General features: G+C 35.5%; 1 protein-coding gene across 1 annotated transcript; it reads right to left on the bottom strand.

Moving 5' to 3' along the window:
* Positions 1-18,028: 18,028 nt before the first annotated feature.
* LOC308655524 (rho GTPase-activating protein 29-like) lies at positions 18,029-64,577 on the bottom strand (the record flags this gene model as incomplete). The annotated part of the gene is given in 27 exon segments (XM_081305604.1): positions 18,029-18,387; positions 18,390-18,568; positions 19,033-19,363; positions 21,554-21,662; positions 21,792-22,061; positions 22,063-22,108; positions 24,729-24,961; positions 28,390-28,527; positions 28,789-28,866; positions 28,868-28,978; positions 29,497-29,636; positions 30,941-31,039; positions 33,312-33,364; positions 33,366-33,436; positions 34,651-34,786; positions 35,307-35,464; positions 47,509-47,646; positions 47,985-48,173; positions 48,359-48,439; positions 48,540-48,650; positions 49,061-49,125; positions 50,796-50,933; positions 51,215-51,263; positions 53,957-54,014; positions 54,327-54,423; positions 59,539-59,673; positions 64,421-64,577. Coding segments are annotated over 27 exon segments (3,729 nt in total).
* Positions 64,578-72,089: the final 7,512 nt, after the last annotated feature.

Raw genomic sequence — 72,089 nt, 5'->3', positions numbered from 1 at the left:
AATTACTACATACAAATAGTTCTAACAACAAAGTAGATTATCAAGAAGATGGAGGAATAAGAAGAAGTAGAGAGAAAAGACAAAGAAGCAGGAGAAAGAGGAGGAAGAAGAGGTAGAGGCAGAGGATAGCAGGAGGACTTCTGTGGTGGATCAGGGGACACCTGCACACTGAACCTGCCCATTTAGCTCCACCACTGAAGCCATTCCCCTGTCCCTTTAGAGACCCCTGAAGGGCCAGTGCAAAAGCACAGTTGAAAACTTTTCCTTCAAGATTCCAGAATTCAAAAAGAGCCCTTCTGTGTCCCCTCTGTTGGCCTGGATCCCAACCAACATGTCCAGTCGGTGAGTGACAAGAGAGTGAGGAGTGCCTCTTCCTGCCCTTCCCTTACAGAATCCACAGTAGCTCCAACAAGAGGGCATGGGGGTCTGGGGATGTGGCTCAAGCGGTGACGTGCTCACCTGGAATGCGTGCGGCCCGGGTTCGATCCTCAGCACCACATACAAAGATGTTGTGTCCGCCGAAAACTAAAAAATAAATATTAAAATTCTCTCTCTCTCTCTCTCTCTCTCTCTCTCTCTCTCTCTCTCTCTCTCTCTTAAAAAAATTCTTAAAAAAAAAAAAAGAGGGCATGGGCACTAGGAGCCAGATTGGTTGCCACATGCTGCAAGACATCTGCTTAAAACCTAAGGACTTAAAGAATTCCATTTTACTACACTAACAGGGAAGTGAGCACTAATAGCTCTAATTAAACCATGGCTCCTCTCTCTGTTCATCCCCGGGGTAATTAACCTTTTGGTTAAAAACTTTTTTTCCTGTTATCCATAAAGTGTTTGTGTTGATGTGCATAAAAAGAGTTAAAAACAGGGCTGGGGTTATGGCTCAGTGGTAGAGCGCTTGCCTAGCACGTACAAGGCACTGAGTTTGATTCTCAGCACCACATAAAAATAAATAAATGAGATAAAGGTATTGTGTCCATCTACAACAACAACAACAAATTCTTTAAAAAGAAAAAAGAGTTGAAAACAACCATCATGATGGACATGTGTTGCCAGTATCCCCAGCTGGGCACAGCTGTTGGAATAATGATCTCACTTGAGCCAAGTGTGTGGTGTCACAAAAAGGACGCAAACACTCAGGGAATCACACCTTTATTTATGTATTTATTTTTACCTTTTTAATTTTTTTATTTGTTTTAATTAGTTATACATGACAGTAGAATGCACTTATGCCCTTTGATATACCATACCTAGATGGGATATAATTTCTCATTTTTCTGAGTGTACATGTTGTAGAATCACATTGGTCATGCAGTCACATATATACATACAGTAATAATGCCAGTTTCATTCTACTATCTTTCCTATTCCCACATCTCCTCCCCTGAGCTCCCTTCCTTCCCTCTACCTAATCTAAGGGAATGCTATTCTTCTCTAGTCCCCCAACCCCGCTGCCTTATTGTGAATTAGCATCTGCATATTAGAGAAAATATTCAGCCTTTGGTTTTTTGGGATTAACTCATTTTGCTTAGCATGATATTCTCCTCCATCCATTTACTGATAAATACCATAATTTCATTCATCTTTAAAGCTGAATAATGTTCCATTAAATATATATACCACATTTCTTTTGTCCATTCATCTATTGAAGCACACCTAGGTTGTTTCCATAGTTTAGCTACTGTGAATTGAGCTGCTATAAATATGGAAATGGAAGGAGAATGCTGATTTTTAAGTCCTTTGGGTATAAACTGAAGAGTAGAATAGCTAAGTGGTTCCATTCCAAGTTTTCTGAGGATTATCCATACTGCTTTTCATAGTGATTGCACCAAGTTGCAGTCCCACTAGCAATGTGTGAGTGTGCCTTTTCCCCCCACATTCTTGCCAACATTCATTGTTACCTCTAGTCTTTATGATTGCAATCCTGACAGGAATGAGATGAAATCTTAGTGTAGTTTTGATTTGCATTTCTCTAATTGCTAGAGATGTTGAGCACTTTTTCATATATTAGTTGATCAATTGTACTTCTTCTTCTGTGAAGTGTCTGTCCAGTTCCTTAGCCCATTTATTGTTTGTGTTATTTGTTTTTTTTTTTTATTTTTGGTGCTAAGTTTTTTGAGTTCTTTATATACCCTACAGATTAATGCTTATCAGAGGTACATGTTGTAAAGATTTTCTCCCAATCTGTAGGCTCTCTCGTCACATTATTGATTGTTTCCTTTGCTGAGAGGGAGCTTTTTAATTTGAATCCATCCCATTTATTGATTCTTGATTTTACTTCTTGCACTTTAGAAGTCTTTTTAAGGAAGTCAGATCCTAGGCTGACATGGTGAAATTTTGGGCCTCCTTTTTCTTCTATTAGGCACAGAATCTCTGTTCTAGTCCAAAAATTGATTCACTTTGAGTTGATTTTTGTGCAAAGTAAGAGATAGAAATTTTATTACATTTTGCTACATATGGATTTGCAGTTTTGCCAGCACTATTTGTTGTATAGGCTATCTTTTCTCCAGTAAATGTTTTTGGCACCTTTGTCTAGTATGACATAACCGTATTTATCTGGGTTTGTCTCTGTGTCTTCTATTCTGTACCATTGGTCTACAAGTCTATTTTGATGCCAAAACCATGCCATCTCTGTTACTATATCTGTGTAGTATAGTTTGAGTTCTGGTATTGTGATGCTTCCTGATTCACTTTTCTTGCTAAGGATTGCTTTAGCTATTCTGGATAATTTATTTTTCCAAATAAATTTTATGATTCCTTTTTCTATTTCTATGAAGAATGTCATTTGGGATTTTAATAGAAATTGCATTAAATCTGTATAACACTTCTGGTAGTCTGGACATTTTGACAATATTAATTCTGCCTATCCAGAAGCATGGAAGATCTTTCCATCTTCTGAGATTTTCTTCAATTTTTTTTCTTTAGTGTTCTGTAGTGTTCATTGTAGAGGTCTTTCATCTCTTTCGTTAGATTGATTCCCAGGTTTTTTTGTTTGTTTTTGGTTTGGTTTGGTTTTTTTTTTTTTTTGAGGCTATTGTAATTGGAGTAGTTTTCCTAATTTCTCCTTCAGTGGACTCATCCCTGATGTATAGGAATGTGTTTGATTTATGGGTGTTGATTTTATATCCTGCTACTTTGCTGAATTCATTTATTAGTTCTAGAAGCTTTATGGTGGAATTTTTTGGATCTTCTAGATATAGGATACCTTTATTTTTATCACTGCTTCCAGTATTGTCTTAAAACCTTGTTTGTGGGTTGGTCAAGATGTCACCAGCCTCTTATGTTCAGGAACTTGGTTATGTCCACCGTCTTAAGATAAACTCCTATTTGGCTTTTGGTTCTTACTCTGAAGTTGTACACCTGATGTGCTCTGACCCCCTGAGAATGTCATTTTCTCTGAGCATTGTTATGGATTCTCCCTCCTCTGCAAACTCTGGTCAACAGGTGAGGACTATGTGCACTTTTTTTTTGTCTTTTTAAATTTCTCTCCCTTGTTTTTTTCTTCCCTTTCCCCTCACATCCTCTTATATGTAATTTTGTATAACGATGAGGGTCTCCTTCCATTTCCATAAAATTTCCCTTCTCTCTCCCTTTCCCTCCCAGCTCTCGTCCCTGCTGTATACCCATCCAGTCCAGGGCTTTTCTTGGTTGGTAGTCTTTTGATGGCTTCTTCTATTTCCTCCTTTGTTATTGGTCTGTTTAAATTGTGTGTATCTTACTGACTCAATCTGGGCAAAATCATATGACTTAAGAAATTTATCAATATCTTCACTATCTTCTATTTTATTGGAATATTGGGTTTCAAAATAATTTCTAATTATCTTCTGTATTTCTGTAGTGTCTGTTATGATATTGCCTTTTTCATCCCGTATGTTACTAATTTGAGTTCTCTCTCTTCTTCTCTTTGTTAGCATGGTTAAAGGTCTGTTGATCTTATTTATTTTTCGAAGAAACAACTTTTAGTTTTGTCAACTTTTTCAATAGTTTCTTTTGTTTCAATTTCATTGATTTCTGCTCTGATTTTAATTATTTCTTGTCTTCTGCTACATTTGCTGTTGCTTTGCTCTTCCTTTTCTAGGGTTTTGAGATGAAGTGTGAGCTCGTTTATTTGTTGTTTTTTTCTTTTTTTGAGGAATGACCTCCAGGCAATGAATTTCCCTCTTAAAACTGCTTTCATTGTGTCCCATAGATTCCAATATGTTGTGTCTGTATTTTCATTTATCTCTAAGAATTTTTTGATTTCCTCCTTTATGTCTTCTGTAACCCATTGATCATTCAGTAACATATTGTTCATTTTCCAGGTGATGCAGGATTTTTCCTTCCTTCTTTTATCATTGATTTCCAGTTTCATTCCATTATGATCAGATAAGATGCATGGTATTATCTCCACACCTTTATATTTACTAAGGGTTGCCCTATGGCATAATATATGGTCTATTTTTGAGAAGGATCCATGTGATGCTGAGAAGTATTCTTTCATTGTTTGGACTTGCTGTCTAATGACTTCTTTAAGATTCCATTCCATCTGAGTCATGTATGCCTTGAGTTATTTCTCTGTCCATTTTTCTGAAGCCTCTAGGTTCTCCTGTAAATTTAAGTTGTCCTGCATTGTTTGTAATCCTTTTTTCCCTTGTTTTTCACTCTGTTTAACTGCTGTGTTTCTGTTTTCTCCTATAAATTTTTTTTGGTTTTGTATATCTCTGTGGTCTCTCCTTTGTTGTGGGAGACTATGTCTAGAGATGTTGGGCTTTATTGTAATTTGAAGCTGATTCATTCGATTTATAAAAGGCTTACAGATTCTGTAGGCATATAGTGATGTGTTGTTTGGTCTTAGGACTTAATGCTTAGGTTGGGTGCTATGATGGTATGAAAGTTAGTATGTCTTCTCTACTGAAGGGGGATATTAACAGGCAAATGGATCAGGGTATTTGGTAATAGCTAGGTACTTAGAAGCCCTATAGACAGCCTCGGAACATTCACTTATTTGCCTTTAGAAAATTACACGTAATGCTTGGGATGAAAGTTAGGGGGAAGGGGAAGGAAGGAGTCCTTAAAAAGAAAGAGGTAGAGTAAAATAGGTAGAATAAAGGAGAATGGAAAGAACAATAAAAATTGAAAAGGGAAAAGAGAAAAAAAATGATAAATGAAGTCTTAGAGTTCTATTTTCTGTTCTTCCAGTAGGAGGAGCTGTGCCCTCCGAGCCAAGCTTCTGCCCTCAATGTGCAATCCCTGTAAAGTGGCTCCTCTTCCCCTACTGGGATTCTCTCCAATCCTGTTAGTCCAGAGCTGTTTCTCTTCTCTGGACCCTCCTCGCTTCCTCCTGCCAGCCAGCCAGCCAGGCCCCTGCTCACCAGAGGCAATCTCCACAGATCTAGTTACACTTGCAGCCCCCCTGAGTGCCCTATTTCCTGACCAACTGAGCACTCTCTCTGTTTGTCATTCACCCAGACCCCAAGGTTGTGGAGCAGATGATCTGGGAACCATCAGTTTAATTTGCCTGGATCCTTTCGGTGGCCACGCCCCCTGGGAACTGGCGGGTAAGGCCTTGGGTGTTGCCGCTGGTGGTAGGGGGAGTTGGGGGTCGGGAGTCCCCTCTGCTTCCCTCGCCCCTACAGTCACTCCCACGGAGCTCTGGGGCGGGATTTTTGAGGTTTCCCAGCTGTATGCATCTGGTGGGGATGGGAGTCACACACCTGTTGGCGCAATTTCACTGGGAAGGAATTCCCCACCACCAAACTCTGGTGATGTCAACTCTCTGCTATGGCGGGCCCCAGACTCCTTGCCAGAGTGTCTGATGGGAGGGGTGGGTCTGGCCTGTCTCTGGTCTGTCCCAGACTTGGTTTCTGTTCATGAAGGCTTCATTAACAATCTCTTGTATCCAGCAGTGCTGGCGCCTCCTTCTGAGCCAGTTGCCAGACAAGTGGTGGCCTGCACCTCTGCGCAGGGTGGCCGGGGCAAGCTGTCACCTCCAATAATCCCAAACTCCCCGCCTAGGTCTCACTTCAGTGGACTTTTGCTGGGAGTTTCTCAGCAGGCAGAATCCGAACGTTCTGATGGGTCTCTCTGTCCTAGTGGCTGAGGAGGTACTGAAAGCGCTGCCTCCCCACCGCCACCAGGTTGAGTCCTTTTTTTTTTTTTTTTTTTTTTTGTCTTTTTTAAAATCAACGTTTATATTTGCTTTTTGAAGATAAATGTTGATGCCTGAATGTCTGATCTAAATCGTCCTGGTTTTAATGTTCTGTGAGAAGAGGTCACAGAATACCTTGACCTGGCTCTGCTTTGAACTACTGATTTTCCACCTTGTCAGGAGAGAAAGTGATCGGAATGGGGAACTCTACAGTCAATCTGCCAAGAGTTTACACATATTACAGGAATTTATAACAGGCATACATTCTAATCACCTCTGCCCCTAAGTCAAATCTCATTAGTGAACCTTCAGGAAATTATTCAAGCTTTAATTTGTGTTTTAAATGTATTTTATTGTAATATTAATGTGAAGGGAAGACGTGTGGAGAATATAGTGTGCTCCTTTCTCCCCTGACTGTGGAACCACCTCTGCTGGTGGAGGAAGTGGGCTGCACATGTCTTCAGTGCACATTCAGAACTGTTTGGGTGTCAGCAGGCTCAGGCTGAGAGATGGACTGACTGCCACTGTGAGGGGTGGAGGGGTCCCCTGGGGACTGGGGGACCTGCCTCTATTTCAGAGGAGTCCTTCCTCTGCTCTCCGATTGGGCTGGGTTGGGCCTAGGACCCTACTTGTTTCAGTCTCTCCCTGTCCCCTTGGGCTGTCCCTGTGGCATCTTCTTCTTCATTCTGAAGAGGACTTTCAGAGACTTCCTATTAAGGAACTGTGACAAAATGCTGACAGGCAGTGGTGCTTATGGTGCTGTTCATGACTCAGCAATGATGGATTTCAGCCCCCGGTGCTGACAGTCTAACAGCATCTTCCCCCACATGCACACAGCCCTGTGTCATCTCTGCAGCTGCAGCTCCAGCTATGTCTGTGGTCTCAGGCTCACCCTTGCTGCCAACATGTCTACCTGTTTGTAGGAAGCATAGAAAATCAGGCAGATAGAAATGTTTCCTGTGGTCCCGAATGAGCAGATAGAGACCAGATGTGGGCTGCAGGATTCAGGACTCTGACTAGCTGTGCACGCTGAGGCTCTGCCATGACTCAGGTCTGGGTGGGTACAAAGACATAAACACCCTGGCTTTCAGTCCTGCTGCTGCTGCTGCAGGTGGAGGCCAGCTGGGACAACTGGGCCTTCTGTTGAATATGAGGGCCTTACTGCAAATCTTCACTTCTCTTCCTTTGTGTGCACACACTTCTGAGATGGGTGAAAAGGATGAAAATCTGAGTGATACATTTTGAGTTAGGATTACACTTAGATGAAATCTATTTGATTTCCAGAGAGATGAGTGTTAAGGTGAGCAGATGTGCTTTTGCATCTCCTGAAGTTGCCCAGTCAGGGAGCACTAGAGAGAAAGTCAGGAGGGTCAGACTCCCTGAAATGTATAGGCAGGAGGAACTATGGCTCTGTCATTCTCTCTTGGGACTGAGTCCCTGAGCCACAGGTCCCCTGAGGCCAAGAACCCTGGCTTTTCAGAGGTCGGGTATCCAGGGCCAAGGACACAGATCCCTCTGTGCTGACAGATGGGGCTAGAGAGAGAAAAAAGGAAAGAGTGTTTCCAGTACTGTTTTCTATATCACTTGATTGAACTTTATCTTCTCACCTCCCACTCTGTTTATCCAGGGAAGACACAGCTGTGCCAGGGGTCACCTGTCATCAACCTGATCCTCACCCACTAAAGAAACTTTCCATTCTGTCTTCCACACTGAGTCCTTGGGGGAGAATGTGGTGTGAGGAGCATGACTCAGGCCACAGAGTCACTCTCCCGTCAGCTCCAGTTCCAATCCCATGCCACTTAAACTCCAGTTTACCTGAAGCCTCTGCATCCGCTACTCTTCAGTCACAAGGGAGTTAAACCTGTCAGGCAGCATAGATGGGATTCCCTGGGGAAGGCAAGGAAGGCGGGTCTCAGGAAAATGATGGGTCCAGTCACAGTCCCACAGAGCAGGCCAGTCCAGCATTTCGGAAGGAAAAAGGGACAGGGGAAAGCTTTATGTTGCCTCGTTTATTTGAAACAATGGTCTTCACTGATATAGTCTATTCAGTGTGGGTGTTGGGCTGTCAATAAAGCAAGACAAATGCAATGTCCTCACTGATTTTTCCTTAGCTACTAAGTCAATGAGTTCATTATCACTGCAATTACATTACTAATGTCAACAGATGCTCTGTGCAGACAAGGAGTTAACAATTAAATGGGCTCCTGACACTCAGACCTAGTTTCCTAGAAAACCCTCTGCAAAGTCCCCTTCATGTATGTGTGCATGAATTTCAGGCCAGAGAATAAGGCAGGTTGTGTCCTGGTAGCGCAGGCCCATGGCCCACCCAGCAAGGTTATGGCCCGTGATGGAGGTTTCTATACACTGGGTCAGAGTTGACTGACATTTTGAATACTAATCTTGTTTAAAAAATAAGATGGCAAATGTGGCCACATGTGTGTTGATTATTTCTCTCTCAAGAAAAAGGAATATTTTAACAGCAATTTGCATTTCTAAATATAGATGGTTTTTTTCTTTGCTTTTTAAGAAGCCTGCATACAAGGAAGACAGGTTTCCCAATATTTTGGAATGAAACAGAATACTTCCACCTAATGACTTCACTAATTCCCCTGCCTCCATACCAAGCCCCATGGAGGAGTTTGTGACCGCCTCTTGGGCCCACTTCAAGGGACATGGGCAGGGGGTGCTTCTGCCCCCTAGTGGTCAGAGAGCTCCAGGAAGGCAGGCTGGCTCCCTTCCCTGGGAGTTCCTCCCGGTGGGTGCCTTTGGGATGGAAGGACAGTGAGCACAGGGTCCACCTCCCTGGTGGTCAGCTTTCCCAAATGCCAAGGCCATGTGGAGGAGAGGGAGGGTGAACCTAGGGGGATGTACTCTATGTTTATGGACACAGACATTTGCTATAGAATTTGTTTTGAAAAAAAGAATTCATTTCAAATGTTTTTAAAAAGAATTAAGACTGTTCCTTTCCAGAAAGAAGCACAAGGGAAGGAGCTTTTCCAAGTGTGATGTAAAAGCAAGAGGAACCATGCAACCCACCCAAACTGTCCTGGACTCTGCTCTCAAGGACTCAATGCTAATTCGACAGTCCAGCCCTCACATTGAAGACAATGTGGTCTTGATGGATATCCACTGGAGTCTTTGCAACCAACTCAAATATATTCAAATTGTGATTCCAAAGTAGCCTGATAACAGATTTTGATGTATTCAGAAGGAGGAGTCGAAGGAGCCAAGTAGATGTGCACAGCCTGGCCAACGCACCCTGGCCAACACACTCAGCATCTCTCCACAGGTGTAGGCCAGTCATGCAAGGCCTGGCTTTGAAGTACACAGGTGTGTGGACCCATCTGGGCTTGAAGAATGGCTTTTCTTTTGGAAATCAACAGGTCAATCTCACCAATGAGAATTTCAGTATTATTTTCATTCGTCTGCAAATACGTCTGCATCGGTGAAAATATATGTATAACTAATATGTTATGATGTCTATTTTGATTGATTTTGGTGATAACTGAGAAGGAAAGAAGTAGAAAAGGAAAAGCCACAGTGTCTTTTTATCTCTAAGGGCACATATAGAGATTCATATGGGTAACTTAAATCACCATCAGAGTTAGTATATTAGACACCAAGTGTATACCAGCTCCAAAGTAAAGCAATCTGGCTAGAATAAATATTTCTAGACTTTCCACCATGACCTACTCATAAAAGCAAACAAACACACAAACAAGACAGAGAATCACTTACATTTCTCCTTTTAATTAAATTTACTTCACAGAATCTAATGAAAGTAAATCTGCCTCAGGTTTTCAGTTGAAGCATCCTAAATATTCTCACCATAGTCCCACATTATCTCTGAATTCTAATGCCATTCATGCATAATTTTAAATTAGAATTATTTAAATGCTCATGAAGAATTCCGGGAACACCAGCTTACTCATATTTTTTGAATCTTATTTTAGAATTTCTGGAGTCTAAAACCCATGTTAGCCATTGAGTTGCATGAGCAGTAGGTTGGAAAAATCTGAGATGTAAATATTTATCCTCAAAAGAAAACAGTGGTAAGAATGTGGATAATAGGCAGTCCAAGTGGTAGACTTGGAGACGAAGCTACAGATTAAAAGAGATACCAACAATGATGTAAATAATTATAAACGTGTAAATAAATACCAGCTCAGGGAGGCTCAGCCCTGGAGTTAGTTCTTTCATTGGCTCCACAATTACATATTCATGCAAGACATACCAACTAATGGTGTGATTTTCTTCCTGTTGGCTTCCTTGCCAGGGAATACACTGGCCACCTGTGACAGGAGTATAGCTGGGGTCATCCGGGAGCAGCAGCCCTGGTCCCCCTGGCCATGGTGGGGCAGGAGGCCCCACCTGTGACCCTGCCAGCACCCCGCATCTGAGGCTATGGCTTGAGAAGAAAGCACATCATCTCCATTGCTGTGCCCTAAGCATTCTCAAGGCAGGCCCAAGGCTATACCAGGAATCCCTGTCCTGATGCTCCTGGACCATCAGGCTGGCAGGAGTGAAGGAAGCAGTCCCAGCTGTGCCCCCCTGTCTCCATGGTAGTCCCACCTGTGGACTGAAGAAACGTTATGAGTCCCCACTCAGAGGGGAGCACAGCTCAGTGTTTAAATTCCTTCCCCAGAGACACACGGCTAGTCGATCACAGGCAGGAATAAGAACTGAAGCTCCCTGGCTCCTCCTGTCAGTGTGTCACCTCCCTCTTAGCACACTCACGACTGACAGGGACAAGATGTGAGAGGCACACCCACGTATATGTGTGTGTGTTTAGGCTACTCTCATCACCAGGCGCCCATTTCAGGAACTTTGTCTCTTCCACAGCCCAGTAGAGCCAGGGCAGTGAGGTAGGTTGCCGACAGACCAAAGAAAGTGCCCAGAGACAGCATGGGAGACTGTGGTTTATTGAGGAAAGCTTACAAAAGATTAGAGACTGCTCCAAGAACAGTTCAGTGGGGACAGGCAGACAGTAGCACCTCCACCCCTCATCGGGCTCTGCCAAGCTGTGCTTCCTCACGGTGTTCTGTCCGGTGGTGGCTGGCTGGATGTGTGACATGTATTCTTAAAACGTTGCCCTCAGTTCCATGCCTGTCCCCACTCTGAAAGGTGTTTTATATCTCGAGTTGCAGAAGAGTGGCATCGCCAGCGTTAGCTTGCTAAGTGAGCTTGTCTGAACAGCATCCCAAGGAGAACTGTCCGGGTATACATGCAAGAAAGTAGCTTTCTACAGATAACACTAACTTGCCCTAGTTTCCAGTGTGCCTAGAGAAAGCCAGTGTCCTGCAAGAGAGTATGTATCTGGACTTCCCAGCCCAGGCTTGCTTGTTGCTTTACCTTGGCTGGGTTCCTGAGAACAGAAAGGGGGCCTTCAGGGACATGTATTTTACTGTCTTCCTTGGTTTTAGGGATGAATACAAATTTAAATCATGGTCAACTTATCACAGAGTCTGGACTTCTGAGACAGCATGGCTTCCATTCTCTTTAAGATGTTAAAATATTTTTTAAAATATATAAAGTATTAAAAACAAAAAATTTAGAGTCACACACACCTGGTGTTGAAACTCTGTTCTGCTGCTTATTAGGTGCAGATCCTGGGAAAGATTTTTAAAATTCCATTTTGATCCAACTCATCATCTGCAAATGCGGATAACACTAACTGTTGCACAGAGTTGTGGATAATGGCTACTGAGAACTCTTACATCATTGGGGCTGTGATTAAATGAGATGATATGAAAAGAATAGCTTATCACTGTGGTGAGTTTAAAGGAAGTGTCAAAGGATAGCTTCTATATTATCAGGACTTTGATAAGAAATATCTACTGTTGATGTCTTTCTTCTTATACCTTAAAAATTAATGATGACACAATTGCACTTTTAAAATGAAGGTCCATCTTCATACATATAAAAATATACTTGTGAGTCCAGTTATATCCAAACATTTTACTATTTACATCCAGATTCCAGGTTTGAGAAAGTACATTCTCTCTCTTGCCTCATTTCTACACCAAATAATCTCCAAATATTTTCACAGCAACAAAAATAATTTTTTTTTTTTGCACTAGGGATTGAAAACCAAGGGTGCTTAACCACTGAGCAATATCCCTACCACCACCACCACCACCCTTTTTTTCTTTTTCTTTCTTTCTTTTTTTTTTTTTTTTTTTGAGACAAGGTCTCACTAAAGTTACTTAGGGCCTGAGTTACTAAGGCTGGCCTCAAACTTTCGATCCTCCTGACTCAGCTTCCTGAGTCACTGAGATTACAGGTGTGTGTTGCTGCATCTGGCTTCATGTTTCTATAGTGCACTAATTCAGATACACTAGCTTACCTATCTGTCACACTTGCCCTGTGTTGCAGTTACTAGTCTCATTTCACAGATGAGGAAACACTCCCAAAAAGGGTGGATGACCTGCCAAGGTGGCACAGTGTATTAGTAGAGAAGTTGGAATGGAAACAGCCCTTCTCATGATTCCCCACCACACAAGTCTCTGACAAAGAAGAAAATGAATGGTTGAATCTCCCTTTGACTTTTATTTTCCCCTTCCTGGTATGCAATGTCATAAGCTTCTGCAGAGAGCTCTCCAAGGCCTCGGTGAGTAGAGAATCATCCCAGTTGCCATTGCCACCAGTGCAGGAAGCATGGTGAACTCTCCCTCCTGCTCAGTCATGGTTATATCCCTTTATTTAAGCTGGGATGTCAGGCAGCTGGAATGAAGCTTTTTCTATAGGGGGAAAACTGAGTCCATGCTTTTCACAGATTTTCATTCAAATCTCCCTCTATGCTGACGAATGGCAAATAACTCCCAGGTGACTCACCTGTATATTGGCAGCTGGTCTGTAGTTCCAGTTCAGTTCCAGATATTCATATGTGACAGCGGAATGCATTACAATTCTTTTACACATATAGAGCACAATATTTCATATCTCTGGTTGTATACAAAGTATATTTACAGCAATTCATGTCTTCATACCTATATTTTAGATAAAAATGTCCATCACATTCTACCATCATTTCTAACCCCATGTTCCCTCCTTTCCCCTCCTACCCCTCTGCCCTATCTAGAGTTCTTCTATTCCTCCGACGCGCCCCCTCCCTATTCCACTATGAATTAGCCTCCTTATATCAGAGAAAACATTTAGATTTTTGGGATTGGCTAATTTCACTTAGCATTATCTTCCATTATCTTCTCTAACTCCATCCATTTACCTGCAAATGCCATGATTTTATTCTTTTTTGCTGAGTAATATTCCATTGTGTATATATGCCACATTTTTTTATCCTTTCATCTATTGAAGGCCATCTAGGTTGGTTCCACAATTTAGCTACTGTGAATTGTGCTTCTATAAACATTGATGTGGCTTTATCCTTGCAGTATGCTGTTTTTAAGTCCTTAGGGTATAGACGGAGGAGAGAGATAGCTGGGTGAAATGGTAGTTCCATTCCCAATTTTCCAAGGAATCTCCATGCTGCTTTCCATATTGGCTGCATCAATTTGCAGTCCCACCAGCAGTTTATGAGTGTACCTTTTCCCCCATATCCTCACCAACACTTATTGTTGTTTATATTCATAATAGCTGCCATTGTAATGGGAGTGAGATGAAATCTTAGAGTGGTTTTGATTTGCATTTCTCTAATTGCTAGATGATGATGAACATTTTTTCATATATTTGTTGATTGATTGTATATTATCTTCTGAGAAGTATTTGTTCAGGTCTTCGGCCCATTTATTGATTGGGTTATTTGGTTTTGGGGTGCTTAACTTTTTGAGTTCTTTATATGCCCTAGAGATTAGTGCTCTATCTGATGTGTGAGGGGTAAAAATTTGCTTCCAAGATGTGGACTCTCTATTTACCTCACAGATTGTTTCTTTTACTGAGAAGAAACTTTTTAGTTTGAGTCCATCCCATTTATTGATTCTTGATTTTAATTCTGTACCAAAGGAATCTTATTAAGGAAGTTGGAGCCTAATCCCACATGATGGAGATTAAGGCCTACTTTTTCTTCTATTAGTCACAAGGTCTCTGGTTTTATTCCTAGGTCCTTTATCCATTTTGAGTTGAGTTTTGTGCATGGTGAGAGTTACAGGTTTACTTTCATTTTGTTGCATATGGATTTCCAGTTTTCCAAACACCATTTTTTGAAGAGGTTATCTGATATAAGATAATTGAAATTTTAGACCTTAATTCTTGTTAGGTGCCCATATCCAGGAATACAACAGGTGTCTACAAACTAATTGTGAATGTAACTTTACTAAACTACAGATATTAACTGAATTGTCTATACACATAATCATACCAACACAGTACATTAAAAGTAGTTTAAAATACTCATAAACTCTAATTAATTCTCAGCATGTAAAACAGGCCCATGGAGGGAAAGTGTAATCAACTCTCCACAAACACTTCTCATCAACTTGAACAATATGCTTTGCACAAAGCTTTCTGGTGGCCTGGCAGCTCTAAGGGGAATCTCCATGATGCCCTTTCCCCTTGCTCACATCTGTTTCCAAGTGTCCTAAGACAACTTTCCAATGAACAATTTCTACCACATTATTGGGTAGCAGGGCACTGTGTAGGCTCTGGGTACTCTAGAAACAGCAACCTCTTCTCAGGAGACACTTGCTTCAGTGCCTCCAGGAAGCTGGAACATTCAGACTGAAAGCTCCAAGCTGAACAAGATCCCAGGAGGCCCTAAAGGCAGAAAGGACATGACAGTGCCACCCTCACTTGTGAGGTCTGTATGCTCTGACTGGGTGGTATCCACATATTAAAACTGAAGGAGTTTAAAGTCTGTAAGTTTTATTACAGGATGATGGAAAGGTTCTGGAAATGGACACTTATAGTCACAGAACAATGTGAATATATCAGTGCCACTGATATGTACACTTAAAAATGGTTCAAATGGCAAATTTATGTATATTTTACAATAAAAAATATCTAAAGATGCATTTTCTATTTTTCAGTGTTTTCTGCTATTATTTAGTAATCACAGTCATTAAGAGCACTAACCAGCTAGTGCAGTGGCACATGCCTGTAATCCCACTGGGAGGCTGAGGAAGAAGGATCATAAGTTCAAAGCCAGCCTCAGCAAAAGCGAGGCACTAAGCAACTCATTGAGACCCTGTTTCTAAGTAAAATACAAAATAGTGCTGGGGATTTGGCTTAGTGGCCAAGTGCTTCTGAGTTCAATCCCTAGTACAAAAAAAAAAAAAAAAGAAGTACTAACCATCAAAATTTGACAGCCCTGTATTTGAGATTTGGTTGTGCTTGCTGCATCTGTGGAACTTAAAAGCATGTCACTTAATTAAGCCTCAGTTTCCTCACCTGTAACACAGGAATCATAAAATGCTTACTTACCCATTATAGGTTGCTGTGAAATTTCAACTTGATAGAGTTTTAGTACACAGAAGGGGCTCAATAAATGTTAGTTTGGATTTTCTTTTAGATTTTCATATCAATATGATTGTACTTTGTATAAGGAAGACTTAAAAAAATGCTTTAGCATAAAAAGCCTGCTTATTTATTTCTCCTTAGTTCTTAATATTACAGAGAACTATAAGACAACATGCCATAAAACACATTTCATATTATAGTCAAGTGATATAGAGCCCAAGTGTTGACCACTGAGTCAATGGTTAATAATATTAAAAGTATCACTTGTTGGTATTTAAAATTGTTGGTATTCAGAGAAGCCACAATAACTGGAAATACTTGAAATAATTTAAATATATATGTGTGTGTATAAACCTATAGATATCATTTTTTAATCAATTATAACATGTCATACAAAAACATTGAGCAGAAAAATACTTCACACATACAAAAACAGGCTATTTTATTTTTGTTCCTTTTACATCCTATTCATAAAATGATGAAACCCAGAAAATAGTTATAAAACTGGGTATTTTATACATGAAACAGATCCAGTCATGTAAACCTCTCAAATTCTAAACAACGAGAGTTACTATACTCTCAAAATAAACTTAAGTAAATTTTGCTCAATTCTAATGAAATATACATTTTCACTGGTTGACAATCCAGGTAGAAAAAGTATGTAAAATGATTTATAAGTCAAAACATTTCATACAAAAGGAATGGTTTTAACAAAACCCACACAATATCAAGAGAAAATGCATTGAATTTAAAAATTTCTAAAGTAGGCTTTTTTTTTTTTTTGCATTTTGTCCTGTCTTTATTGGTATTAGGTATTTAAACTCTGTGTTTTCATTTTCCAGAAGAAATGAGTGGAGGTCGGTGGGCAGATTTTCCATCTTGTGGCAAGAGTCTCCGGGACTGAATCCTCCTTGTCCACGCTTTCCCTGCAGATCCTTTAGAGATTCTCCACTTTGAGTGTGTGCTGCTGCAGGTTTGACAGCCATCCAGGAGGAAAACAAAAAATCAAAAAGTTCCAAATCTCCAATGCCATCACCTTTGTCATAGTTCCACCATCATTGGGAGAAGGAAATAGATCCCAAAGTCCTGTCTCACAATGGTCTAAACCCAGCTCACATTTCCTATTAGTGGGTGAACAATCCAATGCTTGGTGAATTCTGCTTCACAATGATAGGAAGGGCCGACATCGAAGGATCAAAAAGCGACATCACTATGAACACTTGGCCGCCACAAGCCAGTTATCCCCGTGGTAACTTTTCTGACAACTTCTGCTGCATTGTTCCAACATGCCAGAGGCTGTTCACCTTGGAGACCTGCTGCGGATATAAAGTAGGCATTTGTTTAGACCATTATAGAAAATACCAAAAAGTTTGAAAATGTCATAAAGTAAAAATTTATACAGATGAAACTAAGAGGTAAAAAACTATCAAATGTATTAAAACTATCTAAAACCTAATAAGATATAACTATATAATTTAAATTATATTATATGACATTATAATTTATACTATCATGATAATATAAATTATATTAATCTACATTACTTGTGATAATATAATTATTATATTATTATTTATATTACTATAATTTATATTAACATAGTATATAATGTATTATATGAGTTATATAATTACATATAATTTAAATTGAATTATATAATAGTATATTAATATAATATGATATTTATATTTAAATAGGCAATAATTTAAATTATATACTTTAGTTATATCTTACTTGGCTTTAGATGGTTTTGATATATTTGATGATGTTTTACCCCTTAACTTCATCTGTATAAACTTTTAGTTTATGACAGTTCCAAACTTTTTGGTATTTAAGTGCATTTTCTTTCTATAATTTAATTGACTACCACATCTAAAAACTGACAATTAGAATGCAATTAGATACAGATTAGCAAGCTTTTGGGCCATTATGTAATTAATATTTATATAAAGTTAACTGCCAATTGAAAAATAAAAGCTTACATACATACCATATGTATGTGTGTAAGCTGTAACAAAAGTGGTCAAAGATTCACTATAATATTGTATGGGAAAAAATATATTCAAACCCTATAAAGATTTTTCAGGCACTTGCATTCAGAAACATTTTATAAATAAGCACTTAGTTTCACTCCATAATAAAGCTGGTTATCCCCTACCACACCTATTTTTTGAGAACAATATCATATATAAGGGATGCATTTAAGTGGATCATTTTATAGGGAAAATCATTTGAAATTTTAAAATCACAATACTTATTTTATGCAAAACTTCAAAAACACAGAATTTAAAGATAATACCAGTGAGGCACTATCATTCTATATGACTAAAACACTACCATTCTATATGACTAGCAAACATGATACAAGGCCAAAAGGCAAAATACATACTTTGGCAATCCTATACAAAAGGGGTTCTGTCAAAACGTTCTTTCAAAAAATAAACACAATACGTAAAAACGAGACAAGAAAAAGAAAAACTGAATTTTGACAACCTACACAAACTGTGGCATTTCAACTTCAAGGTCTTGTAACTCTTCCATTTGTTTTAGCCTGAGTCCCTGGCACATTGGATTCATGTCAGGCCGGCTGTGCTCTTCAGAGTGCTCTTTAGGCTCAGGAGCTGGCTGCAAAGCATAAGCTGATGTGCTGTCTGCCTCTGGAACATCTTTCTCCACATGACTCAGGGGAGTAAGAGCTGTGCTAGGAGGCACTGCTGCTGAAGGTGAAGCTGGTCTCTCCTCAGTCCTCCTGACTTTGCTGGTCGGGGTACATGGTTTGTAAAATGTTGTCCAGTGATGGGGCTGCAGTGTTCTTGCTGCTCTTGCAGAAGCAAGATGGTAAGAATGAGAGGACGTCTTTCTGATGCTTCTCTTGCTGATCTGGCTGGCATGTTGGGCTGTGTGGCACCAATGGAATGGTCACCACTAACTCTGATGCTCACTGTCCTTTTTTCCTGGAGTGCACTAGGCACAATCACTGCACTCGTGCCAGGTAAGTTCTTTTGTTCACATTGTTGTTGTTGGGGTTTGAGTCTGCAGAGTTTAGCTCCCTCAGGCCTGACTTTTTGCAAGAGCTGTGGCTGTGATTTAGGTCAGCTGAGGCAAACCTCAGCTAGGAGGAGGAAAAGTTCTCTTCCCCTTATCGCAAGTCACAAGTTCTGCAAGGTTTGGCCAAGAGGAAGAAGCTTCCTGCATACTGGACCTGGGAACAGTACATTCGGGGATTAGATAATGTCTACAAAGAACTTTGGGAGGGTACTTATCAAATGAACAGGAACAATCTGAATTTAGCTCTGTGTACCCGCTGAGGCATGATTTTTGGGCAATGCGGGTAAAGTGTTACTGAAGAATTGCTTGCTTTGTTAGAAGAAAAATATAAAAGGAACTTACAAATAAACCTCAACATGCAGTTGCAATTGCTGCCTTGGCTCTGCATCCCCTGTGTCCCGGTTATTTCGCGACCCTTACCCAGGGACCTGAACGCTCTAGACGTTCACAGTTGTCCCTGAGATTTTTGTGGAAACTGCTGATCAAAGCCATAAAATTTGGAACAAACAGTAGGAGGGGTATCTTTGCTATTAAGTCCTTCAAAAGCAAGATTCTTGCAAAACTTGTCTGAATTTACATTTCCCACATTTCTACTGTTTCTCTCATTAGGAGAGCTTGCAAGATGGAACCTATCTACAGACAAAATTGCATGTCCAATCTTGGTGGTTGGTGTATGCCTCTGTATGTCATTCGTTGCCACATCAGATTTCAAACTAAGTGGTTCAGTGGTTTTACACATATCATCCATCTTTCGGGATAATGATTCAAGTTCTTTGTTATCTGAAAAAGAAATATACATTTTTTAACTTCATGGAGCTTGGTTAGTAACAAAGTGTGGTTAGTTATAAATGGTCACTCTCTCAAAACAACACAGTCTTATATATTTTTCCCAACATGATATTCTCAGTCATCGATGCAGAGGAATTACAAATTCACACAGCATTAAAGGTATATTTTGAATTAAAGTATTACTTTTTTAAAAATTATCTAAATCAATACAATAAATAACCACAAAGCACATCATGTGTTGGTTAAATAAAACAATAACAAAAAAATTAACTCTTCCTGAAGTAACTTGTTTTAATATATTACCTATGAATGAATATTTTCTGGGTTAAGACTGTGCTGATTTCAACAGGGAGACACTGGTAACTGCAGAACAGTAACACTATTCTATAGACCAATCAAAGCCATGTCCTGAATCCCAAGAACTTTGCCTCCTCATTTCATCTGCTTTCCAGCTACATTCTGTCCATACTGAGGGCAACACACCAGAGAGGACTTGGATGCTCTCCCAGCTGATCCATTAATACATGGCAACATCCTCTGGTCAAAGGAAGGTTGAAGAGCTGTCAAAATTGCCATTCTGCTACTGGTTCTGGTGACTCCAGATTTACTTCCTTCTCTTTCTCCTCTCATCTGGTCCCAAGGTCCCTGTTTTCTCACCTAGAACCCTAGCTCTTCACACTCTGTCTTTGCTGCATGTACCCCAGAAGCTCCTGCTGCTAGAAAGGTGCAGCCCTCTGGCCATGATCCTCCTCTCCCTGCTGAGAAACATCAGACAAACTGTGTGCCTTGCTAGTGGTCTGACGGCTTTCCAATGGCCCTGTTCATAGCCCATGGTCCTCATCCCTGCCACCTGGTCCTTCTCCCACATCCTTGGGCAGTGGTTTGTAGACAGGTGCACACCAGCATCACTTGCAGGTCATCATCTCATCTGACCTCCTTCTTCACCTGAGGCTGCTGGCCTCTCTTCCCTGGTTCCCAGGCACTGCTCCTGTGATTTGCTCTCCTGGGCCCTTCTCCAATTGATAGAAGGGAGCTGAGCCATTGTGGTTGGATGGTAACCACCAGAACATATTTACAGTCCTGCAGAACTTCTAGCACCATGAAGAGTGCAGACTCTGCAGCCAGCTGCCTGGGTGCTGGCTCAGCTCCTGCTCCAGTTCTGCCCTGGGCAAGTCCATTGCACTAGCCCTTCCTGCCTTCCTCTGTCAAGACTGACTCCTATGTGGAGATATGTTGGCATGTGGTCTTAATGATCTACTAAGGAACAGGCTTAGAATTGCCTGGTATGTAAGGAAAACTTGACAATATTTAAACACTATTTATTGTTATTACTATACCTACTTGGGATTCCAATTTCCTTGGACAGTGAAATAAGGTTCCATCTAGGAATGAGACAGGATGAGGTTCAAATCCTGAATCAACAATAATTTAGGGACATGACCCTTGGCATTATTTACCTTCCTCAGACTGTTCACTATGGCTTAAATGAGGCCAAGGTTCATAGCACAGAAGTGCTAATAAGATCAAATCAGGTAAATGGAATCAGTGAGTCCAGTGCTTTTCTTAGCAGACAGATAATTGACTCCCTTTGTTTTCAGACTTTGTCAGGCTACATTCATTGATATTTAATTAATTTTAGACATCAAATTTAACATGTATGTCTATATTTTGAAAAAAATTGGAATTTAGCTCCAGTAAAGCAGTAACAAATGGAAGCTTTTTGATCACCTTAACAGAAACCATTCACTGAAATAAAATTAACAAAAAAACAATGAACAAAAGGACTTCGGCCAAGAAAATGGAAGACATGTGTGCTTAATGTGCTAAAGTTCGGCCACAGGTAAAGGGACATCAAAAAATTTTAGGAGTCTATTTTTTTGAGTTTCAGGAGTCCACTTTATTTCTTCCTTGACTTTAATTGATGACAAGAAGTAAAAATAAAAACAAATCTCAGAAGGAGAACAAAAAAATTTATGAATTCCAAGATATCTCCTTACAAGAAAGAAACAAAAAATGATATTAATTTAAATGACATTCATTAAACTTTCTCAATGGTTAGCAAAGTTAACTAATAAAACCTTGAAGTTTGAACTTCCCTCAACTTCATTCACCTTGTTTTTAATCGAGACTTATTTGCAAAGTTTGAAAATATGTAAACATATATAGTACATGACCACTCACCAATGAGATATGCATCACATATTTCCAATGCATTTTGCTTCCATTCTGGTTCCTCAAATGATGTAGCTGATTCAAAATTTTCACTTTCACTATCTGCAGTGTGGATATCCTATTAATGCAAAAAAAATTTAAATTGAAAAAGCAAAACACACCTCAAAATAAACAGTTCAAAGACTGCTAAGTTATTAACATAAACATCACAAAGTTCTGATGTAATTCTATAATAATCAAAACTCACTTCCTCTGAAGAAAAATATTGTGACTTTGTGGAATGTTCTGGTGATATCACGGGTTTGGAAAGACAGCTTTTATCCACCAGAGGTGCAATAACACCTATACTACATGTAACATTTTGTGACTCTAGGAACTCATCGAAGATCATCTGTGAGTTGGTAATGAGGAACTCTACCAACAGGGCCTGATTGGCATATGCAGCAAGGGAGGAGGAGATAGTAACAGGAGCGGTTGCAGGTCTTGGCCTCATGAGACATGGTCCAAATACCACCCCCCAAGTTTTTTGAATTCATCAAGTTTTCTTCTGAATGGTCTACTACCCTGAAAAGAAGAACACATAAAGTATATGAGATTTGCCCATTAGAGGTCCTTAATGGTAGTTTACTATGAATTGAGAAGGGTCAAGTAAACATGGGCTATAGAAGTCTACAAAACATTTGTCAAGGGTCAAGTTTGGTGGGTCTAGGGAAAGAATCATTTGTTTGATCATAATACACACACCAAACTGAGTTTCAGAGTACTATTAGGATAAAATTCATGTAAATAGAAGGAACTACTGAACTCTTACCAGCAGAAGGAAAAAAAATACCCCTTAAAAAATTGTTCCATCTTTGTATATACTCCCAGTTTCTGGAAACTGAAACATCACTGTCAATTTCTCTCACAGCCCACAGTTAGTTTTCTTTTTTAAAAAAAATATTTTTAGTTAGTTATCTTTATTTTATTTATTTTTTTATGCAGTGCTGAGTATTAAACCTAGTGTCTCACGTGTGCTAGGCAAGTGTTCTACCACTAGTCACACTCCCAGCCCCTTTCAGCTAGTTTTCTAGCCTAGAGGATTCTCTCTCCTGAACATCTCTCTGTTCTACTGCCACTATCAATGTTCTAGTTTTACTTCAAGCACTGGCTGCTTTTTAGTTCTATGACTATTCAAGGAGATCTGATGCTATCATGAATGGGGTGGTTTTACTAATTTCTCTTTCAGAGGATTCATCACTGATGTATAGGAATGCATTGGATTTATGGGTATTGATTTTATATCCTGCTACTTTGCCAAATTGATTTATTAATTCTAGTTTTCTAGTGGAGTTTTTTGGATCCCCTAAGGATAGAATACCATGTCGTCAGCAAATGATGATAGCTTGAGTTCTTCTTTCCCTATTCATATGCCTTTAATTTCTTTCATCTGTCTAATTTCTCTGGCTAGAGTCTCAAGGACTATGTTGAATAGAAGTGGTAAAAGAGGGCATCCATGTCTTGTTCCAATTTCTAGAGGAAATGCTTCCAATTTTTCTCCATTTAGAATAATGTTAGCCTTGGTTTTAGCATAGATAGATTTTACAATGTTGAGGTATATTCCTACTATCCCTAGTTTTTCTAGTGTTTTGAACATAAAAGGGTGCTATATTTTGTCAAATGCTTTCTCTTCATCAATTGATATAATCGTATGATTCTTTTCTTTAAGTCTATTAGTGTGATTAATTAATTTATTGATTTCTGTATGTTGAATCAATCTTGCATCCCTGGAATGAACCCCACTTGATCATGGTGCGCTATTTTTTAAATGTTTTTGTATGGGATTGCCAGAATTTTATTGAAAATTTTTTGCATCTATGTTCATCAGAGATATTGGACTGAAATTTTGTTTTCTTGATGTATCTTTGCCTGGTTTTTGTATCAGAATGATACTAGCTTCATAAAATGAATTTGGAAGGGTTCCCTCCTTTTCTATTTCATGGAATAATTCAATGCCCTTCAATATATGAATGGATAAATAAAATGTGGTGTATATATACACAATGGAATGTTACTCAGCATTAAAAGAGAATTAAATTATGGCATTTGCAGGTAAGTGGATGAAGTTGGAGAATATCATGCTAAGTAAAGTAAGCCAATCCCAAAACACCAAAGGTCAAATGTTCTCTCTGATAAGTGGATGCTGATCCATAATGGAGATGATGTTGTAGGAAGAAAGGAAAATTTTTGACTGGGTCAAGGGGAAGGAGGTAAGGGAAGAGGGCATGAGGGTAGGAAAGATGGTGGAATGAGACGAACATCACTACCCTAGATGCATGTATGACTGCATATTTGGTGCAATTCTATATCATGTACAACCAGAGAAATGAAAAGTTGTGCTCCATTTGTGTATAATGGATCAAAAAGCTTTCTACTGTCATGTATAACTGATTAGAATTAATAAAAAAATTTAAAATAAATTTTTTAAAAAGAAGATCTGAATTACAGAAGGCCTCCCCTCCAACGCATTTTTCATATTGCTATCAGAAAGATCTATCAGGCAAATCTGAGCATGTGAAATTCCTGATTCCAAGTCTTTAGTGGGTACAGAAATAATATGGTCAACTCATCTGCCAGGTACATAGATTTTCTTATCAGGCCTGTAGGTAGCTCAGTTCCTGCTACTTTTTGCTATATTATAGCCTAATGAAATTATATTTTCCAAATGTAAAATGTTTTCTTGTGTCTCCATGTCTGTTACCCTCTGCCTAGTATGCTCTTCCGCATATTCTCTACCAAATCCCACTCAGTTCTTAAAATGTGACTCAAGGGCTTGCCTCCTCTGTTTTACCCCTAATCCCAAACTTCCTCTGCATGCCTTCATGCTGTGCACAGCTACTAGAAAAAGGATGATGCTGTACTGTGGTTATATACAGATATGTCCCCCAAGATGATGAGCCCACAAACAGAAACCCTGTGTTTCCATGCTGGTTTGCCCAGCCAGAGCCTGGCATACAGGGGGCATCTGAGGGAACAGTGTTGGCTGCATCAACATATATTCAATGTCTCCCTTTCCCAACACAGAATAAAAACATCATAAAAAATGAAACAATCATTTTGAAAACAATACCACAACAGTATAAATGTACTTAATACTATTGCATTGTACAATTTAAAATGGTTAAGACAGTATAAAAATTCATACCGTTTAAGATGTATGATAAGGTAATGAAGACTGTTAAAATTTGATGTTGGCAATTGTCTTAGAAGGACCTTGCTTTTTAGAAGAATTTGGTTTATTTCTACACACATATTTGGGTATGTTTTGTCCTTAGGGTTATCATTTTTGGTATCTTGCTCTTCATTAATATGTTGGATCTCTTGTGCAAGGTCCATAAATTCCTTGTACCATCGGAATAAAATCAATGGTTCTGGGAGCTAAAGAAATAAAATTACATTAAAAATTACATTACATTACATTAAAAATTTCTCTTTTTTTGTTAAAAATCAACAATTAGTGAGAGTTACTCAAATGATTTTTTTATCATTTCAGTGTACCTATGGCTACTTGATGTCCTATATTATCTGTAGAAGGTTAGGGTGTTGCCCTGTGATCAGTTTGTATCCTCACCACTCTGGGGTTTGAAGCAAGTCACTTAACCTCTTGGAGCTTTAGGTAATAATGAAGGCTACTCTCTAACACTATTGCAAGAATTGAGCAGTTTCCCACATAAAAGTCTTGGACATACAAAATTCCTAAAACAGAATGCAAGTTTATCATATTGGACCCAATTCATCTCCTCTCCCTTACAGGCTAATAAAAGAAATAAAGGATGACACATTATGAGACTTATAGTCATTCAAAGGTATCAACCTCCATTTCTCAGTTGAGGTATCTGTAAAATGTAATTAAAGAGTTGTCAATACTTTCCTGAAATAACATTGTAGATCCAGCAATTAATACTTAAATTCTTTCTCTCCTGCAACCCCACTAAAATACAGTAGGCCAATGAGGACTAGGAAAATAGAGAAAACAAAAGCAACAATTCACAAATAGAAGAGCAGATTAAAAAGTCCTGATGCAACAGTTCCAAGAAAGCTGACCCCTTATCATTCAACATGATTTTCAGAATCCTAAAGGGACTTGGACAATAAGTACCAGGTCCTCTGACCTTGGGGTAGGGTGCAGGTGGGCCAGCTGAGACAGCTTAGCTCTCTATAGAATCCTGTCTCTACTCCATGTTCTCGAGCAATCTCCTTCCTAAAAATCTGGAAATGTTTTCTCTGGGCAACATGATACAGAGGCTCTCTGAATGGGGGCAATGCCAAACCTAAGTATCAGAGAGGTGACTGTCTGAAAATGGGGATTTGTTGGCTGTATGCCCACTGAATGCACAGATCCTGCAATCATCGTTCCCACCCTGGCTCCCACAGTATTGGTACCATATCTCTAGGCAAGGAAAACCCTTTTCCAGGAGAGATCAAACCAGTCCAAGAGCAGGGAACTAGAGACATGTGATCAGGCATATATCAAACGGTCCATCTAGATCACTTTATAATAAAGTTCCAAGTTTTTAAAAAGCCTTGATGTGTTCAAGAGCTTCCAAAGAGATTTCAAGTCCAAAATCTAACATAACTAGACAACATTAAAGACAAAAATCAAAATGGGTATAAAAAAAAAACAAATTGAAGTTCTAAAACTATGCTGTCAATATGCTGACCACTAGTCATATATGGTGAAAAAGTACTGGAAGTACAACTGATCAAAATTAAGATGTGCTCTAAATGAAAAAATAGATACTAGATTTCAAATACTAAGAGCTCAAATATAAATCAATAAATAAGTATCTCATAATTTTAAAATAATATTCAAAATGTTAAATAATATATTAAAATTAACTTTACCTATTTTTAAAATTTTACATGGCTATAGAAAATTTAATGTTATATATGAGGGTCACATTGTATTTATACAGAGGGTTTAGAGGCTAAATAGAGAAAAGAACCCTTACAAAAAAAAATCTATGACTATCCACAGGAAAATAGCATGATATAGTCATTTTAAAAAATGTTATCAAAGGAATAGAAAATCATAATTCTTGAAAATTAAAATATGATCTCAGGAATGAAGTAATTTATATTAGTCAAGAAGATAAAACTGAGGAAATGTCTTAGAAAGTTATTGAAGAAAGAAAGAAGAAGAATAGAGGAAAGGTAAGGGAACTAGAGAACCAGCATGGGTTATTGAGTATGCAAATAAGAGCTTCAACTAGAGAGCACAAAGAAAGAGGGGAAAATAAGCAATAAAAATCAAGAAACGTTCAAAGAACTAAAGCACTGACAACTATCAGAGCTCATGGAGTGTCCAGAATAGTGGATGGAAATATATCCACATCATTATTCATCACTGTAAAATCTTAGAATAATGTGGCATGGGAGAGATTCTATTAGCTATACAGGGACAAAACAATAGGCACAGAGTTAGGAATGAAATAAGACGGATTCACGGTGTGAACAGAACAACAACAACAACAAAGAACCTTGCCTTCAAAATTCAGAGGAAAAAGAATTTCCAGCCTACAATACTAAAAAGTCCCACACTATCTACGCTAGTCCATTTCTGTCAAGACAGTAGGAAAACATTTACGGATGAACAGGTTTCAAATATTTAATCCTACTTAAAGGACAAACATAACCAAAACAGAATACCACCCAAACAAGGAAAACAGGAGAGGTGTTCCATCACAAAAGAGAGGAGAGGAGAATGATCTCAGGATGACAGCTAATAACCAAATTAAAAAGGATCTGCAAGGGAGCAAAAGAACCACAGAGAAGGACAGATCAAGGACTTATCAGCATGACTCTATCATTATCTCTTCATTTTCACCCAGGGATAGATTCCAGCTGGATCTGACCCAAATCATTTTGTACTTGGCTCATGACAAAATGCCAATTAAGTTCCTGTAACCCCTCTGTAAGCCGCTGCCTAAAGCCAGCAACGTCACTTCACTCCACAGGTGTGTGTGTGTGTGTGTGTGTGTGTGTGTGTGAGAGTATGTTTACCTATTCCTGCAAACTGCAGGTATAACAGTGAACATAGAAAATGACAATATAGGACAGCCCACTCCCTGACCATATTCCTCCTAGACTTCTAGTATCCACCTTATAGGAAGAGTTATGCCTGATGCCCCAAATATTATGAACTTCATGGCCTTGCCTACTAACCTCTCAAAATAGCTATTTTGAAACATCACTGAAGGCAAAGCTAGACTATGATTTAGATACTGTCCTACTTATTGAATATTCCTAATAGTGTGAACACTGGCCTTTACTTATACAGACACATTTATGCTTTTAGTCAGTGTTATAAAACTTAAAGATAACAAAAACTTAATGAGTGTTATTTATTCCTGTATGTTTATCCCTTTAACATGGTTAGGAGGGACCTCCAAGATGGAGTTGGGAGGCTGCAACATGGAAGAGGTACATGGAAGTCTTGTACAAGGAATAGTAATATTTTATTTTCTTAAGTGGAATTTGGTTTTATTATTATTGTTCTTTAAATTGTATGTATATTTTATATACATTTTATGATCTGTACATTAATAATGAGAAAAACATCAACATGGGAGGATCAGTGGAGTGGAGTGGGGAGATAAAGGGAGGAAAAAAGAGGACCAAAGTAGAGTGAGTCAGATCTATGCATGTATGAAATTGTCAGGATAAACCTAGCTACTATATATAAAAATAATGCTCTAATCAAAAAAATAGAAAGACATCGACATAATCTGTGCCAATGAAAATATATAAATATAAAATATATTTTTGCTCTTTTTATTTGATGTAGTTTACAATAAAAACTTTACCCATCGAAGGTATAATTTTAAGGCTTCACAGATGTCATGTGAATTTAATTCTGACATGTCTACCAAATGCATTCCATTCTCCAAAGCTTGACACAGTTTTGCAGTTTTTGCTTTGTTTCCACTGACACGATAAATTCCCTTGAATAGAAACAAAAAAAAAAAATGATGCCAAATTCTATTTAAGTACAAAGGGCTAAATTTAGACATCTAAACATATTTGATGTATCTCCTTCAATTTGTATTAGTATTTTAGGAAAAAAACAAGTTAAAGTCAAATAAATTAACATTTCCCAAATAAATGTGAATAAATTCAGTTATTAAAAACTGAGAGTATTGATTTTCTTAAAGTCTCTTTTTCATTAAAACAAATCGCACAGGCATTATGTTTTAACAACATACATGTAAACACAAGGCTCTCTTTTCAATCTCTGAAGCACATATTTTGAGTATAAAAGGAATGCCATCTGGCTCCTTTTTTTGTAACTTGTGTGAATTCTGCTCCAAATAAGTGTGTTTTCCCCAGAAATTTCCGGTGACTACAAAAGATAACTAAGTTTTCCATATATTTATGATGACAAACAAGGAGACACTACAAGAAAATGATATTTTAAAACTGATTAACTCACCCTAAAACTATTCAAAACTAAGCAAACTACAGCCAGACTAATAACAAAAATGAGTTTAAAAGTATTACTTGTGGTTTATGAAATACATTTAACAGCAAAACAAAGTAAAAAACTATAGAAGATAAATTGTGGGACTTTATTAAAAATGTACTGGCAGAGCCAGGTGTGATGGCATATGCCTATGATTCCAGCTAGTTGAGGGGTTGAAACAGGAAGATCACAAGTTGAAGGCCAGCTCAACATAGAAAGACCCCCATTTCAAAACACAATTTAAAAAGGGGTGGGGATATTGCTCAGGGGTAGAGTGCTTGCCTGGCATGCACAAGACCCTGAGTTTAATTCCCAGGAGTATAAACAACAAATTTATATATATTTAATACATGTGTGTGAATACATACACATCTCCTAATAAATAAAACCATAACAAAAAAGTATATAGCAAAAAAATAAGGGGGCCAATGTGATTCCAAAAAGATCTTACCTCCTTACATTTAACACCTTGGAACACTACAATGCCTTCACAATATCTGCATTTTGAGGGGGATTTCAATTTTTGGAACTTGTGAGTAACAGCTGCCTTTGACATCAATGGTTTCTTAAATGCTCCAAGGGAACTGGGTTCTTATAACAGAAATATAAGAAGGGTAAAATGACAAAAAAAATATGTACTACATGATATTGTACTTGGAATAATTTTTAGACTTTGAGATTATTCATATATTATAAAAAGCTATTATTTTGAGTTTTTAACATGAAAAAAATCTCCTTTATAGATCTCTTTTATAAAACACAAAATTTTACTCAACATTTTATTCATAAGTAAAAATCACCATCAAACCAATAAAATTTTTAAGATACTATGGCATAATGTTTTTAGAATCAGCACATTTAAGCCAGGCACAATGGTGTATGCCTGTGATCCTAGCAACTCAGGGGGCTAAGGCAGGAGAATCACAATTTTGACGCCCACCTCAGCAACTCAGTGAGACACTGTCTTGAAATGAAAAATGAAAAAGGCTGAGGATGGCAGCTCATTTGATAGAGTATTCTGGGTTCAGTCACCAGTACCAGGAAAAAAAGAATCAGCATATTTATACTTAATAATATTAACATGCCCTTTACACAGTTGCTAAGTATGTTCATAGGTGGCATATAAATGCTATAAATGTTTCAAAGAAATACAATTACATGAGGCGAGTATGTTAGAATTATTTACATTAAGGATAAAGCTCCTCTTTATTCATTATAAAATTACAGGCAATCTAGCTTATTATATTTTAATATTATATTGGTATTACAGGTATCAAATGTACAAAATTAATTTATGAGAGTCTAATTTGAGTTACTAAGGTAACTGACTTTACTTTTATATCCTTCGACACCCAAAACATTCCTTATTCTCAAGAAGTACACTGAATCTGCTCTTCCTGCTTGGTTTCTTATACTCTTTCTTTCAAAGGAGATTTCTCAGACTTTCTCAGGCATGCTTCCTTTTAACAGTAAGTCATTGTCCTGGGTTTATAAAGAAGACCAGACCTAGCCTGCTATTTTAATACCATGCCAGTACATCTCAGATCTACTAATTTTGTTGCTGTGTGTGTGTGTGTGTGTGTGTGTGTGTGTGTGTGTGTGGTGCTGGGAATTGAACCTATGACCTTGTGCATGCTAAGCAAGTACTCTACCACTAAGCTGTTATTCCTAACCCTGTCACTTATTCTATTTGTATTTCAGATAACTGATTAGTACATTATCAACTAATATTTGAACATATTTACTGGGATATATTTAAGTTACTGTGTGATGCTTTTGTTTATTACACAGCAAAGTAATGATTCTTTAAAATTATACTATCTTTCAGATCTTATGAGATGCTACTACTTCAACCAGTTTAATGGGTTTTCATTCAGGTGAATACAATATAATACCAGCTTCTAAAGGGGAAGGTGGCTCTCTTTCATCTAAATCATCTGCAGAAGGCATGGTTCCACTGAATGGAGTTTGTGGAAGTTTTTGATGAAAGTCTCCTAAAAGAAAATTGTTGATACCATTGCCTGGCTATTTATTTTAGAACAGAAATGGGAAATGACAATATTTTTGGAATTATGCAAGTCACACTATTTTATTAGCTTCAATCCAAAAATTTGCTTCCATTCTTATACTCTAGATAACAGGGAATTATGATGCTGGGAACAAAAGGACTTTAACTAAATTTATCTGACTTTTCCAAATAAATTTAAAACTTAGGATCATATATTCCTATGAGAACTTACTGCCAACTTCTGATAGAAAGTTTTAGAGGTTGTAAGCTTCACAAAGATAGGTAGTATCTAGGGGCTGGAATTGTGGCTCAGTGGTAGAGCACTTGCCTAGCATGTCCAAGGCTCTGGGTTTGATCCTCAGCACCACATAAAAATAAATAAATAAAATAAAAGTATAAAAAAGGTAGTATCTTATATTCATGTTCTATATCTAATATCTGACAGAGTGGCTAGCAAAATAGTAAAGTTGTCATTAAATGTTTATTAAATTATTAATAAATGTACACAATACAATCTAAGGCCTTCTAAAAATATACAAAAATTATCTGAACCCAATAGTAAAATTAAATTATGTTATTAGTAAATCAGGAGATAGGAAACAGGGAGAACCCAGGGATCTCTAGCCAAGAGCTGAAATCACAAGTTCAAACTATGTCACAGGACACTACTATGTATATATCAAAGCATGTTTGGAAGTAGACTGACTAGCAGAGATTTACTCTGCTGAAATTATAAACAGGTCTACAACTGAGTAAAGAATTCACTTTAACTCAAGGTCTTTAAACAATCTTAGCTTCAGTTAGTAACACTTTTAATAAATGATTTTAAGCAACACCCTCTTCTCAAAAGGATTTTTCTGTTCAATATGCTCACAGGTGGGTGTCTAGTTTTTACTTTGAATGTGTTCCCAATGACTAAAAAATCACAAATTCACATGTTCCATTTTAGAACTATTCTAATTATAAAACAGTTCCCTTATATTATTGAACAAAAATCTGCCTCTGTATGAATCCCAGTCTTTGGACATATTTTTTTTTCTCACAGGGGCAAACAAGAACGCTAATTCATTTCATTCCATTTCATTCCATGTCCTTAAGTGTATTTTCTCAAGTAAGGCATCTTTCAGTCTCACCCATTTATCATGAGATAGAAATTCCAAATTTTTGCCTTCATCACATGACATCTACAAGATTCCAAATGGGTTAAGGGTTGCTCTAGATTAGGTCTTAATTTCTGGCACTACCTATAATAACAGTTAAATATTTAGGCTCCAGAATGTCCCTTGAATAGAGGTAGTGGGAAATGAGAAAGTAGCACCTGTTAATCAATCTACAAACCTCAGTGCTTCATGGCAAAAATTCTAACTTTAAATACAAGACATTAATCCAAATGTATAAAACTGTGCAATATGTAAAATACTTTAAAAATGGATTTGGAATTTGATGAGGTCAAACACTAAAACATCCCCATCATGAGTCTAGGAGGAAGGCAGATAGCCAGAAAGGACTATAGCAGTCTTTGGTGGAAGAATGTGGAAGCAAGAATCTCCTGGCTTTAAATGCTACTTCTCCTGCTAGCTATAAAGCCCATGGCGAATTATCCTCTTTGATATTACTAAGAGGGAGTTCAAAACATTTACTCTATGAGGATTTTGAGACTATTTATATCATAGTACCTTAAAGCACATTTGTAAAAAAAATAGCAATAATCAATCACAGGCTCAAGGATTGGCATAATGGAATTGTTTATTATAGAAATTACTGCAAAACAATTCAAAAGATCAATCATGATATTCAAGTTCATGGACTAGAATACAGTAGTAAAAATAAGGCCAACTATTCACATTAACATAACATGCATGAATTAAGTCACAAAATAGTATGATTGAATTTGAACAACATCCAGAAGAGGTCAAAACTCTACTACATATAGGTATTAAAAACATTTGAAATATCTACAGAATGATTTTAAAATAGTCAGGATAATGGTTTATGCTGGTGGGAGCTAAGGCAGTGTAATCAAGAAGGAGTACCCAGGGTGCTTCTAATATCCTAATATTTTTATTGAGGGTCTGTTTCATTCTCTTTCTTTAATCTGTATATATATATATATATATATATATATATATATATATATATATATTCTCATCTATATTTGAGACACTTCATTATAAAAATAAGTTAGTTATAATTATTCCCCAAATGATTATTTTAATAATTTCATTGAATTTTACTGCTAGACTTAAATATTTATGTACCTAGACTTATAGATTCTGAATCCAAGGATCCAGATTCACTGCTCCCTCCAGTACTCTAAGTCACTAAACATCCCGAATGTCCATGATCTTATGAAAGAAGATCTTATGCATGTGAGGCAACCACTCTACCAACTGACCTATATCCCCAGCACCACAGATGCCCTTCAACAGATGAATGGATAAAGAAACTGTGGTATACGTACACAATGGAATATTACTCAGCATTAAAAGAGAATAAAATTATGGCATTTGCAGGTATAAATGGATGGAGATGGAGAATATCATGCTAAGCAAAGTAAGCCAATCCCAAGAATCCAAAGGCAAAATATTCTCTCTGATAAGTGGATGCTGATCCATGGAGATGGACAGGGGTGGGGGACAGATGGGAAAAATGGAGGAACTTTCATTGGGCCAAGGGGAGGGTGATGGGGAAGGGGCATGGGGACAGGAAAAAATGATGGAATGAGATGGACATCATTACCCTAGGTACATGTATGACTGCACATATGGTGCAACACTACATAGTATACAACCAGAGAAATGAAAAGTTGTGCTGCAATTGTGTACAATGAATCAAAATGCATTCTGCTGTCATATATACTAAAAAGAACCATCTTTGGGCTGGGGTTGGGGCTCAGTGGTAGTGCACTTGCCTGGCATGTGTGAGGCACTGTGTTCAATTCTCAGCACCACGTATAAATAAATAAAATAAAGATCTATCAACAACTAAAAAAAAATTTAAAAAATGAACCACCTTTAAGAAAAAATATTTAAAGTCAAAACTTAGCTAAGAGGTAGATTTCATAAGGTAAAATATTGACATTACATAAAATGAGACAATTCAGATTTGTTTAACAATGACCAATTATGGACTTTAAGGCACGCATGGTGGTTACAATCATGACTAGGTCTCACAGAGTTACATTATAAAGCCTGATTTTCTGGTTCTAGAGCTCCAGTTCATTTAATGACCAATGAACAATTTGCTCTTTCATAAACCTGTATTCTCTTCAGAGTGAAAAACACCTGTTAGGGGATAGGGTTGTAGCTCAGTGTTAGAGCACTCTCCTAGCACGCATGAGAAACTGGGTTCGATCCTCAGCACCACATAAAAATAAATAAAATAAAGCTATTGTGTCCAACTACAAATGAACAATAAATATTTTTTAAAAAAGAAAGAGAGAGAGAGAGAAAGAAAGAAAGAAAGAAAGAAAGAAAGAAAGAAAGAAAGAAAGAAAGACAAACACCTGTTAGATCTCCATTGTTAGAGTGATTATAATCAGTGATTTGAAAAAAATTAACCTTCAAGTGAATCACCTAGGAGATCTTGTTCAAATACAAAGTCTGGATTGAAACTCAATCTTTCCTCTTCAATTTTATTACAACTGTCAGGAAGGCACACAACATTCTTTAAAGAGTGAGAAGGGCCACATCTGGACATCTGGGAATTATTTGTTAATGGTTTATTTACATTCCTAAGAAAAAGCAAATAAAGCTCAGCACTAACAATAAATCTACTTTGTACTATAGTCAGAAAAATTTGTTGATTTAATATATGTAGAATAATTAACTAAATATAATGAACAAACTGTTACATGGTTCAGCTTTTTTAAGGAGATATGGATAAAACTTTTATTTTCACAGTTGAAACATTGATAGAAATAGCAACAGTCAGTAATGCATGTTATGATTAAACTTTTGTAGTATCATCTCAGTTGAAAATATAGGTTAAATTTTGTAGACATTCAAAATGTGTATGATTGTCATTTGCCGTTCCCAAAGGATTTTTAAGTCTCACAGAGTGAGGTCAGTATCAAAATGGAAAGCTTTACTCTCAAGTGAGACTTAATAAGAAACCACAAAATAATACAAATAAAATTTTTCAGAAATTTTTAAAGTTAATTCTATCAATATTAGAAAATATACCTCTTTATACCACATAGGAACTTAGTAAATGTTTTATTTCTAGAAATTCATCTATATATTAATTCTTACCCATCAACTTTTTCTTCTTCAGTTGACTTTGTAGCCTTCACAAATTCACTGTACTCTTGGCCTGGATCATAAAGTTTGGCATTATCACAGTGAAAGTCTAATCTGTTTGCAAGGGAGGCAGCCTGCAAGCACTGCATCTGGAACAGATTAACTGTTACCTATCATCACAGACACAAAAGGCAGAAAAGACTTGTGATATACAGAATGCATTGTAAATAAATGTACATTGACTTCAATGAATGAACCAATAAAAACGGGCACACAAGTGAAACAGCTCTGAATACCACTGTACACATGGTACATTGACCAATATTATGAAAGATAAAGATTGTAAACTAAAAGAGAAGTTTGAATCTAATATCTAGGTGTGCTCATTTGCTACAAAACTGTTTTTAAACTGTAAAGTTTAAAAAATACAAGCCATGTCCCTGATGGTTCACAATTTGAGGATCCATAGCTCTGTACCCTGATGGTCTGACCGCACTGCCTAAATTTACTTGCATGACCATGATGATCAAGTTATTTATAACCAGTGATTTGAAAAAAATTAACCTTCAAGTAAATCACCTGGGAGATCTTGTTCAAATGTGAAGTGTGGATCGAAACCCAAGATTCTACATTCCTTATAGGCACCCAAAGTAATGGCAATGTGACTAGTTCAAAGACCTTAATTTTAGAGGAAAGGCTTTCTAGAATTTTATTTCTGCATCAGTTCAAAGGAGATCAAAGAATTATATTGTTCCAATATGATTATGTGCATATAAATAACTTAATGTAGACAAGCAGTTTAATACACTGGTATATAAATACTTAATCTTAAATATCATTAACTATTTATTATTTGAGGTGAAAGGATTTTTGTGAAAGGTAAACAGCCTAAATGACTTACAAGGTAATTTCAAATCCTGGGATGTTATAACCCTATTCAATTATTTTATACTTCTGTAAGCTATAACATTAATTAATCAAAATTTGGTAAATGAGAACTGGGGCTATAGCTCAGTGGCAGAGCACTTGCCTAGCATGTATGAGGCACTGGGTTCAATCCTTAGCACCACATAAAAAATAAAATAAAATAAAGGCACACTGTCCATCTATAACTATAAGGAATTTTTTTAATTTGGTAAATGAATGAAACACAATTTTAAATACCCAGAACATTTTAATGGTTTCTGATTCAGATGCAGTAATCTCACTATCCCTTGGTCTATATTGAATTTGCTCAAAAACCCTGGTCAGAATGCATAAATCAGCTGTGTAAGAACTCTGAAAAGAAAATGGTAGCAGGTAGAAAGTAGCAAATAAACCACAATCCAATCCTACCCCAACCCCAATCACATATCCAGCCTAGACTTGGCCCCTACTCAAAAACAGCTTGAGTCCCAAAAGTGTAAACAGGGTATGGACAGAAAGATCTCCAAGAGAGATCTTCTCTTGTCCAAGGAACAAAAAAAGGGCATGGAGTAGGAGATATGACTAAAAGAGTAGGTCATAACCCTGGTTTCTTTGGTGGGTTTATTTTCTCTCCTGCCCCAGTGCCCAAACAAGCATAAACCCCTAAGATGCAATCCTGTCCTGTGGCAGCAGGTGATGTGAGTAGAAGTGGAACAGAAACTTCCGAGGGAATCCTTTATGACAAGATGAATTGTGCTCCAATGAGTGAGTGGATTTGAATTTCTTCTTGTTTTTCTTTATTCTCCCCTCATTTAATGACTGAGAATTGATGCCCCTGGCTCTCTGGAGGATAGCAAAGTAGGCAGGTACATTTTCGTTTCCCAGTTAGAAGACTAAGAGGGAGGCACACAGGAGGTGGAGAGTGAATCTAACTAGATCAAATTCTGTTCAACTTAAAAAAAAAAATGAATTTTCAATTCAGGCTATAAACAGGATAAAAAGGTCACAGAAAGTATTACTGAAAATGTGTTGGATATCATTTAATGCTACTCGTCACACAAAGAATCAGGAAAATCTCAACTACTCACAAGGGAAAAGACAGTGAACAGACATCAACACTGCAGTGACTCAGATGGTGCAATTATCAGATGAAGACTCTAAAGCTGCTATGATAACATGGTCAAGAAGTGAGGACAATCAATCTTGAAACCTGAACAGAAGTCTCAGCAGTGAAACAGAAGATCCAAAAAAGAAACGAAAGGGAATTTTTCTACTAAAATTTTTATTAAAGGATTGTATAGGAAAATGAAGTCAGTGAACCTGAGACAGATACATAGGACAATAAAGATGCCCCTCAACTTATAATTACTTCCTGAAAAATCCAACTTAAGTTGAAAATATACTTAAAACCCACTGTAAAGTTGTAAAATCTTAGGCTGAACCATCGTAAGTTGGGTACTGTTTGTAAAAACAGTTAAAGGGGAAAAGATTGGAGAAAAAATAGGATCAGCCAGAACTGTGAGAGCACCTGAGTCACCTGAGCTTTAGAGAAGAGAAAGAAAGTGCTACAAACAAAAATATTTGAAAAAAAAACATAGCTGAAACCTTGTCAAAATTTGCAATTATCAAATGTGTATATTCAAGAAATTCAGTGAATCCAAAACAGGAAAAACTCAGCAAAATCTGAGTATACAGATATCTTAGCCAAACTGCTTAAAGGCAAACACAGAGAGAATCAAACCTTGGAAGCAGTGGTGGGGACGTGGCTCAAGCGGTAACGCACTTGCCTGGCATGCGCAGGGCGCTGGGTTCGATCCTTAGTATCACATAAAAATGAAATACCCATGTTGTGTCTACTGAAAACTAAAAAATAAATATTAAAAAAATTCTCTCTCTAAAAAAAAACCTTGGAAGCAGCCAAAGAAAGGCAACACAAACCATACAAAATGACACAACTGACTATGGATTTCTTCTGAGAAACCATGGAGGCCAGAAGGCAGTGGAACAACATTTTTAAATTGGTGGGGGAAAAAAACAACTGAATTGTATATTTATAACTCAATATACAGTGAAAATGTTCTTTAGAATTAAGGACAACATGAAGGTATTCTTAAATGAAGGATAATTTTAAAAATTGTGACCAGCAGACTTGCTATGAAAGAAATGGTAAGGGAAGTTCTGTTTACAGAAGAAAAACATTACCAGACAGAAGATGGAACTACAGGAATGAAAGGGAAATAAACAGAATGGAAAGTATCTGGACAAATATCATATACTACTTTCCTTCTCTTCTTTATAATACATATGACTTTTAAGCAAAAAAAAAAAAAAAAATAAGATGGCCTGGTGAGATCTTTAATGTAAAAACACATATCAACCACAATCCTCAATGGTTAAGGGGACTTACATAGTGGAAAGGTTTCTACATTCTACCTGAAGTGTTAAAATATTAGTTCTCAGTGAACTGTGAAAAATTACAGACAGTTATCTCTCAGTATCCATCTGGGAGGGTTTAAGGATATCCTTCAGATACCCAAATCTCAGATGCTCAAACCCCTTATATAAAATGGTATAGATTTGTGTATAATCTATGCATACTCTCCAAATACTTTAAAGAAGATTTGTAGATAACTTATAGTATATAATACAATGCAAATTCTATATAAATTGTTCTTATACTATATTGTTTAGAGAATGATATAAAGAAAGTTTTTTATGTTCTACAGTATAGATGTCATTTTTTTCTGAATCCATGGATGTGGAATCCATACATACAGAGGATCATATTCACATAAAAATACTGCAATTCTTAAATCAAAACTACTCTAAGATACCATCTCACTCTAGTTATAATGGTAGCTATTATGAAGACAAACAACAATAAGTGGGGGATGTGGGGGAAAAGGCACACTAATACATTGTTGGTGGGACTGCAAATTGGTGCAGCCAACATGGAAAGCATTCCTTGGAAAACTTGGAATGGAACCACCATTTGACTCAGCTATCCCTCTCCTCAGTCTATACCCAAAGGACTTTAAAAAGCATACTACAGGGACACAGCCACATCAGTGTTTATAGCAGCACAATTCACAATAGCTAAACTGTGGAACCAACCTAAATGCCCTTCAGTAGATGAATGGATTAAAAAATGTGGCATATATACACAATGGAATATTACTCAGCAATAAAAGAGAATAAAATCAAGACATTTTCAGGTAAATTGATGCAGCTGGAGAAGATAATGCTAAATGAGGTTAGCCAATCCCCCCCAAAACAAATGGCAAATGTTTTCTCTGACATAAAGTGACTGACTCATAGTGGGGTAGGGAGAGGGAGCATGGGAGGAATAGATGAACTCTAGATAGGGCAGAGTAGTGGGAGGGGAATGGAGGAAGCATGGGGTTAGCAATGATGGTGGAATGTGATGGACATCATTATCCAAAGTACATATATGAAGACATGAATTGGTGTGAACATACTTTATATACAAACAGAAATATGAAAAATTGTGTTCTATATGTGTAATAAGAATTGTGATGCATTCCACTGACATGTATTTAAAAAATAAAAGCAATTAAAAAACAAATACTACAATTCCTAGTATAACCAACTAAAGTATATATGTGTACAATACTATATAATAAAAACCCAACAGATAAATTAAAAGGACAAAATGTAGATGCACATTTTAAGTTAAAATGCAATTCTGATAAATGACTAAATTAAATGTATAATTAAAAAAATGTAGTTACAGAAAATTATCAATTCAACCAACAGAAGGTAGCAAAAGGGAAATAGATTAAGGAAATACAAGGTATAAACAGGAAAGAAATTAAAAGGACCTACATATGAACATATATTTAAATTAAATATAAATGGACTAAGCACTTAAGAAAGTATACACTAACTATAGTTTATATAACAAACTTACTTTAAATACAATGATAAAGTTAAAAATGAAAAAATGGAAAAAGATATATCACTTTCAAAAGAAAATTGAAATAACTCTATCAATATTACATAAATTAATCTAAAAAGCAAGGAAATTTACCAGGACAAGTAGACATTTCATAAAGATAAAAGGATTGATTTATCAAGATCATATAACCATTGTTAATATGGAAATAACCAACAACATAGCTCAAAATACATAAAAACTGAAGGAATTAAAAATACACAATATGTTCAAGTCTTCAAACTCTTTTCTCAGCAATTGATGGACAGATATATTTAAAAGTAATCAAGAATACACAAGAAATAAATTACACTATAAACCAAGAGGAACTGACACTCATGAAACACTCCAGTCAACAATAGAATGTGCATTCTTTTCAAGTACACATGTGGAATATTTATTATTAATCTTTTAAAAGAAACAGTTTTTAATTTCACTTATTTTTCTTTTCCTTTTTCAGTTCATTGATTTTTCTACTTTTTAATCTCTGTTTGTACTTGACTCAATCCTGAATCATAAAACAAACCAAAACAAAGTTAAAATAATCGAAATCGTGAAAAGTATTTCTTCCACCATAATGAAATTAAACAGGAAATCGGTATCAGAAAAATACTGATTTTTCTGGAAATCAGTATCCAGAGAAATCCTCAATTACTTGAAAAATTAAACAACAAACTTTACATTATCCTTACACTGAAAATTAAGTCTTAAGGAAAATTAGAAAATATTTTGACCTAAACAAATGGGAAATTACATTTCAAATTTTATGAGATTCAGTTAAACAATGATATAGAAAAAGTTAAAGCATTAAATATTTTTACTAGAAAATCAGGTCTCAGTAAACAACGTAGCTCCTATCTTTAAGAAACTTAAAAAAAAGGTAAAACAAACCCAAAGCAAACAGAAATAAAGAATAAAAATCAGAAATCAATAAAATTTAAAAGAAAAATCAATGCAAATAAAAATTGTTTTTAAAACAATTTTTTGAAAATACAAATAAAGTTTATAAACCTGGAGCCAGATTAACCAGAGAGAAAAAACTGCCAGTGCATAAGAGGGGAGTTAAGAAGAGCAGATACAAATGATCTACATCAGAAACAAAAGAGGAGAGATCACTACAACTTATAGAGACAATAAGAGGATAAGGAAATTTAACAACCTATGCACATAAATTCAGCAATTTAAGATGATAAGGCCCAATTCCAGGTAAGTCACAAACTACCAAAATTCACCTAAGAAAAAATAATTAACTTGAATAGTATTTTATAAAACAGAAGTTGAATATGTAGTTAAAAAAAAAAAAAAAAACCTTCCTAAAAAACAAGCCCAGATACTTTCACCAGGGAATAGTACCAAACAGGAAATAACACGTATTTAATACAAACTCTTTTAGAAAACAGAACAGGAGGGAACAATTCTCAACTCATTTATTTTACGAAACAGGAATTACCCTACACTAAAACCAAACAAAAATGGAAAACAACGCATCTCAGAGAGACAATTCATCTCCAGGTATGTAAGAACTCAAAAAACTTAACACCAGGGGCTAGGGTTGTGGCTCATTGGTAGAGTACATACTTGCCTTAAAGGTGTGAGGCACTGGGTTCGATTCTCAGCACCGTGTATAAATAAATAAAATAAAGGCCCATTGACAACTAAAAAAAAAATTTAAAAAAAGAAACAAAACTTAACACCAAAAAAACAAATAACCCCATCAATAAATGGACTAAGGAACTGAACAGACACCTTACAGAAAATAAATACAATGGATCAACAAATATATGAAAAAATGTTCAACATCTCTAGCAATTAGAGAAATGCAAATCAAAACTACTACATTCTGCTGTCATTTATGTTTTTTAAAAAAAATCAATAAAAAATTTACTCTTAAGATTTCATCTCATTCTAGTCAGAATGACAATTATCAAGAATACAAGCAACAATATGGGCTGGGGTTAGGGTTCAGTGGTAGAGTGTTTGCCTTGCATGCAGAAGTGGGGGCCACTGGGTTCAAGTCTCAGCACCACATAAATAAATGAATAAAATAAAGGTATTAAGTTACCTACAACTAAAAAAAATACAAGCAACAATAAATGTTGGTAAGAATGTGGGAAAAAGGTATACTCATACATTGCCAGTGGGACTGCAAATTGGCAGCCATTCTGGAAAGTAGTATGGCGATTCCTCAGAAAATGTGCAATGGAACCACCATTTGACCCAGTTATCCCAATCCTCAGTTTATACTCAAAGGACTTAAAATCAGCATACTATAGTGACGCAGCTCATGTTTATAGCAGCTCAACTCACAGTAGCTAAACTATGGAACCAACCTAGGTTGGTTCAACAGATGAATGGATAAAGAAAATGTGGTATATAATATACAATGGACTATTACTCAGACTTAAAGAATAAAATGATGGTATTTCCTGGTAAATGGATGGAACTGGAGAATATCATGCTAAGTGAAATAAGCCAATCCCACAAAGCCAAAGACAAATATTTTCTCTGATATGTGATGCTAATTCACAATAAGGGGAGGGAGCTAGGGAAGAAGAGAGTTACTTTAGGTAAAGTGGAGTGCAAGGAGGGGAGGAGGTATGAGGGTAGGAAGAACCGTAAAATGAATTGGACATTATTACCCTATGTGCATATATGACTACACAACCAGTGTGATTCTACATCGTGTACAACCATAAGAATGAGAAGTTATACTCCACTTATATATAATGTGTCAAAGTGCATTCTACTGTCATGTATAATTAATTAGAACAAATTTTTAAAAAGAAAAAAGATATAACAATATATTTTAATATCTTTTAATATAATAAGATATTAGTAAGTGAATCCAGCTATATATAAGAGGAATAATACATCACAAACAAGAGGAGCTAATCCCAAGGTAAGATCAACACTCAAATAACAATTAAATTACCACATTAATGGGTGAAAGAAGATAGACCACATGATTATATCAAATGATATAGAAAAATATTTTATAAATTCAAACACTTATTAATGATAAAACTCTCAGCAGACTAGCAAACAGAGAAATTTCTTAGTCAGATTGAAGGATATCTTCAAGTATCTTACAGGTATCATCATATTTAATGGTGAAAGACTTAATATTTTCCCCCTAATCGAGAATAAGACAAGGATGTCATCTCTTACCTCTCTTATTTGACAGTGGGACCCCATTCAACAGGGAGCCCCATCTAGTGCAATAAGAAAAAAAATGAGGGCTTGGGTTCTGGCTCAGCATTAGAGTGCTCACCTAGCACATGCAGGGTGCTGGGTTCAATTCTCAGCACCACACATAAAATCAATAAATAAAATAAAGACATAAAAATATTTTAAAAAGAAAAATAATAGAAGAAGTACACACTGGAAAGGAAAATATAAAACTGTTCTTATTTGCAGATAATGTGATTTTCTATGTAGAAAACCCCAAGAATTTACACAACTCCTAAAACAAGTTTATCAAGGTTGCAAGTAATAAGATCAATATAAAAAAATTAATTGTATTTCCAAATGTTATTAAGCTGGAACTTGCAAGTGTATGTGTACACAATTCATTCACAATAACACATAAACGGATTTAAATTTAACAAAATCTGTAAAAGATTTTTATGTTGAAAACTACAAAATGGTGATTTAAAAAAATCAATAGCCTAAATAAGTGGAAAAATATATAGTGTTCATGGATTTAAAAGGATGCTAAATATACAATCAATTCTCCATAATATCATCTAAGAATTAATAACAACTTCAATAAAAATGTTACCAAGGTTTTTCTGTAGATAAACACAAGTTGATTCTAACATTTTAATAGAAAGTAAAGAATTTTAAACAAAACCAATTCTGAAAAAGAAGGAAAGTGGAAGACTCCAATTACCTAGTTTTAAGATTTGGTATATATGGGGCTGGGGTTGTAGCTCAGTGGTTGAGCACTTGCCCCTCATGCGTGAGGCACTGGGGTCGATCCTCAGCACCACATAAAAATAAATAAGTAAATAAACAAATAAAGATATATATATAAAAAGAAGACTTGGGGCTAGGGTTGTGGCTCAGTGGTAGAGTGCTCATCTAGTATGCATGAGGCACTGGGTTCGATCCTCAGCACCACATAAATATAAAATAAAGATATTATGTCCACCAAAAACTAAAAAATAAATATTAATAAAAAGACTTGGTATAAAGCAACTGAATCAAGATATTGGGGTTTGGGCAAAAGGATAAACAAATACATTACTTGAATAAAGTAGAGAATTCAGAAACAGACACACAAATGCGGTCGAGTGATTTTTTTTAAACAGGTACAAAGGCAATTTAAAGAAAATGGCACAGTGTTTTCAACTAATGGTATCAGAACAAGTAGACATCTATATTAACCATGTTTTTAATTTTCTGTATTACATGATATTTTGATGTCTCAAAAAAAGAAAAGAATACTGGCCAGGGAGAAACTGCCCTCCTTGGGCTAGACAACTCTTAAGATAGCCAGGGGCTCAGCTGGGATCACACACTTCACACATAAACCAAGAAGTCCCAAATCTGTAGCCAAATCAACTCCCGATCTAACTCTTACCTTAAGCCAACTATTTCCTCTGACCCTGTATCATCCCAAGGCCAGATAACAAGAAACTAGAGACCATTCCTGTGTCCCAAAGCCCACCGGAATTATTCAAACTAGCCAATTCTAAACTGTTATTTTACCCACTCTGCCTCTCCTGAGGAAACCCCAATAAAGACTCCAACGCAGCTTTCCTTTCACTCCTGCATCTGCCTGCCAAACCTGCTATGATAAATCGCCTTCTCAGAAAATGTAAGCAATACATTCTTACATCAATGGCATTGACCTCTCTGTGTTGGTACTCAATCACTTCCCTAAGTTAAAATTCTACAGGTATAATTTTAATATAACATCTATATGCTAAAAATCAAACCTCAATCTTTACCTCTTATAAAAATAGAAAGGAAATCAGTGGAGAAAGGGGATCAGGGGAATGAAGAGAGAAGGGAAAAGGTAATTAGTAGGGAACAATATTGCCAAATTATTTTGTTATACTGTATGCATCTCTGAATATGCAACCACAAAGCCCACCATATGTACAGTTATAAAGCTCCAATTTAAAAAATGAAAAAAGTAACTCAATTGGATCATGTATATAAATGAAAAAATACACAACTTTGTCAGGAACCATGGTGTATGTCTGTAATCCCAGCAACTCAGGAGGCTCAGACAGGAGGAGCCTTGCAAGTTTGAGGCTAGCCTCAGTAACTTAGTGAGATCCCTGTTTCAAAATAAAAAGACTGGGAATGTAGCTCAGTTGTAAAGAGCCCCTGGGTTTAATCCACATTTCAAATAAATAAATAATAAAACTTTCAGGAGAAAACTTTGTGACCTTGGGTTAGATGAAGGAAGTATCCTTATCCTTAGATATAACATCAAAAACATGACCCATAAAAGAAGAAAATAATAAGCTAGACTCCATACAAATTAAAACATTTTGCTCCTTGAAAGACAATACTAAAATATAAAGAGAAGCTGTAAATGGGAGAAACTGCATGCAAGCTCAACAATAAGAAAACAAACAACTTGACAAAAAAGTAAAGATAGGCAAAATACAGATTACAAATAAGCCCTTTAAAATTTTTTAATTTCAGGATAGGAATAATATATAGAGAGTGCTTGCCTCGCATGCACAAGGCCCTGGTTCAATCCCCAGAACCACAAAAAAAAATTAATATCATTAGTCATTCTGGAAACAAATTGAAGCCATAATTAGATAACCCTACCCATCTATTAGAACACTTTAAATTTTTTTTAAAAAAAGGAAGTGACAAATGTCAAGGACACAGAATAACTGAAATTCTCATGTACCACTGGATTATAGCCACTCTGGAAAATAGTTTGGCAGCTCTTATTAAATTAAACATGCATTTAGCATACCAACCGTAAACCCACTCCTAGGTTATTTAAAATAAAGAAAACATAGTCATCAAAAACCTGTATATAAATATTCTTGTAACTCTATTCATAATTACCCCAAACTAGAAACAGCATAAATGTCCAACTGGTAAATTGAAAAACACTGTGGTATAGTCATATAATGGACTACCACTCAGCAATACAAAGAAATGGACTACTGATACATGAATAACATTGATGAATCTCAAAGGCATTAGGCTATGCAAAAACCTATTTCCAAAGGTTACCTACTATATGATTACATATATATGACATTCTGGAAGACTTATGATAGTAATGAGATGGAGAACACAACAGTACTTGCTAGAGGTTAGGGCAAGGTGGAGAGTTTGAGTAAAAAGGTATAGCATGAAATAACTTTTTTTCTGGCACTGGGGATTGAACACACCAGGATCTTTCTTGAGCATGCTAGGCAGAGATTCTACCACTGAGCTATATACTTTCTAAGCCCATTTATTTTGAGTTAGGTTCTCATTAAGTTGCCCAGGCTAGCCTTGAGCTTGGAGATTCTCCTGGCTCAACCTTCTGAGTTGTTGGTATGGCAGGTGTGTGTGTGGGTGTGTGTGTGTGGGTGTGTGTGTGTGTGTGTGTGTGTGTGTGTGTGTGTGTGTTTTAAACTGGGGATTGAAACCAGGAGCACTTTACCACTGAGCTACATCACCGGCCTTTTTATTTTGAGACAGCTTCTCATTAAGTTGCTTAGGACCTCGATAAGTTTCCCAGGCTGGCCTTGAACTTGCTATCCTTCTGCCTCAGCCTCCTGAGTCACTGGGATTACAGTTACACAATACAGTGCCCAGCAAAATAATATCTTTGAAGTGATGAAATTGTTTCAAATCTTGACCATGGTGATGATTACACAAATTTATATGTATGTTAAAACTTATAAACTGTACACCAAGAAAGTTTTGGATATGTAAATATTTAAAAAAAAACATTTTAAAGAGGTAATGAAAACAAATGCAGCCTGAATGCTTTGTCTTCAAATATGTCACTGGATTCAATTTTAACATTTAGTTTATTCAAATTTTGAAGAATAGATCTCTCTTCTGTCACTCAGCTGACAGAAGTTGCAAGTTAAAATCAAATTTATCAACCAAGGCAAAAAGACAATGATTTAGAGGCAACTTCAAACTCTCACAGTTCAGTTTTAACCAAGCAAATCATGAATCTAGGGGACATGGAAGGGAGACAGATCAAAAATAAATCAAATTATGTCACTAATGAAAATTGAAAGCCAATCTTCAAATATGTTCTATTCTCAAATCATAAGAATCAACTTACCAGGCATCCCTCTCCCTTCTGCAGATAAGAAGACTTTTTTCTCCCCTCTTGCCTTCAAAAATACTGAAGAAATCACTTACAGCTTTAAGGATAAGATCACACTGGAAAACAAGTGTCCTGAGTTGTGTTAAAATTTCTCTTTTGGTGTTTTCTAGATCATTTTGCCTTTTTTCAACATTTGTTACACAAACTTTGTAGAGTTTATTTGCTGCTTTTACCTTCAGGAATATCAGAGAAAAAAGCAAAAAATAACACTGACCACCAGAATTTATATTTTAAAATATATACTTATTGTAGAAAAGTTGAATTTAAATAACTGAGAAGCCTTTTATTCATGAAAATTTTGAAACAGTCTCCACCAGCATCACTGGGGAACTTGTTAGAAATAGGTTATTTGGATCTCACCCTTGACCTACTCAATCCTCAACTTTAAGGTGGGCCAAGCAGGCTGCTTGAATAAGCCTCCTAGATAATTCCAACACATATTACAAGTTTAAACTCAAACCCTTTGCATATTATTGCTAATTGAGCTTTCAAATAACAAAAAAAATATTACTTTTTGAAGTGCTTCTGCTTCCAATCTTCGATTTTTGTCTAGTTGCTTGTTGGGATTTTTTGCTAATCCACCACATGAGCACTGATGCTCCTTCTCTGCACAAAACACAGAATATTTTGCTTTTTCATATTCATCTTGACGTTGCATGCATAACAATTTTGCCTTTTTGAGAGCAGTTTCTGTTTTGAGCTATACAGAAAAGAGTATATTAAACATAGAATTTGAAAGAAACCCTACTATACAAGTTTCTTTAGCAATTCAGGAAGATAGTTAAGCAGTACTGTAGAAAACTAGAGTAAGGTTAATGGTTATATAATATAGATGATTTTTAGATGCTCACAAATAGGTACATGAAACTCCAGTAAAATACTAACCATTTTATTTTGTTCCTGTTTCCAAAGTTCCTTTATTTCTTTCCTTTGCTTTTCTATTTTATTTTTCCTCCCCAGTAGAGGCTGTCAAGGATATTTTTTAAAAAAGACAAAGAAAAAGGTTGTTATCTAAAGATATGCTACTTTTTTAAAAATCATGCATTATATAAATAAATTAATTTTATCTGTAAAATTCATTGGCTTGGAGAGCTGCAATTATTTGTTCTAAAAGGAGACTATTCTTTACGTCATTAAGAAGAACACTGGTAAACACAGACTGTAGTGGCATAAACTCCTAGAATTTAAAATTAAGAAGTAAATTATACAATAGAATTGGCACTAGAATTCCAAATGCACACATTATTCTTAAAACAGAGAAACTTAAGTTGAGATTTTTTCTCCCAGAAAAATGACTATTCATGAATACGTTTATAAGAAAAATACTAAAGAAAGTTAATTTCAATCATAAATTAGAAAATTAGCAGCCATCATGATAATCAATATTTGTATACAATTGTGAATTTCCTAGTTTTTTCATAATTCACAGCCATATAAATTTAAAAGTATTTTATTTGTCTTTAAAAAGACTAGCAATTAAGTTCTTTCCTCTAGTAACTGAAATTTTCTGAATTTACAAGGTACTATTTGGAAGTCATCTGACTAGTCACTTGTAAATAGAACCCTAGAAATTCACAGAACACTTACCTCTAGTCCAATGTTAGTTGTGGTTGCTTCTGACAACTTTACAATATTTCTGGTGGATTCCAATTCTGAAAAGATTAGAAAAGGTATCAGAAAGCAAAATTAACTAATTTTTCCACTCCATACTCTATTTGTAATTCCCCAATTGAAAAGATTACAAGCTGGGAATGATGGTGTATGCCTGTAATCCCAGCAGCTCGGGAGGCTGAGGCAGGAGGATTTCCAAATTCAAATCCAACTTCAGCAATTTAGGAAGGTCCTAAGCAACTTAGCAAGATCCTGACTCAAAGTATTAAAAAGGGGAGCTGGGGTTGTGGCTCAGTGGTAGAGCACTTGCCTAGCATGAGTGTGCCACTGGGTTCAATACTCAGCACCACATAGAAAAATAAATAAATGAAATAAACTTATTATGTACAACTAAAATATTTTTTAAATAATAAATAAATAAATTAAAAGGGGCTGGGAATGAGGCTCAGTGGTTGAGTATCTCTGGGTTCAATCCCTGGTGCCCCCCAAAAATAAGAAGAGAAAAAGTGATGACATATACTAATGAATGCATCTTGATAAAATGCAGCCATTCTTAACATTTTTTTAAAGTTTTGATGGACACAGTATCTTTATTTTATTTGTTTTTGTTTTTATTTTTTTTATGTGGTGCCAGGAATTGTACCCAGTGTTTCACACATACTAGGCATATACCACTGAGCCATAACCTCGGCCCCTCATTTTTATTTTTTTTAATTTTTTTTTTTTTAAAGAGAGAGTGAGAGAGGAGAGAGTGAGAGAGAGAGAGAATTTTTAATATTTATTTTTTTCAGTTCTCGGCAGACACAACATCTTTGTTGGTATGTGGTGCTGAGGATCGAACCCGGACCGCATGCATGCCAGGCGAGCGCGCTACCGCTTGAGCCACATCCCCAGCCCCCCTCATTTTTAATTTTAAGTGTTCATCAGAATCAACTGGGAAAGTTTTTCAAAATACACTGGACTAGACTTCAGCTCTCTGAGAAATGGAACCTAGGCCTTTGTACTGTCCCTTTTTAAAGCTATTGGAGAGATTCTAATTAACATTCCCTATTAAAAACAAATTATATAATGGAAAGAACACAGGCTTTGCTAGATTCTATTTTCTTCCAATTATGCTATATGACTGAATCTGCTATATGACCTTAGGAAAATCACTTGTTTGTCTTATCTGTAAATGCAGCTAAGAATTCTTGTTTTGCCTACTTCCCACAGTTTTGTAGGACTAAATGAGATAATGCCTAGGAAAACATTTTTTTCAGCTGTAAAACTCTAGGCTAATATTAGCTATTAAGGGGTTTCTTCGAGCTGGGAATGTAGCTCAGTTGTGGTAGAGTATAGTGTGCTTACCTAGCCTACCTGATGTGCTGGGCTCAATCCCCAGCATGGGGGGACAGGGGAATGTTTCATTTCAGCTTTTGCTGTCTTCTGCTTAAACATCTATTATTGCTTTTATCTCCTTTTACCATATTATCTGACTATATTTCTTTTCATCCACTAGAATATGACTTCTAGATCTAGTGGTCAACCCATAGTAAATATTGAACAAGTATATCTAGTGTAAGAAATGTTTCAGGAAGAGAAAATGAATAATGATTTTATTACAATGAAACAACTAATCTGTAATCATAATATTTATAGTCTATAGAAAATATCATAAACAATTTAGTTCTTACACTCCAAAGTTAATCAGATGCTCCAAAAGAAAACTCACCCAAGTTAAGCTTTTGTTCAATCCATGAAACTATGTTTTTTGTATATTTTGACCATGTTTTAGCATATGAGAAAGCCAATTCAATACAGTCAGTGTCTTTTAATAGCACATTGTCTAATTCTATAGGAGAAAAATTTCCTGAAAATAAAAATATCAGAGTAAGTATTTGTTAAGTATGGTCTATAATAATTTTAAGGCAAGCAGAATTCAGACAAATTTATAACTATAGGACACAACATAAACATAAAATGGCCTCAAATTACAATATATTTTTATCTTTATATGTCATTTTGCACTAAAAATGAGTACCCTAGGTACATTAGGTTACATTAATCAAGAAGATATTAAGTAATCTAAAACACTCATTGAAAGAAACTGCAAAATTTTTTGACAAAAATTATAAGTACATTGAGTATTACCTTGTTCATTGGATGGCTTGACTGAGTCCACAGAAATGTTTTCAAAAGACTTTGCAACATGGAAGAAAACAAATTTAAGATTAGTGCAAAAGACAACAAATCTCTTCTTCAGAAAATTTTTACCCCAATTCATTACTTTGATATAATTCCCACTAAAGAATTTCAAGTATTTAAAAACTTTTAAAGAGCCTGAGAAGTCTGTTTAAATACAAGAACATTTATATTTTCTAAGAATTATATGGAATTTTTGCCCAGCAGTTCTTAAGATCCAAGAATAAACAATCTCATTATTTACTAACAGCATTAGTTAACATAAATGAATCTATGCAAAACTTTAAATGTTGCATATCTCCCAAATATTAGGAAGTCAAAGAAGTCATCTAAATATATTGCTATCTAAACAGAAGATATAGAAGAAGTGATCTAAATAGATTGTTATCTAAATAGAAGATATAGATCTATCCAGCCATCTTTTACCATTTTATTATATGATAAGCATATTCTTGAAAGTTTATTAGGTACTTTAGCACAGAACTTTCTGTAAAGATGCAAATATTTTATAATGTAATATCCTATATGGTAGCTATTAACTACCATATAGTTATACCATATACCATTGTAGCTACTTACTTGAACATTTTAAAAGTATCTAATAGACTAAGAAGATGTGACTAGTGGCTACCAGTAGCAGGGCTAGAAAGCAACATCTATCAAAATTGTTAAATCTTAAACACATTTGATCTACTTGGTTGGGCAATACAAGGCATATAGGGATTCAATGCAAAAGGGATCAAAAAGACCTAGGTCTGAAGTCCAGCTCTGTTTTTCTCTCTATGACATAGGGTTACACATTTAAACTCACCTAAGGTTAGTTTGCCCTTCTGTAAAAAGAGGATAAGAACACTATATTCATAAGGCTGTTTTAAGAATTAAGATGATGTAATGTTATTAGCACAGTAGAGAGAACATAGTAAGCACTATTAAAATGAATTGCAGCTATTATTTTTAAAGTGTATTTTTCAAAAACCTTCATCAAAAAAGTAATGTTATTATTAGGATTATATCATGAGCTTTTTAATCTTAATCTCTAGGGAAAATTAAAAATTTAAAAAGGAAAAACAAGGAATAACATTTTTTAAAAAGGGGAAAAGTATTTTTCTATTAAAGGTCAGTATAGTATGTGTCTAAAGAAGCAGGAATAGGAAATACAATTCATATCTAAAATTTAAATTGGGCACAGCTCTGCTACACATATAAACTGTTTTATTACCTTCTGAAGAATCAGTTACAATTTTAAAAGGTAAAATTGAGGAAAAAACTGAAAAAACAGTAAAATATTTAACAATTTTAAGACTCTTCCTTATTCTCCGTTTATCAATGAGTGATTGTAGAAATAGTCCTAATTTTTTTGCAATATTATAATACATGTTCCAAATACCTTAAGTAGTCATGTTCATATTTTGTCTCATTTTAAGAAAGATCTTAAGGTTTTCTTTTTGGGGGGTTGCCAGTACCAGCGATTGAACCTGGGGTACTCAACCACTGAGACAGATCCCCAGCTTTTTTAGTTTTTATTTAATTTTATTTTTTGGTACTGAGGGTTAAACTCAGGGGCACTGAACCCCAGCCCTTTTTTGTATTTTATTTATATAAGGGTCTCACTGAGTTATTTAGGGCCTTGCTAAGTTGCTGAGGCTCGCTTGAACTCACAATCCTCCTGCCTCACGAGCCACTGGGATTACAGGCATGTGCCAACTGCACTCAGCAGCCCTTTTTATTTTTTATTTTATTTTGATACATATTCTTGCTAAATTACTGAGGCTGGCTTTGAAGTTGTGCTCCTCCTGCCTCAGCCTCCTGAATTGCTGGGATCACAGGCATGTGCCACTACACTAGCTTAAGTTTTTATATTATTCTGATATAATACGAGTACCTGGTACATTTGTTGAAATCCTTTTTGGATCTGATCAATCTTTTTTTTTTTTTTTTTGGTAACAGGGGTGCTTAACTACTGAGCCATATCTCCAGTCCTTTTTTAAATTTTCAGACATGGTCTCACTAATGGATCTGATCATTCTTAACAGGAATTATCAACACATGTCTCTGAGGGAGTATGTTTAAATATGATTAAGTGAAAAAAATAATGAGTAAACTTAAAATATTCCTACTATTATAAATCTTTAAGGCAACATTCTCCATACATTCCAGACATTTTATTATTCCAAAGAAATTTTTCTTCCAATTAGAAATCATAACCCCAAACCTAGGGATGCTGGTAGGGAGAATTAAGATAAACAGGGTTAACAAGTATTTCCTAGCCAAAAGAAACAAACAAACAAAAAATTGTATGGTATGTGAGATTACCACCCTCCTTACTTTATCCATTTTTCTTTTTTTTTTCAAGTTTTACCAGTCTCAAGGTCTATGGCAAAGTCAGTAGGGGAAAAAAGGTTAAAAATCCCTTCTAATATTTCAGATCTATATCATATGGATTCATTTTATGTTATAAAATATCAGGCATACTCTTTTAACAGTTCAGTCCACTTAAAAAGTATTACTAAATTACTGCTTCAGAAACTCATCATATTATCAGATTTTAAATGAATTGGTCTGGTTTTCATGCCATAATGTGGTAATTTATAAACTTCGCTATGAAAGTAATTCTGAGATTAAGATTAGGAAATAAATTAAATACTTAGTTAAAAACATTAAAGGTTTCACTTTCACATAAACTTAGCCTACCTTATTTTCCCGAGAAACAGGCAGTCTGTGTACGTGTCCCATAAGGAAGTTTGCAAAGCTATCCAGGGAGGTTAAAAAAAAAAGGCATACCATTATGCTTCTTTGTCACATGCTTTACAATCATGTATTCTAGGACAATCTGTCTTAAGTAAGAACCTGAGAACTTGCAAATGAACTTGCAAGTGAAGGTTGCTTCTAAATAGCTATAAAGACACCTCCAAATACATCAATATAGCAATATGAAATATGGCTTTTTCAAAGTTGTGATAGTATGTTACAATAGTTAATACTTTACTTTCTATGGCTTCTACACCCAATGTACTCGAACACACTTCAGCCAAGTACATTTAAATGTCAGTCCTCTACTTACATATCCCCAAAGGTAAATGTCAAAGTTTCAACAGAAGAAAATACTTCTTGGAATAGATTATTTTTGTTGTCTTCATTAACTTCTGTAAAATTCACAGCTATAAGGAAAGGTTGGTTACAATAAATGATGGAGAAAATATTCGAAACTAGATTCATACAAAATCATTTAGTACTTTAAAAATTTACCATTACTTCATTAAAAGATTCAGAAACTGAAAGGGTTAATATACAAAACCAATAGGATATTCAGTTATTTATTAAGAAAATCATAAAATATCAGTTTGCATGAAAGTAGTTGGCATTCCAAACTCCCTACTCCATGATTTACATAATTTTACACATGTAAAAAGTGACTTAATGTGAAATCAATCTGTCTTGGAGTTGGAGTCCGTTACACCAGACCTCTTCATGAAGAATGTTCTGCACTGCTTTCTCTTGCTTACTGTTTTCTGGTGTTTTAAAAAACTGTTGAAGACATTGTGGCTCATGGAAATCAATAGGAAGCACATATTTACTATGAACCACCAATAAGTAAAATTTTATATGCATATATGTATAAAATCTATATAATACAACATATCACATTTTTTTAAAATCCAGTTCTTTATAGAGAATTTAAATTCATATTTATTCATAATATTATTGTTCATAATAGGATCTTGGGATCTGAGATCTATGTTAATTGACATATAGCTGTCTTTTTTTAATAATAGAGACTTTTTTATTTTTTAATGCAAATCATGAAACAACTAAAAGGGTTTCTTTTAACTTCTGTACGCACTCTTGATAAAAGCCAAAACACAATTTACTAAGACAAAATCTGAAGATGGAATTGGCTTTTTTCCTTGAAGTAAATAAACCATGCTACTCAGGCTGGTAATAAGGAGCAAATGATTCCTTATTACCCACCCTCTCTAGTATACTACCAATAAGGTGCAGGTAGAGAAACCATGTGGAGAAGAAGCCATCCTCTGCTTTACCAATCATTTTAAATATTGAATGAGGAGTCTTAAAAACAAAGTCAGCCCCATCCCCAAAGATTCAGATTTGAGAAGTCTGTAGTAGCGGGGCTCAGGGGGGCATGTCTATACTCCCAGTGCCTTCAAAGGCTAAGGTGGGAGGATCCTGAGTTCAAAGCCAGACTCAAAAACTGAGTGAAGTCATAAACAACTTAGTGAGACCCTGTCTCTAACTAAAATATGAAAAAGGGCTGGGGATCTGGCTCAGTGGTTAAGTACCTCTGGGTTCAATCCCTGGTACAATTAAAAACAACAACAAAAAAAGGTCTGGAGTTAAGGCACAGATATTTTTCCAAAAGCTCTCACAAGTGATTCTAATATGCAAACAGAGTTGAAAAGCAAGTACCACTAGATTTGGATGAATTAAACCTTTAGCCTATAAACTCCATGAGATTACAATCAGATTTTACATGTATAAGTCTTCGCAGATTGGGGTGGGGGCGGGGTGTCCACACAGTTCATCACATTCTTCTAAATATCCCTAATACCAACAAAAAGAAAAACTAAGAATCATTGCAAATCATTTTTAAAACACTCTTAAGACTTCTGTTCTGAACAAGAAACAGGTTATAATTATGCCTGAAATAACTAAAAAAAACTATATAAAATTTAAGAAGCAACATTTTTCAAGACCCTATATAATTGGACAATAAAAGACAGTAATCCCTGACAGACAAGAAACACCATGGTAACTTACAACTGCCTGACTTTACTGTCTAATATTACATAGTATGGATTCACAAGCAAAGGAAATTACAGGGGGCAGTGAGGCGGGGAGTCACAGATGGATACAACCTTGTTTTATAATTATGAAGGAGTCAGGTCATCAAGAGGACCTAACAATTCTATACATTTATGCATCCAATAAACAGAGCTTCAAAATGCATGAAGCAAAGATAGCCAGAGATTTCAATAGCCCTCCCTGCAACTGACAGAACACACAGATGGAAAATGAGTGAGAGTAGGAAGAGCTGAATGATACTGTCGACCACCTTGACAAGACGGACAACTATAGAGCACTCCAACTACTGACAGCAAACACAAGTTCTTTTCAAATGAATATTTACCAATGGGAATATAAACAAGGAGAGAAATGAATTACAGTAGATGGGGTAGAGAGAGAAGATGGGAGGGGAGGGGAGGGGGGATAGTAGGGGATAGGAAAGGTAGCAGAATACAACAATTACTAATAGGGCAGTATGTAAAATTGTGGATGTGTAACCGACATGATTCTGCAATCTGCATTTGGGGTAAAATTGGGGTTTCATAACCCACTTCAATCTAATGTATGAAGTATGATATGTCAAGAGCTTTGTAAAGTTGTGAACAACCAATAAAAAAAATGAATATTTACCAACACAGGCCTTATTATAGACCATAAAACATGTCTCACACTGAGTTTGAAAGTATTCATATCAGACAAAACACGTTCTGCAACTACCTGGAATTAAAACAAGAATAAATAATAGTAGTGCTCTGTGAAATTCCCAAATACTTGAAAATTAAATCTCAAACTTCTAAATAACCCATGTGTCAAAAAAGAAGAGAAATTAGAAAGTATTTTGAACCAAATGAGAATGAAAATAAAAGACCAAAATTTGTGAAAGAGGAGGTAGAGGATTATCATGGGAGTAAGCATTATCATGACCATAATGACGTTTTCACAGGAATGTGCATTTGTCAGAATTTAACAATACATGCATGTATTTGCTTGTATATGTATAGCATATCTCTGGAAAGATGCACAAGAAAGCAGAAGTAGTTATTATTTATCTAGGGAAAGATATGGGTAGGCAAAGAGGTTTAGGTAAAAAAATTCATTGGTGAATACCCTCTTACACAATTTGCATTTAATTGTGTGTATGAACTGCATATTGAAAGAATCAAGTTTGAAGAATAGAAAGAAAACATGAAACTTCTATAATCTTAGGGGTACAATTAAGGTTTATTTTTCTGCTTGCCAATTTATAAATGTATCGCAAAATACAGATCATGAAAAACATAAATAAAGGGTCTTTTTCTATTACATATTAAAATTTTCCTAAATAAATGAAAATATAACTACTAAATGCAGCATAAATTCCTGAGTTCTGAAAATGTCTTTTTCTGCTTCAAAAATAGCCTGTATCTCTCTTACCACATTGCAAATATTTTGTCAGACTGAACTTCCTGCTTGGAAACAGAAGGAGATGAAGGAAATACAAATCATTACTATAATGAATGGAGGAAAACTAAGAATTTTTCTTTTAAAGTTATGACAAGGTAAATTTTATATTTACAATAACAAGTAAGAGGAATTAAAGATTTCAATTTCTCATGTCTTATGCATAGGAAATGGATGCATTTCATGCATTCAGAACTGAGGAACACAAACATTATATACAACAGATTCTGAAGGTATTCTGTATTGTGGGGTGGGTTGTTTGTTTTTGTTTGGGCAGTCTGACAAATTTGAAAAATGCATTTGGTGGGTAAGAACTCTAAACAAGTCAACTGTTTAGGTCACTGTTGTTTATTTAAAATATAATCAGGGGGTTAAGACTAAATGATCTTCATACTTCTACAGCTTTTTTATCCTACCATATAAGAGTTTTTCTTAACAGTTCTCTCTGAAATAAGCATAACAAAAATGTACATTTACAGGTTTTTGCAAAGATTGAAGTATGCAAAGCACTTAGATTGCTTGGCACAGAACAGACATTTAAAAATGGCTTCCACCTATATCTTGCCTTTTCAGGTTTTGAAAACTAAATTGTCATTAAATCAAAGAATTAAATAAGCTCTGATCTCCATTTTGCAGACCACTGAATATTTTGCATTTATAATATCAATATATTTTTAGGGGGCTTCAACATTAGGAGCAGGGACAGGGAAGAAGGTTTTATTTAAAAACATGTAAACCTACCTCCAAAGAGAACAGTTTTTAAAGTTTTCTAGTCTCACAAATTCTTGCTGAAAGAATAAATTTCACAAGTAATCTTCCTCTTTTAAGTTTCACCCAATGCAAAAGTAAAACAGTAACAATCCCAAGTGTAAAGACAGTCACCGTGGGAAATCATATTCAAAAGATTACTTTACCTCAAAGATAAAAGAATCTCCAAGGCAACTGAGAGACCATTCTCTTATCTGTTTCTGGATTGTGGACACCAACCACAGGCACTCCTTCCCCATGACGTCCTGACTACACACAGTAGCCACTGACAATTATTGAACTAGGCCACTATTTCCAGGCATGGAAGTTTACTCTCTAGACACAAATTTCCCTAAGTAGAGTTAAATAGCACGTGTAAACAATCTATTTAAAAACAAATCTGGTTACTAAGCACATTTTTAAAAGCCACACGAGAAATTACCCATTTTTCCCACTTAAAATTATCTACCACCTATACATCAATTCCCAAGTCCACACTTTCCATCTCCAGACTTCTCCATAATCCCTAATATGTTCAACTGGTTTTGTCAGTTCACATCTTTCCCCTCTAGATGACAATCAACAACCTACCACTACCACATCCCAGTTTCTGCCTTAGTTCAGACCTTCAATTCTTATCTTGCCCATTACTTCTAATAGTCTCCTAATTGATCTAAATACTCCCTCTTCACTCTCAATTCTTATATGTTGCAGCCCAGAATCATTTTAACGATTTTGAGTGATAAGCCATTTCAGTGGAGAGTCCCAATTCTTGACTGTTTTAGCACATATATGCTATGTGAGAGCTCACACTCATATACATATATCAGTTAAACTTATTTTACAATTTTAGTTTCATTTCAAATCATAAAATAAGTCTTGTTCTTGTTCTCCACTTGGTTCCTTTTACAAACTGGAATCGCTACAACTGAACGTTTTCTAACACCACTCTTTCTCACATAACAAAGACACCTGTACACTAACAAACTACCTCAATATATCATGAACTCATTCATAAAGTTCAAATTTTAAACATCAGTTGTTTAGTTTAAGTTAGAAGTTTTACAGTGTTCACTAACAAGTTAAATTTTCATTTTTAAGAGGAAGAAAGCTGTAGGTATGAGTTAGTGGAAGTATTTAAATATCCAAGTATATATAACTCTTTACTGATACACCTCATACAAATGCCATTAGAGGAGATGGTTATACAGTCACTATGAACAAAAGTGTCTCACTGGATACTTTTTGTACCAAGCAACCCATTTTTAACATATCATCCTTACCTTTCACTTTTGCAGCAAGCATTTCTGCAGCATGTTGTATATCAACAGAATTGAGGTTCTGATGCTTATTAATTACAGACGTTAAAACATCGAGAAGTTCATCCAGATGTATATCAATGACTTCTTTAAAGCAATCTTAAAAAAGGAAAAAAATTGTATCAAAAAAAAAAACGTTCTGGAAGTCTAAGCTACAAAAGATCACATAAAATACATTTCAAGTGAATGTCATTAGAAAGCATTCCACAATTGTTGCCTACTATATGTCCGCTTCTATTTCTACTACTGCAGTTATGTTGCCTTCAGAAAATTCTTGGTCATTTTAAATCATTAATGATTTCAAAGACAATTATGATCAATTTAGTGCTACTTTTTTCAGTTTTTCTCTGTCTACATATGCTCTCCATATTTTCCTTGAAATAACCATATAAAGTATTTTCTGTCTTACAGTTTTTACTATCATATAGTTAATATATATGGTAACAATGTTAAAAGCTCTAAAAAGTTTGATATAATTGCATAACTAATATGTTTTAAAATATATGTTCAGTTTCCACATTAGAATTCTTTTTTTTTTCCTCATGACCTGTGCTTTTTATTAACTTTTTAGTCTTAGGACCAACCTTTTCATTTATCAATATCCCATCATTTTAAGCTATCTTAGGTACGATATACCTGCTTATATTTATCAAAACTCATACTGAACAATGAGTTCTGGGTTGCAAAAGAGGATCTATTTTTTGCACTTGTCTATAAGTCTTTGTCCACAAGTTAAACAAAAACATACACAAATGCTACTAGAATCAATTCTTTCCATTAAGGAATTATCAGTTATTGGAAGCAGTATCTCTCAAGCTATATGGAAAGACCATCATTTGTCCTGCATATTTTAAAACTGCAATATAAATTATGTATGATCATTTGCATAGATTTTTAATGAATTTTTGTGCTTTTCAGAAAAATTTAATCAGTTGCTAATGATGAAAAATTCAGTGAACCATTTTAAATTTTCCAGATTTCTGTCTACTCTAAAAAATGCAAGAATGTATTATATCAGGCCTACTATCTTCCTCAGCAGCTGGAGCAAAGCAGTGCTACCCTCTTAGATGTGCACATTTCCCAGGACCCACTAGTCTAATCCTAGCGTCCTGTGCTCATTTATTCCACCCCTGCCAGAGGGATACAGATAAGAGTTTTATAGCCCCTGAAAATTAAGTGATCATATAATTTGTCCAAACCAAAATACTTTAGTGAGTAAAAAGGAGGATGCTCTTCATAATCATGCTAACATAACAGGCATATTCTGGATTATCATCCCAGGCAAACCAGTATGTATTATCAACCTATCTTTAAGGCTCTGAAGTAATCTTCAGAAGTTTGAAAAAATAACCATCTTAAACATAGTAGTATGCTATGATTCTCCTTTCCTTGACCTTACATTGCATTACCATTTAATAATGGTTAATATTTATTTAAGTGCTCAATATATGATAGACACTCTTAAACATGCTTAAAAGATATATTGTCCCATTTAATGTTCATGATCCTATAAGCTATAAAACCCCAAATTCTCCATTGTGCAGATTTATTAAACTGTAGAGCCATAATTTAAAGTCAGCACACATAATTCCAGAATCCATGCTCTTAATGTTATACTGCCTCCCTACTGAAACAGTTCAGCTTAAAAACCAAAAATATTTTTTAAATGTGGTATTATAATTAAATGTATATTCGTGTTTTGCAGAAATGTTGAAAGATAATCATTAAACAAATTATTCATTTTTCAGAAATGTTAAGACACCAAAATGAAATATTATCTATAGCATAAAAAATAAAAAATATTCCAACATAATCCATAATATATTCAATTTATTAACAGCACTATCAAGAGTGAAATAAATGTGTTTATAGTGTGGAATAAATGTGCAAGGGGCAGGGGTGCTGGGCAGACAAGATAAAGAGCTGGGCATATCAGGGCAAAGAGAATTCAGAGAGAAGCAACAAAGAGTGGTCCACGTAGTGCTAGAAGCAAGAGAGAAAACAGTGCCTTCCAGGAAAAAATCTGATTCATTCATCTATCAAATTTTATTGACAGGGGAAAATTAAAGAAGAAACAAACCAGGAGATTAAGTGATGGTTTAATTAACTCTGGAAAGTAGACTAAATGAGTAAGACTAAAGGCAAAGGAAATACTCTTGAGTTCTGTACTCCAATTGGTTTATAACTGACACCATTATAGATGTACACTGGAACTGAACAAGTGAATAAATGGATAACATGGTGGAAGCCAGACATCTCACTATTAGAGTGGAATTTAGAAATAAAACAAATAGGAGATTATAATAATCCAAGTAGTGATGGATCAAAGTTGGAAACTTCAGTAAGAACTGATATTCGATTTGATATAAATGGTTACATATAGAAATATTTATGGATATGTGTGTATAAACACATGGATAAGCATAGACGTATGTATTTCTTTGCTGTCAGCTAAGAGGGTCTAAAAGAATGACACCCCAGTAGCAACAAGTATACCTAGCACACAGGTCTTGGTTCCTGAACCATTCTCCAATAAAAGGCATCAGAACTCCTTGGAGAAATGACTAATTGTAGGGCAGGGGCAGAAAATATACAAGCTGAAGTCAAAAGCATCATGTAATTCCAGAAAGAAAGGAATAAAGAGGGAACAAGGAGGGGAGGGCATGGAGAAGTATCAGGGGAACAAAATCTATCAAATTATGCTATGTCCATGTATGAATATACCACAATGGATCCTGCTTATAATGTACTAATTGAAGTAATAATAATAATAATAATAATAATAATAAAAGATTAGTAGAGTCAGCAGATCAGGAGGAGGAGGGGAAGGAAAAGAGGGGTGCAGGAGAATAAGAGTGGTCAATGATGTTATGTGCATGTACAAATATGGCATAATGAATCCCCACCATTATGTTTAGTTATAATGCATCAATAAAATTTTTTTTAAGTTAGAAGGGTATGTTCAAAGGTGTATAAAAGTCACCTGAAAAGGTTCCCTCTGTCCAAAGCTGGAATAATTGGAGCAATAAATAGTATTTGACTTTATATCTATGGTATAAAATAAGCATCCATACATTCATGTTGAAATAAATGACTGAATAAATTAATAAATTGAGAAGAAACAAACCTCTTGTGTAAAATACTAAATGCTTTATGTAGATAACTTTGCCCTCAGAGAGGTATGCATAGTGATTTCTTCCAAAGAGTACCCTATTCGTGGGAGGATAAAAACAGTAATTTCACTGTGCAAGGGTTGATGAAGACCACATAAAACAATTGATCAAGGTTAACAACAATGACAAATCATGTTAGTAGCAAGCGCCCTTGAGATGATGTGATGAAAAAAAAAAAAAACACTTTACATCTGTAATCTCTCCCCTACTGTTTTACAACCTCAGTCTAATCATGAGAACACCAGAAAATTCTAACCAAAGGGCATGTGACGTAATATCTAGCCAGTACTCCTTGAAACTTTCCTCACCAAAAATGAGGAAAGTCCAAGAAACTTAAGAGCCAAGGAGAACCTAAGGAGATATGACAATTAAATGTACTGTAATAGGTTCCTAAAAGACAAAAAAAAGGACATTTGGGGAAATCTATAAAATTTTAATAAACTATAAACTTTGCTCAATAATAAGGTAGCATTATTCTTGTTTACTGTCAAATATTGGTTCATTAATTCTTATAAAAATAAGGCAAACTGCGCATAGGCTTATATGGGAACTCCATACACTTTCTCAATTTTTCTGTATCTAAAACTGTTCCAGAAAAACGAAGTCTGCTTTAAAAGTGAAATACAAGCTGGTCAAAGATTTTAGGAATTTTATGTATAGCTGGAATTTTCCCCATAAACCTAATTTTTAAAAATCATTTATAATTTTTAATCCTTAGGGTAAATTTGAATATGCAGCTTAATGAATTATATTAACTAAAAAAACAACTATTTGATAATTGTGGGTGTTAAGTTTACTTAGTTAAGCCAATATAGCACAGTGGTTAAAAAGTACAGCCTTTGGAACCAGACTCCCTGACTTCAAATTCTGCCTCCATGGCTGAGAAACTTGGGCAAGTTACTTAATCTCTCTGTGCCTAACTTTCCTCACCTATAAAGAGAAGACAGTGAGGGGATGGAGTTGTGGCTCAGCAGTAGAACCTTAGCTTTGCAAGTGTGAGGCACTGGGTTCGATCCTAGCATCACATAAAAACAAATAAAGGAATTGAGTCCATACACAACTTAAAGAGAGAGAGAGAGAGAGAGAGAGAAGACAAAAAGGGTTACTTCATAGAGTTGTTAGAGTAAATAAGTTAAAATACATAAAGCACTTAGAACAGTGGCTGGAACATAGTAAGCCCTCTATCAACATTTGCAGTTCCTATTATCTTAAGCAACAGAAGATATAGGTTACAAAGTTTGGCTCTGAAACAGAATCCAGCATTGAAATAAAAGAAACTTTTGGGAAAATAATACAATTTGATAGTTAAAAAAAAAAAAAATCTGTAAAACACTCCAGACTTTCAATGTTATCCCAGTTTTACACCGACAAGTCTCTTCTTTATACTAGGAAGCTAGTCTATGATAATATTTCTGGCTATTTACCAAAACCAAGGTTGAGTGATGATCATCACAGAGAATTGTACTGGATTCTTTTTTTTTTTTTTTAATATTTATTTCTTAGTTCTCGGCGGACACAACATCTTTGTAGGTATGTGGTGCTGAGGATCGAACTCGGGCCGCAGGCATGCCAGGCGAGCGCGCTACCACCTGAGCCACATTCCCAGCCCCTGTACTGGATTCTTTTTGAAACCTAATCTATGGTAGTGCTAAATACTCTCCAAAGGCCCACACTGGTTCTCAGCATGGCACTACTGGAAGGTGGTGGAATCTTTAGAAGGAAGGCCTGCATCACTGGAGATATGTCCTTAAAGGAGACTGTGGGATCCCGGTCCATTCCCTTTCTCCTCTCCTCTCCTCTTTTGTTCTGTAGCTCGACTTGTTCTACCATGCACTCCCACAATCATATGCTGCCTCTCCACAGGCCCCAAACCGTGGGGGTGTTAATTGATAATAGACTATGAATCAAAATAAACTTTTCTTTATAAATTATCTATTTTGTTTAATGACCCAATGCTGATTAATAGTCTTCAAAAAGAAAATAGTCATTCCTAATATTGACAATAAAATCAACAGATATTAATATACTTGAGGAATACTCAAGAATATATTGTTTTATTTTGAAGTCTCACCAAAAGAGATTGATTTTAAATGATTGTCAATAACCACCACCAATACTCAAAATCAGTATAATATTAAGTAAGAACTACAAAATACTAATGACCTAAATGTCTAAATAAACCAGGGTAATAAATTCTAGCCTTCTCAGAGTCAAGGAAATCAAATATACAGACATTAATATATTTTATATATTTTGAAATTATTAAATATTTTTAAACTTTCTGTTTTAATGTCCAGTATAGTAGCCAATATGTAATAGATACAAAATACACAAATGAAAACTCTTTGGGACCCTCAGTAATTTTTTTAACAAGTGTCATGAGAATCCCTGCTATAAGTTTTCTTAAAAATAATTGCAAAACACTCTAATAACTGTCAGCAAAAAATACTAACTCCCCCTTTTCCTACAAGAAGTCTTCATAAAAAGATATTAAATTTGTTCCAAAACAATTTACTAAAAAAAAATTACTTAGTTTTTTTAGAAACATGTTTCAGAAAGACTAATAAATTGCATCATAAAATAAATAATTCCAATTCCTATGATTAAACATATTTCTGAAGCCTATATAAATCAACCACAATGAACAGGTCAACTAAATAAAATGTTAATCACAGATTCATAAACTTTCCTATAAATTTGGGCAGAAGGGTCAATAACTAGATTATCAGTATATCCTGGTAATACTTTTAGCAAGCCCTCAACTATCTGTGCCATAAAAAGTAAAAAAATAATTTTTTTTTAAAAATACAAAGGTTCTGTTTTTACCAAATATTCTTTTCCCCATAGAATTAAGTTCTCTTCAATGAAGCAAAATGCCTCTAAATTAAATCTATAACTTAAAAAAAGTTTCAAAGAATGTAAAAAGCTTGTTCACCAGCACTAAATATTCCCTACCCTGCCCCCATAAAATAAAATAAACAGTCACACAACTGAGTAAAGCAAGAGGCAGTAACTGTTCTTTCCCAATACTGAATAAAGTGACTGCTTGGTGTGTTAGAAGACAGAAGACTTAAAAATAACTGCACTAAAAATAACTAACTGACTAATAAGTAACTGACTTAAAAATAGCTAAGAAATCTTTGATCTACTAATTCCTTGAAATGACAATATACAAAACTCTTGGCTTCTCTGATCTTAGTCATCATCAGTAAGAGAGAATTGGTAAGAATATTTGTTTTACCTTATGTTGTGAACATCAAATAAATTAATAGAAATGAATTGCTTATAGTCTTAATATACAAATAATGATTATTATTAGTAAATATGTAAGCCATCCAAACTAAGTATTTTTGAAAACGAATATGCCTCAGGTATATTCAGTAACAAACATATTTATAGGCAAATCTCAATGTTTTAGTTAATGAAAAAGGTACATTAAAGTTCCAATTTCATTTTATATGTGAAATCTAAATAAATTACTTGGAAATAATATAGTCATTAAGCATATATTTTATAAAAATACTTCTATACCTGTCAATTTATAGTATTTAATTTTGTTCTATAATTAAGACAGGGTAATTTTTAAAGCTATAGTGGCCACACTGTAAATGTAATAAAGCTTAATTAATACTACAAAGGTATTAAAGATATGAATATAATAAAATTCAACCAAAGTCTTAACACCAATTATCTAGAACAATAAAAAAGTATACCAATGTTTATCCCTTGTAAGATGGTAATCTGACTTTTAATTATTGTTTTGCCTATTTGAGCCATTTATTTTCTGCTTCATTCAGCTTATCAAGTGAAAACAGATCGGCCAACTCTGTTGTCTGGTTCTCATGTATTAACACAATACCACATTGTTTATATTGCAAACATTTTGTGGAAATATTTAAGTAAATAAAATTTAAAAATACATTTTCCTCTATTAAAAAAATACTGACAATAATTTTAAAATCAGTCTTGTTAATTCTGCTTAATCTAACTGGGGAGAGGAATGAAAAGACCAAGGAGGAAAAAAGCATCAGAACTCATCACTAGGAAACTCCTATTTTTTTGCTATAATAATTTTTGAATTTATAGGAAATGAAACCTGAGGAATAGCAGCTTATTCCAGTTACCTAGGGACTGTAAAAACAACAACTGGTGACACTTTAAAACACTTGCTCTAAACACATTTATTACCACAAAAATCCAGTGATGTACATAACTGTTATCTCCTTTTAACAATTGTAGAAACCCAGGCACAAAGGTTAGAGCTAACTAGCAAGTAGGGAAATGAGGATTCCTACCTCAGGTTTTCTGACTCTAAAGTTTATATTCCTAGTATAATACATTGCCACATGGTTAAAGAAGTTAAAGCTTAATGACATATCCCACAATATTTGATTTAACTTCCACAACTATGCCAGTTGTTACTATATATATTATTAAATTATGAAAACCATTCCAGGCACGCACAGAAGAGGACTACAATCCCCAAGAACTGGTAGAGGTGTACTAAATGAGCTACCCGTATTTCATACTTCATTCCTCAAAGATTCATTTCACTTCTTTTTGTCTCTAAGTCATAACCTATTAACATTCACATTCATTTCTCCTAAGTGATACCTGTTAGAAATCACTTCTAAAGGGGATGACTTCTAGAAGACAGCACAACACATGGGGCTAGCAACTTAAGTTTTCGAAATTCCCACAAAATTTGTGGCACACTATGAGACTAAATTAAGATTATCAGCTAGGTAAAATTAACACTGAAATTTTCCTGGGAAAAAAATTTACCTAACTTACTGTATATTCACCCTGGGGGTAATGGGGATGGACTTAGTTAATCTCAAGACAAGTAATTGAAAGTGCAAATTTATGCAGAATCTTTCACAACAGAACATTTAATGGCATTAAGCTTTTCATTTCACTCCTACTATTTAATAAAATTTGCCTTAGAAAGTTGACATACTTCTTTCCACTACAGTTCTATAAAATCTAGGATCTAGAATTTATCAGAAGCTATCACTTATAAGATCAGTTATGGTTTTACAAAATAAGCTTCTTAAAATTATAAAGCACTTTTAAAAATCCATGAACTTAACTAGTTTATCTGAAACTGATGATGAATTTTTATCTCTTTCTTGCCTATTTACAAGACAAACCAAAAAACAAACAACAGAAAAATAAGGCACCATAATTAAAACAGTAAACTTTCACTAAAATCCATTTTACAATAGCATTACATAATCAAAACAAAAAACCTATAAGAAATATTAGACTGGTGTTTCTCCTTCTAATATTTTATAATGGCACTTAACACTTCCAAGCACCAAGTAGCAAAAAAAGATAAAAAAAAAAGAAAAAAGAAATGAGCTATTCTGTATTTTAAAGACTTACATCTTTAAAATACACAGATTTTGAACTTCCTTAATTTATACTTTACCTGGAAATGGGAAGATATGTCACAAAGGTATACTTTTAAATTACTGAATAAGCTAGAACAACATTTATAAGTCTATTATTTGAAATTCAGAAGACATTTTTCATCAGGGAACAACCATAACCCTGAACTAGTATTTACACTGCACATACATTAATCTACAGTATTATAATTAAAAACAAAGTATATATGCATAAGTTAATAACTCCAGTGATTTAATATAAGATGTAATTTTATCCCTGTAATTATTCATAATGTACCTTAATGACACTGGATGAGATATAAAACTTCAAATTCTATATCTGCTACATGTTTAAGACTTCAGGGCAATCTCACTCTGCACCTAAGCAGTAGAAAGAGAATCACCAAACTACTTATCCTATTGAAATAAGAATGGAGTGATTTCGTAAGTCTTCAGATCTCTCATATATAGCTATTGTGAAAATTTATCAACACAAAAGTCATGAAAACATTCTAGAGCCTGGGGAGAAGAGGGGATACCCTATGATATGTATTTTATAACTTGAAAATAAGTATTTGGCTGTGTTTTTCAGCTTCAAAGTGAAAAGTATTCAAAATGATGTATAATCTCCAACTTGAGTCAAATTCTGATTCACAAAATCATAAGACTGACAGAACCTTATCCAAGTAACTCATTCTTAAGAAATGATTATATGACTTAAGACATATTCCAAAGCAGTAGCAGAACTAGGTCTAGAACCTGGATGATACGATTCTCTGGGAGAGTTTTTTTCTGCCATCCTTTACTGCCACTAAATCACTACATAACCTAGCTAGAAAATTACCTGATGGTTCAAATCAAGAAGGGAATAAAACTAATACACTCCAGGAACAACTCAAAAAAAAAGGGGATTTTAAATAGACTTCTGTTTCTATTGGGAAAAAAAAACTTAAACATTTGCTTATTGTTATCAAACAACTTTTCTAGGTTTTAAAAAATGCTATAGAAATAAAACGAATATTTACAGTGCAAGAACTCATCTCAGTAGTCTCAATAATTATGAAGACCAAATGTCTCCATCAACACTATCCAACAGAAATTTCGGAAATAATGGAAATTTTCTGTATCTTTACTCTCTAATATGGTAACCACTAGAAACATGTACTACTGAGCATGTAAAAGGTGGCTACTGCAACTGAGGAGTGAAGTTTTTACTTTAAACAGTCATATATATCTAATGGCTACCATATCGGACAGACAGTGCAAATTTAGACAATCCCCAGAGAGTACAGAATTGGCTAGTGAAAAATGAAAACCGAGCAGTGCTTTTATAGAGTGCCTTCCATGTAAGGCAGGTGAAATAGGCTAGAAAGAATATACCATTCTGTATTAATGACTTCTGGGGCTCCAAATGAGGTCATTATTTATCAGCAATAAAAAGCTGACAAAGATCATACAATCTTAGTTATACATACACCTTATTGGTAAAATGTGGCTAAAAGTACTTGCCTTTATAGGAACTAAATGAATAAATTTCTTTGCATATGCAGGTATTCTGTAAAATGGAAAACACCATGTACAAATGTAGAGCTTGAGTATCCCCAAAATGTTTGGAACCAGAAATATTTTAAATTTTGGAATTTTTCAGGTTTTAGAATACTTGAATAGACTTCACCAGTTCAGCATTCCTAATCTGAAAATCCAAATGCTCTAAAATTGGAAACTTTTTTTTCTATTGCCATGGTACTCAAAAAAAAAGCTTTGCATTTTAGAATTTGGGGTCTGGAATGATCATTTTTACAACTCATTTGGGTAAATGAAAATATGACCATAAACCAATCCAAAGCTACTTATCTAAGTCTATCCACAACAGTAGGATTAAACACCTGAGGCAAAGTCAAGTGAATTTGAGTATTACTGCCTCATTACAACTAAAGTATACATTAAAAAGGGGTATTCTGATTAGACCAAAAGGTGATTTGTTATCCACATTTTTTATTCTTAAAGCTTAACTTTTCAGTTTTTTTAATAGCTAACAGATGTGAATTAAAAGGTAATAAACAGTGCCAGAATTTTGAAGGCAAAAGACAAAGTACTGGCAGCGTCTCTGGCAAAATACTGACAAGGTTCCTTCACACCAAGAGAACAGTGAAACAGCTCTTTGCTGTCTCGCCACTGTTTATTGCTGTAGTGGTAACTACAGAAGTCCAGGAATAGTTCCCAATACACATGGTCCATGTCTATAGAAATGTATGTAATTAATACTACCTCAAAGAGTTATAGCATTTTAAACATTTTAACTGTTTGCCTGAAGATTATATCTTATAATAACCCTATTAAGTAAATAAGAAATAATCTGATACTCTAAGAACCTGAAAATCATGCTCAAACTTAAACACAAGTATATTATTATATAGCAATCTCCTGATCTTTTATAATGGGGTTCATTTATGTTTGTATATACTTCCTCACTTAAGGAAAACAAAAACAAAAAGGTTCTAGCCAAATTAATTAAATAGTAATTTTCAGATTTGGACAACAATTTTCCAGAGACAGAGAAAACAAATACTTACAAAATTCAAAACTCATTCTGACGTGGTATACATGTATCTTTTAAAACCTGATTGATAAACCAAGCATTAAAATCAATCTCATTAGTATGAGAATTGGTTATCAAACAAAATTGCTTTCCATGGTTTTTAAAAATTAATTTACAAGCTTTTTAATTACTGATGACACATCTGTTATTTAAGTACTGGAATGTTTATTATTTTTTAATAATATCCTTTTAGATGATGTCCATACAAATTTTTTAACTTAAATTTCAGTGAATAAATTTTTCCCCTGTATATTCTTTTATCTAAAGGTTGGTCTCCTTCTGTATCTTATTACCATTTTTCTCTTTACTCACTGAGGATCAGCTTCTTATCCTCAGTTCTTTCCTATTCTCTGAATTGTCTACTCAAACATTAAAACTCAAAATTTTTTGCCAATAAGGAGAGGTTCAACTTGTTTTAAATTACCACCATTTCACTAAGGCAATCAGCAGCCACCATCTTGGAGAGCTGAAGTATCCACCGCCACTCTTCGACAGATTGCAACAACAAAACAGGTGTGTGTCACTCAGCTCATCCCCCATACATCGCGGAATTCGCATAAAATCTCTCCTAGGCTTTCCCGGGGAGGGAGTATCAGAGTGAGCCTGCATAAAGACTAGGGGAAAGCTAGAGACACCTGACCTTCAACCCCCCCTCCCATCAGCAGACAAAACAAAACCTGTCTAGCCAGCACTGGGGGAGGGGCAAGCAGGAAAAATCAAAACGATAGAGTGCCGGGGATCCCAAAAGCCAACTGTGTGACCCCGGAGATCCAGGCTGACTGATTCGCGCGGCCTGCCCCGCGGCTACAGAAGGCGTGGCGCGCCGCAGAGAAGCGATTAATTAGCAAGCAGGGAGAAAAGTGGCTGCGATTCGGTGGAATCCGGCCAGCCAAGCCCGCACTGACCCCCAGGCTGAGTATGGGATTTCAGAGGGGGAAGGAAGCGGTACAGTTCTATCCCCCACAAGGGAAACAAAACAATGGAGTGCCGGGGTTCCCAATAGCCACCTTCCACACCCAACAAATGGCAGGCCCAGAGTACAGTTTGAACTGCCGAGAACCATCACTCACTCATGTTTATACTAGTAATCTAAGATTTACTATTGACTTCCACTTTGGAGGACTCAGCTCTATGTCTTACCATCCTCTGGTACCTGATCCCCACCCCACATAGCACAGACCCCACACTTCTGTATTCTTGGCCTCTTAATATAGTTCTATCACACTTTGGGGCAGATAACTACTGTCAATGTTATTATGACAATCAAATGCTCTTCACAGCTGATACATGATGTAAACTGTGATCATAATTCCTTTCCTTCACATATTTTCATAATTCCTTTACTTTCAT

The sequence above is a fragment of the Spermophilus citellus genome (genome assembly GCF_964194105.1).
Source record: "Spermophilus citellus genome assembly, chromosome: 9".
Taxonomy (NCBI): Eukaryota; Metazoa; Chordata; class Mammalia; order Rodentia; family Sciuridae; genus Spermophilus; species Spermophilus citellus.
Note: the sequence above shows the minus strand (reverse complement) of the source record. Positions and strands in the feature narration are given on the sequence as shown.